General features: G+C 44.8%; 1 protein-coding gene across 1 annotated transcript; it reads right to left on the bottom strand.

Annotated features, from left to right (window-relative positions):
- Positions 1-21,328: 21,328 nt before the first annotated feature.
- CAPN14 (calpain 14) lies at positions 21,329-62,296 on the bottom strand. The gene is made up of 21 exons (XM_081068757.1): positions 62,260-62,296; positions 46,250-46,527; positions 44,936-45,005; positions 43,990-44,108; positions 43,717-43,853; positions 43,057-43,231; positions 42,400-42,462; positions 40,515-40,600; positions 37,790-37,864; positions 36,496-36,659; positions 35,290-35,453; positions 32,635-32,840; positions 31,627-31,663; positions 31,082-31,138; positions 29,686-29,743; positions 27,013-27,077; positions 25,597-25,665; positions 24,853-24,931; positions 24,127-24,243; positions 23,728-23,783; positions 21,329-21,423 (listed from the first exon to the last, which is right to left on the bottom strand). The coding sequence occupies exons 2-21, from the start codon at positions 46,472-46,474 to the stop codon at positions 21,397-21,399; spliced, it is 2,049 nt and encodes a 682-aa protein (XP_080924883.1). The 5' UTR covers positions 46,475-46,527; positions 62,260-62,296; the 3' UTR covers positions 21,329-21,396.
- Between the last annotated feature and the right edge of the window lie 1,947 nt (positions 62,297-64,243).

The following is a 64,243-nucleotide window of genomic DNA, read 5'->3' as shown; positions in this document are numbered from 1 at the left end:
TTTATACAGGAGTTTATTGAGTCATATACCCACTAATAGAATGTTGTTGAGAAAGAAATGAATTTGACAAACATCTACACACTTGCTATGGCCAAATGTGCCCCGGTCCCTTAAGCTCAAGGAGTGTGTGAGCCAACACGGAGAAGCTTCTTCAGTAAGTCAGATGGGACAGGGGCCACATGAGGAAGTTCAGCCTCAGACCCCCATACTATTTTACAAGTGACCCCAGCTCCCCAATTCTTCCCTATGTAACAAGGGCTCCATGCTTCCTTAAACCTCTGCCAGGTTCACCCACTTTCCCTGAGCTAGTCCACGGTAGAAATACAGTTTGACAGGTGAAAACCTGAGCTACTTAAAATTCTTCACTTGGGGGAGACTTTAATCTTATATGTATTGTGTGAATTTTTTATTATACAACCTGAACATATCCGTGCATTGCTTGTGTAATTAAAAATAAATAATTAAAATCTTTGACAGCTTGATGGGTTTTCCTTTTCGGACTCTCAAAGACAAAGCAATCTCCAGGGTATAGCAAATGGCTCTGAGGTTTTCACTGGTGTGTGTGTGTGTGTGTGTGTGTGTGTGTGTGTGAGAGAGAGAGAGAGAGAGAGAGAGAGAGAGAGAGAGAGAGAGAGAGACAGAGAGAGACAGAGAGAGACAGAGAGAGACAGACACAGAGAGAGAGACAAAGAAAGACAGAGACAGACAGAGAGAGAGAGAAAGAGAGAGAGAGAGTTGGGAGTGGGGAGGTGGTATGGGCTCCCACTTACAGGAAGTGATAGGAAATGGCCCAATAATGCTAATACAACAACAAAACAATAATGTTTAAGCACTTATATACAGACCACACTCACATTAAGGGGCAATATGAAAACTAAGGCTAGGTAATCGTGGTGGAACCTGGACCAGTGGTGAAAGGTGGGAGACAAAGATGTGGAGTAAAACACCAATTCCTCTAATTCTCTCTGTCTCTGTTGGCCTCTCATGACCTCTTTCAGAATATCCTCTCTTCTTTACTCCCAGCGCTGCCGTGTACTTGGCGGCATGCACTCATATTGTCACTCACAACGTCCCCCACCAGAGGCTCTGAGCATGTTTCTTCTTCAAAAGTCCTTTTTCCTTGTTAGGAAGTTAATCATCACCAGCAGCTGTCCTTGTCCTTTAGAGAAGGGACTTCTCTAAAGAAGTCCCTTCTAAAGGACTTCTCTAAAGAAGGGACTTCTCTAAAGTAGTCTCACATGGAGGAGTTAAATTTTAGAGCTTTCTGTCCTGCAGGAGTCACACATTCTAGAACCAAACCCTCCTCATAGAGTCAGACCAGGAGGTGACCTTCAAGATCAGGTGGCCGATACCCTGATTCTCTCTAGCCTGTCCTTAGAGGGTCTCTGGGTGGTCTGGTTTTACGTGATATACACCTCCCCCCTAGAATCAGCTGAGGTGGTCATCACCCGTCAAAAAGGTGGAACTGGAAAGGACAAGTTTTAAAACCTCAGGACTGACTAAAAGGCATTCAGAACAATGAAGGCAAAAAGGCGCAGGTCAGCCTATACACAGTGTGAAGTAAGCATAGCTGGGGTCGAGTCAGCTTAGCTTAGTAATTCATCTCCTGGGTGCTGGAGTACAGGCCTGTGTTCTAATCCCAGTTCTGCCATCATGAGTCCTTGTGTCCCCAGGTTGGTGTTGGCCAGACAGATGTTAGGTTCTATCTAGGATTTGATGCTTGTTACTTGTATAACTTGGGCATGTTTTGTGGCCTTTCTAATCCTCAGTGTCATCATCTGGGGGGGTATGGCATTTAGAATATGATCTTGCAGAGTACTTGTGTTCAGGTTTTAGAGACAATGAATACAAAGCACCTGCTACAGAAGCGAATCAATATACTAGTTATTCATCATTTCTGCTCATAACCATGTAATAATGGTTGAGATATGGTCCTTGAGAACAAGGACCATGTCTTTGGCACCTTTATACCTCCACCACTTAGTGATATAATGGGTGTATTGAAAATACTCAACACTATGTTCAACAAATTGTTTTAAAGTGATCACTCCCTTCCGCTTGATCGGCAGCCCTACAAGAGGAAATGTGAGGTGATGGTCTCTGAAAATAAAGCACCAACTCCACCCCTCACTGCATATGTTGTGTTGGCAATTCTGGTGGGCAGGTGACTTTTGTTTGACTGCTTACAGCTGAACCACTTCTGTCTTTGGGGAATTTCCCCCTTGATGAGGAAACTAAAACAAAGGAGTTAAAAACACTTGTTACTTCCTTTACTAGCCTCTCTTGCAGCTAGAGCCCAGATTTATGCTCTTTCAATCAAATCCCTGTGCCAGATTTTACATGGGAACTGATGAGACAAGAGAGAAGGGACAGAGAGCAGTGAGAGTAGTGACAGCTGAAAGGTTGGATTCCTGGTACAAAAGAGACATGGCACTGGCAGCAACATCAGAAGCAGCCTAGCCAAGTACCTGCACAGTAATGGCAGTGGTGCACATACTGGCATCTAGTACTCTATAAGAGTGGCAGTGGTTAGCTCACCAGACCAGTTCTGCAGTGCAAAGTTAAGCATACTGCTGGGAGTTTAGCCCTGGTTCACTGTGAGCTCCCCAAATCCCTTTAATATTCTGTTCTGGCTTTATCAGCCAAAGTCATCTTCCATAGTTTGCAACTCAGAATTTGACTGACCCAGCAAGGTACTTAATGTCTCTACAATTCACTTTCCTCATCTTTCAAATGGGGTTAATCCCTCAGGGATAAAAGGAGAAAATATATGTCAGGTGTCCGGCACCAGAGTACTCAATAAATATTGAGTGCTAGACCTGGAACACAGGTCTAGCAGCAACTGTAGCCTCGAGCTGCAGTGTTACTTACATTTCTGTTTGATGTTTGAGTATTTGTGTGCCTCAGGGATCCACACAATTCTAGAGAGAGCCTATCTTACTGGTTGGTTCTTTAGTGTGGGATCAGAAGGCCAGGAGTAAATCATACCCCAGGTTTATATGTAGAATCACTCAGAGCCATCAAGAGTGATGTGTATGACTGCACTGTACACCTGAAGCTGAACAATAATGAATCCCAACTATAATTTTATATATGTGTATATATATGTATGTATATAGTTACAAGAAGCGGAGTACAGCATTAGGAATAGAGACAGTGGAAATGTAATGGTTCAGTGCGATGTCAGAGGGATAGTGGATGGGGGGTGGGGGGTCCACACAGTGTGAGGGATATAAATGATAGACGTCTAAGTATTACTTTGTCTTGTGCACCTGAAACTAATTTAAAAAAAAAAGAAAAGAGTGATCTGTATGAACTGAATCCAGTATGGGGGCCAGCTCTGGCCCTCAGTACTAAGAAATCACAACTCATACATCCAAGCTTCCCTAAATATCTCCAGATGAAATAGAATAATCTCCATATGAATAAAAACTCTTTTGCTATTTTGTAGAATTTTTACCATTTTCAAAATTTGCTAAAATTGGAATAAGAAACAGTTTCTCAGTTATTATCTTTTGACATCTATTTTGCTCACAGACTGGTCAGTTTTTGTCCTTTTGTTAAGGTCCCTGTACTTCAAGGATATTGCCATTAGGTGGTAATAAAGAGTCACTCGCTCTGACTAGGGAGAATTGATGGAAATTCTAGATAGCTTTTAACTGCTTTAGACTCACCTTGTGGATTTGTAGATGACTTCAATATCTATTAACTGCAAGTAAAGGAAAACTACTCAAATAGTCTTAAACAAAAAGGGGTAATTCATTAGATGTATAGCAGGTGTCTCACAGAACCCAGGGACAGTAAGGACAGCCAAATCTCAAAAAAAACCCAAAAAAAAACAAAAAAACAAAAACCAAAAAAAAACACACAAACAAAACAAACAAACAAACAAAAATACTCTCTCTCCATTGTTCTCGGATCACATAAAGCCTTGACCCTAATCCTCTCAGTGACCCGACTCATTCTTTCCCCCTAAATAGACACATGGATTGCACCCTGTTTCACCTTTCCTGCTCTCCTTATCTAAACTAGCAGACTCTCAATCTCGCTGGCCTGAGTGGTTTTCTTTTCCTTCAGAGCACTTACTACTGCGTGAACATATAGTATATATTTATTTATGTTCTGTCTCTTCCTGCCTCACTGGAATGGACACTCTACAAGGAGAGGGATTTTGTTTTAGTCACTGTGGCATCATCTATGCACAGAAGAGGGTGTGATGCAAAGAAGGTGCTCAATGAGTGGTTTCTAATGAGTAAAGAATGAGAGAGTGAGTTCTCTTTCTCTCCCCAGTCCTGTTCTCTGCTTCTAGTTGCTCATGGAAGAGAATGGCTGTCTAGAACCAAGTCTCTATGACCCACCCCACCCCCATTCAAGTTCCTAATTTAGTTTCTTAGTGAAATTCTTGAGAGACAAAGAATCTGATTGGCTCTGTCCAGACCCAAAATGAATTCCTGTGGAGTTCACCATATGGCCAGAGACCTTTGGTTTCAGAATGGGGCCCAAAGCACAAAAAGGCAGCCAGGACTGTAGGAAGAAAGGATTGCATCCCTAAGTCAAAAACCATTATGTGCACAGTCTTTATTTTGTTTAATTTTTTTTTTGTGTGTGTGTGTATGTATGTAATATCCAAAACCAATTCATGATTGTCCAAGTTCCAGAACTTGGAGAATCACTAGCTGTTTTTTGTTACATACACACACACACAACTAAATCAAAAGAAAAAATTATACAAACTACACGTGTATGTTTCTTTCTTCACGAATTCTCAACTGTTTCTATAAAAGCCCTTCTGAGTGGGACTTCTCAGGAGCCTCGATCAGAAGGTGAATGACGCTTCACATAGAATCTGAAACCCTAACTCAGCAATTGAGCTTCTCCTTTTATAGCTCCTTCATGCAGTGGTTTCCTTCTCTCCTAAGAAAACCTTCAGTTATTTTCCTGCTGGTTATTCATTTGGTTACGAGCTGAACAATTTTCATCCATCACCCGCCCCACACACCATTTCTCTCAATTGTTTTTTCCAGTTAGCTTTAAAATGGGACAAAATCTCTACTATTCTGTGAGACTCCATGTTTCTCTTTCAACTATCCCTTCCCAAGAAGAAAATCATCCCAACCAGTTTCCTCTCCTCTTTAGCTAGAGTTGGGTGCAGTCACAGCAGTATTAATTAATTAACAGACTCTTGGTCTGGTTGCCCTGGTAATGCTCCCCAAAGCACCAGAACCCTTCCAACAGAACAGCACATCCAGCAGACAATTCACTGGTTTCTTCACAGATATAAGCCAAGTGCACAGAGCACCTGGTGCAGAGATGGGCACTCAGCAGCTGCTCAGTAAACACTTGCTGACTCGCTGACAACGCCTCAGCAGTGAGGAGGGTGCTTAGTCTGCTGACTTGGACATCTAGAGGCCCTTAGAGCTGGTGGCAGAGACACTGTCCAAGGGGAGTAGCAACAGTGTGATTTTACAAGAGCATCAGCATGGAGCTAACACCTTCAAAATAATCTGGAAGAGCAGGGAAGGGATTGAAAACCCTTCGCTAGACCAGGCTAGTGCTGAAAGGGAAGAGGGGAAAGCTAGAACAATTCTTTCTCTGCCTGTCATTTCCACTCCTCTCTCTCCAGGTAACACAGAAGACTCTCCACCGTGGACCTCAAGTCTCAGGGGTTCCACCATAGCAGATCCTTAGCCCAACTCATGTTAGGTCAGACGTCCAGTCAGGAAAATCTCCCTCACTCAAGTGTAACAAAGAATGCTATCCTTACACATAAACACAAGAACTAGCTCTCAGCTTAGTTATAGACAAGCATATTTCCAGCTTGTTTCTTCCGAGGCTACATTCATGGCTCCAGTCTTTAGGAACGTTGAGTCCTCCCATCAAATTCAAGTTGAAACTATTGATTCTATTACATACTCAATCACTGATGGCTTCTCACATTTCTTTTGAATGTAAAGAATGGAGAGAGATGCACTTAAGCTAGCCCACTTAAAGGAGAGTTTATGGAGAAGATACAAAACTAGCAGTCACTTGACCCAGCTGGGCCTCTTGGAAAGAAGATCTAAGTAATTGGAAGGAACAGGGACCAAGCAACTATTCTGATTCTCACACAAATAGCACCTCTGCCTCTCTCCAACTTGTGCGACCTTCTCCTCTCTGCACACCTGCTTTCTCACTCATGGTTTCTGCTCCTGGAATTTCAATTTGGGCTTGCACTGGAGCTGTCTCTGACCCCATCTCTGTATACACATAGGGCTCAGGTTCTGACAAATAATTCTCTTAGTCCCCCACTATTCCACTTCCCAATTTAAGAGAGGGAGATGACTGGCTCAGCTCTGCTCAGAAAACTGCTCTAGACCAAACAATTCTATGAGAAATTAAGGGGTGAGAGCAGGTTGCATGCTACAGTCATGCCTGCCTTGGCCAATCTGGGCTGGGAGCAACTGCCTGAGAAGGGAGATTTGGGTGATGGCAGGAATTCCAAGCTATGTCGACTGCAGCTTCTGTGATCAAAATCTCCTCAGCCTTTTTATTTCCCATAGTTTCTGTGCACTGCTGTCCTTCATTCAACATATCTTCTTGTTCTTCTACGTTTTATACATTTTGAGCATTCTTTTCCTAGCCATGATCTTTACTTTTCCATCACTTACCCTCAGCCATATCTACTCTTGCATGATATTCCTAGATTCAGTTTGGGATGGAGGACATCTGATGGTATATGATTTCCATCCAGAGATTCTGCTTCTTCTACTCCCTCTCATCCACCCCCGCTCCGTTTTTCTAACCACAGCTGTCACCTTCTACCTCATTGAAAGCATTTGTCTCCAAAACTCACAATGACATAATAGTCTGTAGCTATCTGTCTAACCAATGTCTGTTCATAAGTCATTTAAGTCCGCAAAATCTACTTTCTTAGAGAATTTGATCTAGTCAATTTCACAATCAATCAGCATAGTCCTTGAGTCCAAGTTAAGACATAAACCAGTTTTCACAAATTTTTCAATTCTGACTTATCTTTCAGAGGCGAACTGCTTACTTCTGATTCCTGGGATGTAATAAAATCCGGTGTTTTCTAGGTGAGTTGAAAAAAATAGCCCCCATTCAAAGAAAAATCTGAATATCCCTCCTCCATGCATTTACTCCTTCTTTCATTCACCAAATAGTTGCTGAGCACCTGAGATTGTGTTAAGTCTTACTTTCTAAGGCGAAGGAGACAGAGGTAAACCAAAGCAGACAAGTCCCTTCCTTCGTGGAGACAAACAATCAAGTATCTGTATTACTGATTTATAATTATGAAGATGAGGACAATAAGAAAAAGGAATGCAGTTTGAGGAGATCATGTAATGTAACAAAGGAAGTTTACCTAGACTGAGGGCTCAACTGAAGGCTTTCCTGTAGAAGTGAGATTCAGACTCAGTACTGAAAACAAAGTTACCTAGGCCAAGGAGGAGAAGAAAACTGCAGGCAGACACCTTCATGTGCAAAGGCCCAGTGGCCACATGCAGCATGTTGCATTTCAGGAACTGTAAGAAGACCCGAATGAGGGGATAATAATAACACAAGAGGAGACTGGAGAGGCAGGGGTGGGGGGCAGCCAGCCAGGCCCCATAGAACTTTTGAGGTCGTGTTCAAAACCTTGGGATTTATCGCAAGAGAATAGGGAAGCAGTGCCGTGGATGGATGATAGGTGGCAGGGTAGGTGAATAAGTGTTGCAGAGGTATGCTGTTATTAGACTCCTGTGTTCAAAGCTTCCCTTTGGCTACAAAGGTGAGAGAAATTTCCACAGACAGAGAAATTTTCTGACAGACCAAAGAAGAAGCTAAAATAGTAAATATAAGCAAGATGATGGAGCTGGGACTCGGCCGACATGGGAAGAGGGGATGGATTTGAAAGATAATGGGGGAAAACCATCAAGAACTTGCAATCTGCTGAGAGAGCTAATGAACATACACAAGAAATCATACAGTTCACCTGTTTTACATGAGAGAGAAACTGGTTGAAGAGGATGGTAGTGTTAGCTCTAATTGGGGAATGTGTCACATAGAATATGACATTGAACTGGGACTTTTGAAAGACGGTTAGACTTGAAAATGTTGGAATGAGAGAAATGGGGACTTCAGACAGTTCCTAGGACTATGTCTTGGGGTTCAGACGATGAGTGTTTGCACTGGTGTACTTTATACACAGTCTTCTAATTGTCCAGTGAGGAGTAAAACTTGAAAAACAAATCAGGTAATATTGAAAATGCACAAAGATATTCATTTAACATTGGCCTCTGTGTATGGGCCTCTGTGACAAACATTGTGAATATACACAAATGAACACCACTCAGGTGCTGCACTTAAGATTTTATTGCCAAGCTTACCGTCTTTATAGCCCATGGAGCAGTCTCTAAAGGAGGAGTCTGAAGGCCACCTGCAGTCACTGTCACCTGGGCAGCTTCCTCAAAGGGCAGGCCCCCAGATTTCTCCCAAGGACAACTGAATCTCTGGACCAAAACCTGAGAATCTTCCTTTAAAACAAACTCACCAGGGCGTGAGCATGCAACTCTATCGTGAAGATAGAGTGTTTTCCAAGTGACTGTGCTCCAAATGCGACAAGCATTTTACACATTAATTCATTTAATCCTCCCAATGACACGGCCGTGTTTATATTATCTCCACTTTCCAGATAACAAAACTGAGATGCAGAGAGGTTAACGGATTTGCTTAATGATATAACTCATGTGTTATAAAATGGAGGTTTCAAAGGTGACATTAACTTTTACAAAAGAAAAAATTTTCAGTTGAGTCTAACAGGCCAACATTGAGGCAGACCACCACCTTGAAGTTCACCAGCAGAATGACATTGGTCCCTTTGATGAAAATGTCCCATGAAGATCTAGTGTGACTTTCTCAACAGAAACAAACAGGTGTAGTCCCTATGGGCATCTCTAGGACAAGGGGAACAGTCGGGAGAGAGGAATAGAAGGAAGAGGGGGGATCTGGGAAGAAGAAAATTGACTTGCAGCTTGGTCAACTGAGCCAGGTGGGACTGACAACCCCCCACGGGTCACCTAGGGAATTCACATGCTATCACTTGGCCAAGTCTTGATTTGCGAATAAAACTGCCTCTCTAGCACTAAGACTCAGTGGCAATTCAGTGGGCCAGAACTACAGCCTCTGCATGGTCACTTCTAACAGGCAGAAACAGCAAGCCAAAATATCAACACCCTGTCTTTCTCATCCACCGCCATTTAAATGTCATCTCCTGGGTCAGGCACTCACTGGTCCTTCCTAGATTGCAGACCATACCCAGCAAAGCAGACCCAAACTCAGAGAATCAAATCTGCCGTTAAGCCACTGGGAGTTAATAAGGAGAAAATTGCCAGGTAGAATAAGCAGCAGATGAGAGTGGAGGTTTAATTCCGCCGTACAGGGGAAGACTGGCAAGCATGTCCAAGCAGATTATTGCAGTGGAGGTGAAATATTTCATAGGATATTTTCAGAGGGAGATGCATGCAGAGGAAATGGTTCCAAATACATATTTAAAAAATATCTTTGCCATAACAATATAGGTAGGAACATGTGGGTAATTACTGCATATGCATGAGGGCATAATTAATAACTATAAGAACTGGAAGATTTTCAAGCTCTACGGCAATTATAAACCATGAAATAAAATGCCCTTCCTTGGGGCGCAGGGCTATTATTCAAGCATCTCTTCTCATTATGGTAGCTGGAATTTATATAGCGCCGCACAGAAATAGAATAAACAAGGGGTGAGTTGTCATCAACTAATACCAATTCCTGGCTTTGTGTTTTTCCAAGAGTCTCTCCCACACATTAGCTTATTTGATCCCCATACGTATTAGTTTCCTATTGCTGCTGTAACAAATGACTACAAATTTAGAGGCTTAAGATAGCACAATCTTTCCTCTTAGAGGTCTGGAAGTCAGAAGTCCCAAATGAGTATTACAGGGCTAAATCAAGGTGTCAGCAGGGGTAGTTCCTTCTAAAGGCTCCGGGGAAGAATCTGTTTCTTGACTCTTCCCACTTGCAGTCCTGGGCCTGTGGTTCCTTCCCCTAAATTCAAGGCTAGCCACATACCATCATGAAGTCTCTCTCCACTTCTGTTACCACACTGCTTTCTGTCCCTCTCCTCTTATCAGGACCCCTATCAGACCCACCTGGATAATTCAGGACAGTCTCCCCATTTCAAGATCCTTAATTTAATCATATCTGCAAAGTCAGCTTTGCCATTTACAATAACATAGTCATAGGTTCTGGATATTAGAACATGAAAGTCTTTGAGGGGACATTGTTCAGTCAACCACACTATTGAAACCCTACAAAGTATGCATGTGAATCCCATTTTGCTGATGAAGAAATTGAGGTTCAAAGGAATCTGGAATTGACTTTCTTGACTTTGTTGGGTAATTTCATTCATGTGTCTCACCAATATTTATTGTGTGTCCTGTGTGTGGCAAACACTATTGTATACACAGTAAAGTCTACCTTGAGAAGTTTACATGATAGTGGGGAAAACAAACAATTGTTTAAAGATTTGCATAGATACAAATATATTTGTGTTGGAAAGGAAAGGAATAAAGTAGTAGGAAATAAAAATAACAGGAATCATCATTTAGATTTGGGGGCAGTGAGGTCACGGGAAACCTCTCTGAGAAAGTGGTGTTTATGCCAGGACCTAAAGATGTATGGGAGTAGACAGTGAAAAGGAGAAGGAAAAGCATCTGAGGATGAGGGAAGAGAGAGTAAAAAGACCCTAGAGTGGGAGTAATATGCAACTTCAAGGAGACCAGTGTGGCTGGAGGATGGTGAGTAGATGTCACCTCTGCCTGGAGACCTTTCCTGACCTTGGACTATGACCATCCTTGGACAGGCACAACCCCTTACACTTACTCTTGAACTTAGGTTGTCTTCCAATCCCACCTCTCTTTGTACCTGGTCTTTTCTGGTTTAGTAACCAACGGCAATCAATCGACTTGAATTTCTTCCTGCCTCGGCTTTCCTATTTGAAAATACTCCCACCTACCTGACCATTGTTGGCAGATAACTAAGTGAATCTGATACGACATAGGCCAGAGAGTAGGGGCTTGGTATACATCAGAGTGACTTCCAGGCTGTGTGCCCAGACAGGCCATGTTACATTAATTAGACCCTTCCTCCAGCCTTTGCTCTGGACATGGAATGCCTTCCCATCTGAGGCCTCTTCAGGAATCCTTTCCATCTTCCCAAGCCCAGAGCAAGTACCTCTCTAGGAAGCCATCTCAGAATTCTTCAAGCGACAATGATCTCTTCCTTGCTGAGCACTCACTGTTTGACCCTAAGCAGAACCATACAATTTAGGGCTTAATTCCCTTCCATCGTTTCCATGTCACTTATTTCTTCAACTAGCTGAAAACCCTTGAGGAATGTCCTAGACATCTGAGTGTGGAGAAGCCAAGACGGCGTCTAATCCCCAAGCCTTGGCTGACGGTATTTGGATCCTCCTCTGTCTTGGGACCTGCAAACTCAGACCTCAGCTCTTCCAGACACATGGACTCCTGCAGCAGTTCGAGGCCTGTCTCAAACGGAGAAGGTGGTAAGAAAGCTGATTTGCCCATAAGTAAATAAGTGTCGTAATTATGGAAAGTTATTCGCAACAGACCAGCAGATGGAAACTAATTTACGCAACAGTCACGGTTATTCATGGAAATGTTTGTGATTTATCTACCAAAGCAGATGAAGACCCTAAAATTAACATGTGTATGCCAGCACCTGTAAGCTGAACCTCACCCTCTTCTCAACAAGGTACCCACATTGCCATCAGATCAAATTCAGCATCTTCAGATCCACTTTAGGTTCGGGAGCTCTGGAGAAAGTGTGGGTCTGAGAGAATAACAATGGGGAAGGATGCGGAAATGTACAAACCCTCCTGGCATTTTCCATTATGCCAAGAGGTCAGGGTTGCCAATGCTCATCTGATATCATGTATCAGTCCAGTATGTCCTGAAAGCCTGTGACAGGAGCCCATCTTGGAGAGGGATGGAACAAATGAAATGTAACAGACAAAAGTCGGTAAGTTCTGAAACACTGGTCTTTGCATACATCAGAATCATTTTAGTGATTTGTGTGTGTGTGTGTGTGTGTGTGTGTGTGTGTGTGTATGAAAAAGTGAGCTTTTGTGAAAACCTGGACTTTCATGCCTTGGCCCCAGAATTTCAGATTTAAGTAGTGAACTGAGGTTCCTGCCTGTATACCCAGGGAAGCAGCCATTCTCAAATACAATCAACAAAAAAAAAATCATCTGTAAACTTGAGGAACGTGCCATGTGTTAAAATGAAGATGGTGATCTATGGGCCCCTGGAAGTGGTGGGTTTAAAACCTCTCCTGGTGATTCTGATTTAAGGTCCCATTGGTTGGACACACTGAGGAGGTATCCGGGTACCCTACAACATGTACATTATCCAAACCCCTAGAGTCAACTCCTTTAAACCAATGAAACAAGAACCTCAGTTCTGAAGCAAACTGGGTGCTTTAAAACCACTTTCCTTAAGAATGGGCTTTAACGGTGAGAGCTCTTGCAAATAGTGAAGAGACCAAAGCTACAGGGAACAAATAGATAATCCCCTAATGAAACCTCATAAATGGAAGATTCCAAAGCGAAGGATGGGGGGGGATTCACACTTGAAGATAAAGATCTGGGGTTTATCTTCTAAAAATTCACTTTGAAATGCCTATTCACAACACTTAAGTATTTGCTTGCTTAAAAAAAAAAAAAGTTCTTTGTAAGGGGAGGAAAAGATGTCATTTTCGAAATCCCAAACTCTTCAACTCGAAGATTGGCTCTGCTTAAGGTCCCAGCACATTTTCTATTGTTTTTTTTTGCCTTAAAAGATATTTATATAAGCTCCCATGAGCTCCCAGCAACACTAAAGTCTGCAGCTCTTAGTTAAATAAACCAACACATGTGGCGCTTTAAATCACAGAGTCTCTTTGATCAGGCCTAATGGGAACACATACTCCCAATGGGAATTAACTGTCTTCAAGGGAAATCTTTCCAGGAGTAAACGGGGCTGTGGGAGTGACTGAGAGGGCACCCACTGCTGAGTTAAGAGCCCTCCCTGCACACTCAAGAAAGGAACCTCTCAAAAATGCAATCAACATAAAATAATCTGTAAATGTGGACAGCGCGGCCTGCCCTGCAAGCTCCATGTGTTCAAATGCAGAAGGTGACGTGGTACGAGAGCAAGCAGATGGATACAAGCCACTGGCAGCTGATCATGGCACAGTGGGAAAGCAGAGCTCACCACTGGCAGGAGGGCCATCCAGGGGGACAAAGGGAGTGCGCATCTGGCAGCACAAATATTTAATCACTGGGAAGGCGTGTGCTGCAGCGGCTCAGGCTCATCTCACTCCCTGGGCTTAAGTCTGCTTAGCCATCTAATGATTTGTTTGCTTTCTCAGGCGCCCAGAGGTGGCCCTTCTTGGAGGGCAGACGTGAGCATCTGGTCACTCTAAAGAGCCATCCTTCGTTGACCACTGAGGGATTGAATTCCCAGGACACATTATAAGTACGTGAGCACGACTGGTGGGGACCTCGCTTTCCAGAGACTGGTCACTTCTGGATGCCCTGGCCTGGGGATTTCTGACCCGCTGAGCCTTCTCCGTGAAAGTCCCATCAGAGTGTAGCCCTTCAGCGGTCTGGCCAGAAAACAGCCTGTTCCTCGAGCCTCCCACTGCCTCTTAATAAGGGGACTTCCAACATGCTTCATTTGTCTAAGAAAGCATCTGATTACTTCTAACTATGATGTACAAAGTTGCAAAGGCAAGAGGAGGGGTGCTGAGCATATCCAAGAAATGGCTAGAAGTCCTGGGAAGTGGCTCCACAGAGACTGTCCTTGGCTGGGTAGGCTAAGGGTACAGATGGGTAGGTGGAGAGACAACATCTCGCCTATGGAATGTGAGGGCTGTAAGCATCTGAGAAACCTGTTTTCAGACTAGGTTTCTTCTCTGTCTTATTTAAGAATGACTGACCATGCTCAGCTCTGCTCCGCCCTCTACCTCCCGGGGATGAGTAACACAGACAGCCCAGGGCCTGGTCTTCTACCTGGGAGCTGCTCTACCTGCTGAGAAATGGTGGGGAGAGGTCTTAGGGGCTCCACCAGACGAGCCACAGGGCCCCTTCCACCCACCACGCATGTGGACACAGCACATCTCAGTATCTGAGCTCAACGGTTTGAAGCACACAACTCCTGCCCCAGACCCCACGCCCCTGCTCTGGCCCCAGGTGACCTTGGGGGAAATTACCTTGCTGTAGTGGTAACTTCCACGTCTACCAGCAGCGAGTTATTCCAGTTGCCAAACAGAAGAGCTTGCAGACCAAAGCAAGAGGCTCACATCACACGGTCGATTCAATTGATTTAAAACACAGGGAAGCAGGGAGACAGGGTAGCTAACACACCAAGCATATTGTGGGAGGGAGTGGAAGCACCACGTGACTGAATGCTGGGTATGCAGTGCCCCTAGGTCCTGCCCCTCTGTCACACCAGCCCTTCCTGCTGCTGGTGTGGTCGCAAGCTAAACTGAGGCTTGAACAAGGAACCCGAGAGACTGAAGGTGCTGGGGCCCAAAAACGCTGTGCTCTATCAGAGAGACACGAGGCCACAGCTGGAACTTACCAATTAGTCAGCTGAAGGCCACGGCTGTTTATCTGCATTTCTAGGCTAGAACGGGACCATCTGGGCATCACCAATGGGCAGCTGATGGAAGATTGAGCGCCTCGTGGGTCTCGTGTGTGTTTGATGTTTCCACTATTTGGTGTTTCATGTATCTCATGTTTATTTAGTGTGAATCATGAATATTCAGTGCCTACTCAGCTCTTTCATTTCTCCCTATCTGTTAACACGCGTGGTTCCCTTTCTCTATCTACCTCTCGCATGTCTTTCAAGCCATTTGCTTCTACACTTAGTTTTCTCTACCCTCGTTATTTGTTCGTTTCTGAGCAGAATCACGTATCCTCAAATTACCCAGCAAATGCACATGACCTCAGGTCTGTTGTGAGAACAACGAGCCCCCCTCAACTGAGAACCCCACTTTACAATTTGCAAAGCTCTTCCATATTCACAATCTTATTTAATCGTTGCTACCATCCTGTGAGGCAGGCGTTACCATCCCATTTCAGAAGATGAGTACACTGACACTGGAGAGATTAAATGACTTTCCTAAGGCCACAGAGTCATACACCCAGTTGGCAGAGGGGACGTAAGCTCAAGACATCTGGCTTCTGGTCAAGTGTGTCTCCCATTTCAGCAGCCCACCCATGGATCATTTTCACTTCCTTTAAGACCCTCAACTCTCATTGCAGAACTCGCAGAATTCAGACCTCTTCTCCCAGCTGCCAAGCCTCAGAGACTGGCACAGCCTGATCTAAAGAAACCATCACATCTGGAAGGCTGGGTGTCAGACACACACACACACACACACACACACACACACACGTACACACACACGTGTGGGGGGAGGGGAGGGGAGGGAGGGAGAGAGAGACAGACAGAGAGACAGAGAGAGAGAGAGAGAGAGAGAGAATATGGAGAGCAATGAGCAGGCCTGAACAATAACCTCATAGGACCATTTCCTGGCAATGCCTGCAAACCTGACTGCATGTGCCCTGCCCAAGGGAGGAGCCTCCCTGCAGCTCACTCCCTATAGAAGCTTGTCCACTCAGGCAGAGGCAGCAGCAGTTTGAGGAGTGCAGTATCTGCACCCCGAGAACACCATGGTCCTTTCAGCATTAACCCCCAGCCAAACGCACTCTAACAATCTCTGATCTCCTCCTCAAGGAAGCCAAAGACTAGGAAACGAATGTTCTGCATGAGTCAGCCATCTGAGCTGCACCCAGGGTTCCCCCGACGACCCAAAATGAGAGTGAGGTTTAGTACACAGACCAGCCTTGCTGTGGCGGCTGACCCGTGCCCACTTCTCCGAGTGTGAGCAATACCCACTGAGGATATAAGAATGGAAGGGGTGACCCAGGGGCCCACAGCCTGGTCCTCTGGCTCTGCCTGAGCTCGTGCTTCTGCATGAGGCTGTGCGGCCTCAGCAGGGCTGCCTCTCTCAGCCATTGTCGATGAACAAATTGGTCTGCTAGTTGGGTGAGTGGCATGTCAAGTGTGGTGAAGCTCCCTCTTGGGGGAGACTCGATGTGAGACTGATGGGAAGTCAAAACAAAGACAACGATCATTTTGCTCATTTTATTCCGCCAAAATGGAAATGAATCGGGAAATGAATCCTTTGTACCAAAGCCCTCAGATAGATGTTTTTCAGGCAGAACTGAAGCGTGGGTTTCAGGTTTCAGCGCCCTGTGGCCTTTGGTTTGCCCTGGTTTAGAAAGCACCTGGCTTCTCCCCTGATGGAGTCCCAGGCCATTGCAGAGACGGGCCCTGCTGTGGGTCAGCATGACTCTGAGCTAAGCATCTTGATATGTGATCACACATGTCCCATATCGTGTCCTCTGGACCAGAGACACAGACATTAGCAACTCGCCGATGGTGACTTACCCTTGTCACTAGGGGAGCTGGACTCAAGCAGACAGCTTCTCGTAAGCCAAACTGAGCTCTTGGCAAATTTGTTACCTCCAACCAGACGCAGACTTGGAAGTTCTATAATCCAATTTCCTTCAACTGCACACATAACCTTCTTAAATAATTGAACTGAGAAGTTAGGGAACTCATCTGAGGCTCCACGGACAGCTTTCCAGGAGAACTAGAAATGCCCAGACTCCCTGACACGGTGAAGCCTGTTCCTTCCACTACCCCACCTGGCCTATGTTGGGCTGCGGGACTGCCAGCCTCATTTTCTTCTACAAGCAGGCAAAGCTGAGGCTTAGAATGGAGATGAGGACTTAACAAGGCCTCACCTTGATCTGGGTTCAGGACTAGGATAAGCTACCTCCCACTGTTCACAGAGCCTTTGCTGTTACAGCCTGAAAGAGAAAGGCTCTGGAACTGGAGCCACTGGATTAATCCTTCTGGGAGGAGGAATTCTGAATGTGTAAGAGAAAATGATTGTCACGTGGGGTGGCCTGCGGGGTCTCTGCTCCCGCTCCCCACATAAGAACGCAGGACATGGTGAGGCCAAACAGGAACACCCATGGAGCCATAGATAGGGGAGTTATACCACTATTTTCTCCCTGGCGGCTGGGTTGGAGACACAGGAGGCAGGAGCCACACTATCCACAACTACTTCGCTCTGCCAACCAACCTCACTTGCTAGCTGCAATCCGCCGTGCTAACTGCAGTCTGCACTTGCTAGCTCAGCCACCATCTTCTTGCTAGCCCCCATTTCCTGCTAGCGTAGCCACGGCAGTTATATTAGTGGCCAATGGCTCACTGGTTACAGCTGACGGCCAACTAGCCACCGCTGATGGCCATCCAATCACAGTTGATGGCCATTTACTACCCGAGCCAGCACCTTTCCACCTGAGGGCGAGAGCCTGGAAACTGCACTCTGGCTCTGTCCCCACAATGATGTCCCAGTCTCTGGAATGTCAAGATGATACATGTAGATCTTCAGATAAGAGTCTGATGAGCTTTTTAATGGGAGTTTGAACTGCCCCTTTGGTCAGGTCATGTCACCGAGTGAAACTGTGCCTTATTCAACATCAGAAGGATCCTTTTAAAGGAAAATCGTATGTCTCCGTAAGCAAATCTTATATATTAATATTTTCAGTTAGCAATTCAAGTATCTGGAGATACTGACTTTTCAAATGACAAGATTCATGTGAATTACTTCAAAAATCATTAATTCAGTCGTTAAATGCCATATGTGAGCTAGAGACTAAGCTAGGTGCTGGGTGCAAGAAAGCCTGGGCCGGGAGCAGTTGTATCCTTCAAGGAGACGCATTTGAAACAAGGACTTAAACACAGTTTGCTTTTTTCAGAGACAAATACATTGCATAAAATAAAGAGCAGAGCATCAATTTAAAAAAAACTAAGCAGAAAAAAGAGGCGACAAAAGGAAAGTGAATGAAGCTGGTCGCTTGAGCTGAGTCAGGGTGGCAGGACTGGAATCAGCCTAGGATTCCCAGACTGGGGGCTGAAGCTACCCTCCAGTCCCACAGCCCTGAGGAGCCTTTTTGTGGGAACAGCGCGCCATCTAGTGGTCAAACAGCCTCAGCACATGCCACAAGCGAGGGAAGGAAGGTTTCCTCCCTCCTCCAGAGAAATCAGGTTGAGCTCACATCTTTCAAATACATTGCCAAATGCCAGAATCAATCCTGTGTTATCTTATGATATCCTGTGAGGTGAGTGTTGTTCTCACCTTTATCTACCCTCACCCCCCCGTTGACCCCTTGGGGCTCTGATGAGTAAATCTCCCGCTTCTGAGGTTTGAGGTAAGCAGGGAGCGGGGTCCTTGTCTGTTTGACTTAAAAGGAGGTTTAATAACAAGATGGCCACTTTCTCAGGGATCCCTGGTGCTGGGTCCCTGACACTGGGGACTGGGACAACCCTCTTGAGGCCACAGTTCAAGGAAGTGGCTTGATACATTCAGAGAGGAGACATGGAAGAAGAAGAGGAAAGTAAAAATGGAGTATGAGACCTTGTGTGTTTCAGAAGAGCGGTCACTCGGAGTGACCATGTTCTTTAAAACAAAATTTAAAATAAATAATAATAGTTGTTAAAAAAAATACTTTGCTGCCCAAGGGAAGAAAGAAGAGCTTCATTTATTGAGTGCCTGCAGAATGCTGGTATTATTGGATCTTTTTAGTGACCCAGTGACGTAGACATTCTGGACTCCATTTTACAAATGAGTAAACTGAGGTCCAATGTCACATGGCTACAATGTTCCTTCCCTTTCATTCCCGTTGGATTTTATACCCCCTCTGTCCTCAGGACACAGAAAAAGTAGTGGTAGCTCAGGACTGTGGCCAGTGGTCCCAGAGGGCCATCCTCCCAGAGCTCCCCAGGAGCTGGACACACAGCTTGCTCCTCCTTAAAGCCAGGCAGAGTTGGCCCACTTTCACCTACCCATAACCCATGAAACTCATTTCCTCCTTTTTTCCATTATAAATATAAATACATATATTTCATTGGGGAAACATCAAATTAAAAATCCTGGAGGCTAAAATCATTTCTCTAACCCAGCATGACAACAGGAAAGCAGTGCGATTTACAGTCAACTGCTGACTGCTCTGCCCAGGGCCCCAACTAGAATCTAGCAGGTTCTCTTTGGTGACTGACTTCTTATACAAAACATGAGAGAAGGAAAATAGAAAAAAAACAGGGCTAAGGAAAGTCCAGGTATTTTGGCCCCTCTTGTCCTTTTTTTTTCAGCCATTAGTCTTTTTTTCTTTTTCCCTGAGATTTTGAAAGCCAAGGACAGGACTCACCCTGGAATGCTTTGCCTGCTTGGGCTTGACTTGTGGACAAATCAACCTTCTGGAACTCCCTGACCTCAACTACCTTAGCAGCTGAGGACTGATTCCTCACTTCTCTTTCACCAGACTCCTGGGATGCATATTTTCTGCTTGTCTTGGTCATGATAAAATTTCGGTTTCTGGCAATTCCTGATGTCCACCATTCAGACGTTCAGCATGACTTCATCCTGACCCTTGCCCAGTCTATCTTGTCCCTGATCTTTACTTGTCCCCCATGCCCTGAAACGAAAAAAGATGGGGAAGGTATATTTGGGTAGGGAGATGGCTTTGCCCCTGATCTCTAGTACTCAGCCCAGTGGGGGTGGTTGGAGGGGGTATTGGAGGGAATCGGTGGGGGTGGAGGTCTGCAGGGCACCAAGCATCTGTGAGCTGCCACAGTGATACATAGGGGAATGAGAGTAGCACATGTATGACATAGGAGGACAGTTGAGACCACCAAGAAGCCAGAAACAGGGCTTTATCAGACTTAATTAATTTGGATATAAATCCCATTTACATCAAGCAAAACCATCACACTGTACTCCAGGTGCCATGAATAAGCTAATGGCACCACCCTCCCACCACCCAACAAAATCTCCAAAATCGTCTTTGTGGACCAAAGTAGTAACTATTTAATTAAAATAACTGTTTATAATGGCAGAATGTAAAGATAGAGATACTGAAAAATAGACATAAAAGTCTTTTAAAGACTATACATACATGATTATCATTTATAAAATCAGTAATACCTCATGTATCTGGCACTTAACAGCACACCATTTTATATTTTATCACTTGGAATAAAGATTTCTCTAAATAAAGTACGTTCCTACCTCCTTAAGCCATGCTTTGAAAGCGCTTCCTCCATCTCCTACCCTGCCCATCTATCAGGCTGTGAAATTTCCTTTTCTTCTACCAATGGACACACTTACCCATAGTCCAGCCCTCTCCTTTAGTCTGCTAAGGACTGGGAAATCAGACAGCCATGTTTGTTAGAATAGTTTGTAAATAAAGAAACATAGAATTTTAATGAGTGACTCTGAAGTGCAAAGTAGGTAAGTAAAATGCATGGGCTTTGGAAAATGGCCTTTGTTCTGGTTTTCCACCTGGGTTCTGGGTTGGTAGGAAGGCTATGAAAGTAAGGTGTCATGCTAGTTCAAAACAATCAGATATACTGACCACCCACTGATTAACTCTATGACGTAGCAGGGATTTGTCATTCTTCTTTGAAGTAGGTGCACACACTTTCCGGACTGATTTGAAATGGATATGATAGTTCACAGATCATGTAAACAAACTGACACCTGTCATATATAGGAAGCACTTTGAGAACTTAGGTGTTTTAAATCCACAGGGCCCCCCGCCCCCAAATCCAATCATCTGGAGATAATGTCAGCAGAAGACCACCCAGCGACCTCAGATGCCACAGCCATCCCGTCCCACCTGGATTCTGCCAGTTCTGTCCGTGCTCTTGAAAGCTCAGCCTATTCCCAGCCCGCACCCAAATAGTTGAAACTTAGCCCGTGCCTCCACCAATTTACAGATGCTGGTACAGTTGTCTAAGGGCAGAGCCTGTCCTCTTCAGATCTTGAAACCTAGACTATTATTCCAAACGTGATGACACGTGGCATGTCTAAGGTCATTTCAATTGAACAGCCACTAAGGCAGTATTGTATAGAGGTTAAGACACTGCCTCTGGAGTCATATTGCTTAGACTACGTCAGGTAACATCTGTGCTCTGACAAGGTTGTAGCCATAGGGAAGAAGACTTGGTCTTTACAAGTCCAAGGCAGAATTTGCTACTTCCTTTCCCTTTCTGCATGCTGGCCATCCAAAGTGGAGATCTACAAACAAGACATCTTCCCAGCTGAGGAGGTGATGACTGGAGACATGGTCCTGAAGAACAGCAAGGGGGTTGAGCATCGGTTGGTCTCAGCCAGTGGCTGACACTTGGGCCATATGCAGAATCCTCAGTGAGGGCAGATCAAGCTCTAGTTGTCTTAGGAGTACAGCGTCATCATCAGCCACTGGACATAATAGGGAAGCAAATTATGGTCAGTTCAGCTCCACTTCTGACATTCAGTTAAAGGGGCTTCATTTCTCGGTCACCAGGTCCCAGAGCCTGACATGGCACTTGGGGCCTCCTCCCCCTCACTTCTGGGAAGCCATGGAGACAGACATTAATGGATGTTTTAGCCAGAAGGACCACAATATCTGATAGTAAGTATAAATCAACCTGAAATATAATCAACCTTGACTTCTCCTGGTGCCTGTGAATGATAACAGCCAAGGTACAGGCTGATTCTGTATTCAATTCTCAATGCCTTTTTTCCCCATGAATTCAATTTGGCACACTCATGACAGCTGTGTGCAGGTGTGCAGACTGACTGGGTAGCAGAAATCGATTAGAGCATATTCTACACATTTACATTTATGGGCCCATTTGTCTGACAGTTTTAGGTGGGTGTGATGAACTGTCCCTCTAACTCACATAGAGGGGACTTCTGGAGAAACCACTCCCCAGGCCAATTATATCCAAATGATAATGCTGATGATGGTGATGATGATGATAATGGTGAAGTAAGTTACCAATGGTGTCAGAGAAAATCCCAGAATGAAATTCCAACAAGTTGGCGGCCACTCCCTGCAGACCTCCTTGGATGACCCTGAGGATCTTCTCCTCATGGAACCAGAAAAGGGCAGAGCTGAAGAGGATCTTAGGGAACGCCTAGCCCAGCCCCTTCATTTCACACACAGGGAAGCCGAGACCCAGAGATTTAATGTGATTTGCCAGTTACAAGGCCTGCCATAGGTTCAACCCTGGTCTGGATTCAGTTTTCTTCCCATGAGAGCAACTCGTGTTGCTGGAGCCTGCTCGGGCTGTGGCCTGTCCTCTCTCAATTACACATCCACGCTACCTTGCTCTCCCAGCTCTGAGACTGCGCTGTGGAAGGATCGCTTGGAATCAAGAGGTGAGCCTGGGGATCTGAAATGGCGCTGGGCTCACAAGAGTCTAAGAGTTGCCCTTCCACCTGAATCTTACCTTCACATTCGAATATGGGAGTGACTGAGGAAGGATATTTTGGAACGATATCCCGTAAAATGGACATTTGAAGTCAAAAAAGAAACTCTAGCTTTTACTGGCCTTTCTAAGCAGCCCAAGCAGAGGATGTGTTTTAGAAACAAAGAGCAGATGATTTAACGCCAGACCCCAATGTCTTTGCAGCAAACGCCACCTAGCGCCTCATCTGGCACGCAGCAGGTGCTCAATAAATCCATGCAGTTTGAATGATCAGGGAAGCGGATCCACGTTAAGCACAGATTTGTCTTCTCAGAATATCACCTCACTGACTCCACACACACTTGTTAAGCACCTCCAATGTGCGAAGCACTGCATGAGATTCAAGAAGGGGGTACGATGCTAGATTAGAACCCCTTCCCACAAGGGGAAGGCTAAGCCAGCTCATGACATGAGGTTTATTTCTGGCCTATACACCTCACTTAGTCTGACACTGATCTCTTCAGAATCACTCTGAACAGATTTCCTCATTCTCTATACTCTAGCTAGGACTGTACATGCTATTCCCTCTGGCCTGGACCTTTCCTACTCTCTACTCTGTCTACCTGGCTCCCTCTTATCTTTGAGATTTCAATTTCAGTGTCACCTCTTGCAGAAAGGTTTTTGTGGAACACAACTACCTATGATTGTGCTCAAGCTCATTGTTGGCCCAGGTCTTCAGGCCCCGGACATCCATGCCCTCTGCAAGTAACTTTGAAAGTTCCTCTCATGACAGAGGAAGAGGCTCGTCCCCAAACATTGGAAGAAGGCTTGGCCACGTGACTTGCTTTGGACAACAGAACACGTTGCAAGGCACGTTGTCCCCAGACTCAGAGACCATGCAAGTTTAAGCTTGTTTTCCTATGCTTCTGCCATTGTCCTGAGAAGGGCAAACCTGGCGGAACTTCCTCAGTGAAGGTACCAGCAAAGCTCCACCTCACCCACAGATCACAAGCCAGCCAGCCAGCCAAGACCTACTGCCATCCAGCCGTGTGACTGGGGAATAAGATATATGGGTTTGTCACGGGGCACTACTGCGGTCCCCGTCATTGGGTCTGCTGACTCAGTCTCCTGTCCCCTTCATATGAGCCTAGCATAGAGTGGGTGCTAAGGTAATATCTGATGAATGAATGACTGAGTATAATGAATGCAATGCTACATCCCGAACTCAGTAGAATACAGGGCCCCCCAAACCCTTCTCCTCAGGAGACTGAACTGATAGTGCCCCCCTCTACCTTAACATGGTGTGTCCACCCTATGGAGAAAGACTTACCTCTGGCTTCTGGAGGTATATCCCTTTGCCATCTTGGGTTAAATTTTGGAAAACATCTGTGAAAATGTAGCAGAAAGGAAGATAGCTAATGTGAGCATGTGTGTTGGAAACATTATAAACTAGTTCCTCCCATGTGCCCCCTCACCTGGGAACCCATTTCAGCCATGTGGCCACACGTATTATATATGACCCCTCAAACCTTTGCCTCTGGAACAGGCAGGGTATACATTAGTTTGGGTAGGTACAACTGGGATTCATAGGCTTGTAGCCAACGTTCCCCAAAGCTCCCTGACTTGTCCTTTCTGCACTGTCCTCCCTCCTGCTTGCACTGGGGACAGGTAGGCAATCCATGAGGAGTGCAGAGGAAGCCCAGGCCCTCCCTCCTTCCCACAAGCTCACCCTCCATCTTCTCCACACGCAGCATCAAGAGGACAAAGCTGACAAAGTCCATCTGGAAGTTGGGGCCACCATAGCGGACAAGCATCAGCTGGCAGATGTTATCACCGAGCACAATTCCTGCATTGAACACAGGCTCCTACGTGGGTGCTAGGGACCTTGTACCCAGCTCCCCGCCCACCTGAGGGCCCTTAAACTGTCCTTCTTCTCTGGGACCTGAATCCTGATAGCATGGTAATCTCCTTTTACAGGGTTCACTGTAAATTGTTTCATTATTCAGTTCATTAATTTTATTTTATCTCTAGTCCCCATTCGTGGCCCCTTACGCAACCAGCCTAAGGGGATCTTTTTATCGGGTGGGTTACTAGCGTTCAGGACAGTCTGTTAGGGGTCAAGAGCATCTGCTTTGGAGCCTGATGGTCCTGGATTTAAACCTCAGGCAAGTTACCTAACTTCTCTGAGCTTCAATCTCTCCCTCTGTAAAGTGGGGATTATAACAGGATACTGTTGAAGATTAAATGACAGTGTGGCTACACCAGCCCTCAATAACTGTTAACAGCGATCATAGTGATTATAATAATACATGTTTCTGTTCTTTGCGGATCTATGTACTTGGATCTCTGAACTCAAGGAGTAACTCTGCTCATCAGAATTCCTCCAGAATGTCACAGGCACCCCGCCCCACCTCCACCTGTTCGCCCCCACAACGCCAGCTCCTCCTGGGCCTACCTGCACCCCTCATGGCAGCCCGCAGCTGTGCCCAGTTCAGGCATCCTGACCGGTTACTGTCTTGCTTGTGGAAAACATCCTGTGAAGAACCCACACCAAACGCTAAGGAAGCCAGGCATTTCCAAGCACCACCTGAGAGCCCCTCCATGCCCCAGTGTCGATGCTGCAGAAAATGGCTGGCGAGTGTACACGCCACCAGCAGGGCTGCTGCCAGAATAAGAACACGACAGAAGGTTCATGCCAGGAGCCAACCACCTCTCCCATTTCTTCTTAAGGCTTCTGAGAAAGAGAGCCGTCTTTTGGTCATGGGGAGTAGACTACCGAGGTAAATGTGCTTCATCTAATCACATTACCCAACCTTTGAAGGGCTTCCGACTTCATGACTCAGGAGACGAGGGGGAGAGTTGTGAGTAATGATTGGAAAAGTAGGAAGGAGCCAATTTAGGAAGGCCTGTAAATGCCACCTAAGGAGTGTGGACTCCCTCTGAAAGCCATGAGGAGTCTCACAAGCTTTCAGTAAGGAAGTGACATGATCAGATGTGAGCTTCAGAGAGTCCGGACACTACTGCAACAGGCTGTCTGAGTTTGTGAGGGAGAGAAGGAGGTCTCCCTGGAGGGAAATTAGAGAAGGTTGGGTGAGTGACTTGGTATAAAGGGCTGAAAGGAAGAGAAGCAGGTCACAATTTGCAGAATTGCCATTTCTGTGCCAACACGCAAGGAGGCATAATCAGGACTTGAATTTACCTGGTAGAGCATCAGCTGCTTCCACAGATCCCTGAATTCCTGGATGCACACGGTACCTGACTCGTTAAGCTGAGGACACGGTTAAGGGCAAAGCTGGAAGGGTAGTTTCAGCTACCCCTCTGCAGGCAGCAATTGGCCCTTCCCACAGCAGTGTGCAATTGGTGGACAGTCCCATTCAACGTCGGACACCCCTAGTTGGCCTGCCCTGGCTGGTGAGTCCAGCCCAGGGCTACCGTGCCCTTGCTAGGAAGGGAAAGAATAAGCCAGAACACAGCAGCATGGTGGTGAGGGTGATGACCACAGCTACCATTCAGTGAGGCAGGATATTTTAACATGGCCAAGTTGATGTGATTTAAATTAAAAACCAATTCTTTTCATTATTGTTAAAACCACCTTAGGGAAGGAGTCAGGCACAGGTGGCTAAGGATGCTCCTTAGATTCATTTCATGAAGTTAAAAGCTTAAGGGTTGGCCTTGTAGATCATGTCCCAATACCCTTGTGTCAGAGAGATGGGGTCAAAATACCACCACATGCCACCTCTGTTTGGGCCTTACAGTGGGTCTAGCACTAAGTGACTCCCGTCACCTACTCCCGTCACCTTTGTTTTCATCTAGATGAGGTCAGTGTTAACTCCTCATGGATGCGAACTTATGGATGATGAACTGAGGCCTCAGAGAGTATGAAGTGTCCAAGTTCATACAGCTGGTGACGAGGCTGGGGCCTGCTCCACAACCTGTACACACGACCACCATCTCCACTGCCCAGGCCCTCTGCAAAGCTTCTGTAAAGACTGGTTTTTGTGTTTGCAACCCTCCCCCCCCCCCACACACACACACTACCCACTACATGTGCCCATCTGTAGTATGGATAACCCAACTTTAAATGGTCCACTTAGAAAGGCAGAGGGTTTGCTAGAAAAATCACACGGCTGAGAACCAGGAAAGCTGAGTTCATGGCACGTTGTTGAACTTCCTTTGCTCCAGTTTCCTGACCTGCACATGGGGATAGACACTGCCTGGTCACCAAATGCAAAACTTAGGACCCTGAAGCTCTTGTTAAAGCTTCTTATAAACCTGGAGAATTGTTGCTAACTACCACCCTGCAGCTGCCTCATTCTCACTGTCAGGCAATAAGACTATTGTTGTTGACAGCTAATATTGTTCCTTCTAGGACAGTTCTGTCCTAAGCACTTCACATGGCTCATCCCATGTGCGTTCGCACACTGATCCTATGGACGGCTTGGATACCATCTCCATGCTGCAGATGAGGACCTAGAGACACTTATGAGGCTAAATGACTTGCCCAAGATGTCTCACCTAGGAAGCGCTGGGGTTAGGATTCAAACCCAGGCAGCCTGACCTCAAGGCAAAGCTGGCGGTCAGCAGCCTGCATCTTCCCACATACCAGAAAAGATACGTCCAGGAGGGCCAGGATCCCCTGGCAGACATCACGGCTGAAAACGGGCTGTGCCTTCCCCAGATCTGTAAAGGAACAGAAAGAGTCTGTCTGTATGGGGGCTGGCCCAGGATGGCCTGGCATGGCCCTTTTCTGAACACGACCAGACCGGGCTGTCTAAGCCAGCCATGGGTTCCAATAACCATCATTTATGTGAGGAGTAGAGAGTGAGAGCCGTAGAGAGAAAGAAAAGGCTTGGTGGTGATGTCCGTACCGAAGGAGCACCATGAAACCCTGTGGAGAACCCCGACTGCAGTCTGGCTTTGCTCACACAGTGGGTCAGATGAACGTGGCCCTATGTCCCTAGTGATGGCCAGGATCAGGAGTTACAGGTTCCCAACTTATTCAAGCTCTCCCCTCACTTAGGGGATGCTTTCCTCAGATGTCTTGACAAATGGTCTGTCAATTATGGGTGCTCACATTTTCACATGGATGGATAACTCCATTCAGGAGAAACTCTTACATTAATTCCAAAGAAATCTCCTGTAAAATTCACTCACTAGTCCTACTTCTGCCTCCAGAAGAAGCAGAAATGAGTATTTGACCCCGTCAACATTTCTCCAACTGTTCCCCAGATGATATGGTTTCTAAATCCTCATCACACCTCTAGACCCTACACTTTGCCAGTATCTCTCTAAACTGTGCTACCAAGCCTGGTACACGCTGCTTCAGATGCAATTTGATTAAACAGAGTACAGTGGGTCTATCACTTGCAAAATATTCAGTCTGCATTTTCCAAATTAGTTTCCAAGGAAGCCATTCTGCAGAGAAAGGGCTTTTAAGTTCAAACAAACTTGACAAACTTTATATCTTTAGATGCTTTTCCCCACTAATCATGCACCTTAGTATATAATAGGAACTAAAGAGCTAACAGAAATTTTGTTTAACACAGAATTTCCCAAGCACAATTGACCACAGAACCTAACCCCTTCTATTTCATGGAACACTTACTAAAACCTCTTGGTGTCTAATGTTTCTTGGAACACAATTTCAAAAACACAAACCTAAATGCTTCCATTAAATACAGACTGAATCTGGATTAGCTTGTTTAACAGCAATTTAAAACTATTAGCTCATGTTAAGCTCAAGGTCAACTAAATTAACCAGGTATCTTTCACAGTAACTGCCACAAAAATGAGGTCTCTTTTATTAAGAATGTGTGCAACCAATTTTTTTAAAAAATAGCAAAATGGCTGTTTTAAATTATCATCCTGATTCCATTTCATCATTTTGGTTTGGGCACAGCTTGTAGTGAACATTCTGAATTTCAAGTCTGCTGTCTATGATATCAATGATTCCTCCCAGCGCTGTGCCATCTGCACATCTGATAAGCCTACCTTCCATGTCGTCTTCTGAACCATTGATAAAAGTTGAGGAAGTGAAGGAGAACCAAGGGCAGAATCCAAAGATTTTCATCTAAATATTTAGACTCTTATCTGTAACATAGAATTATCCCTCTAGTTTTATGTTTATATAACTCTTGGGAATGGTGATAAGACTTGTTAATACATCTTATATTGCTACTTTCCAACCTACATTTCATCACTTATCATGGGACACTTTACCAAATATTTCACCAAAATCCGCAGTAATTCCCTGATCTATCAATCCAGAATCCCTCTCTAGAGGACTGAATGAAAGCAATTTGTCCAGACCTTCTTTGGAAAACCATTTGCGTAATTGCAATCAAAGCATTTAAAAAATTTTAAGTGTGCACAAGTCATCTTTTCTAGATAATTTCCTTAGCATTTTGGGGAGAGGTGGGGCAGAGGGAGGATACTTATATCCTATAATTTCTAGGGTCTCCTCTTCTGGCTCTTTTGCAATATTCAAATTTGGCTTTGAGAAACCATCTGGAAATTATTTCAAGCCCTTATTTATATCATAGTCTGGCCTGTAACTTACTTGGGTTTGAAGTCTTGGCTTCATATAAAGGAGAAGCAATCACATATCTTAGGGAGCAAACACCCTTTAATTGATCGGCTTACATTTTTCATTGTGAAATTCATTTTCCTCCCTGGAGAAACCATGTTCTTCTCACTCAAGATATACATATAAAATATTTCTATGTGGACTTTAAGCTTTCCTGATAATTTGTCCCAAGTTTCACCTGAATGCTTCCACACCACTCATTTGCAGTGCCCCTAGGTAATGTGCTTCCTCTTTCCAGGTTTTTGCAGGTTGATCCATTTAAATATGAGTTCGTCAGAGAGCTCCCTGGTGGTCTACTCAATATTTAATATTTATTTGCCAACTTGAGGAAATAGGTACAGTTCTTCCACATGGAATTTATACGCCATGAAAGAAATACTCAGCTCTTCTCAAACTAGCAAAATTGCAGAAATCTTCATTTTCATCGCCATATGTCTCTACATGCTCAAACTAACAAAGAATGAAAGACAGAGAAGAAAAGAAAAAAAAAGAAAAGGAAGAAAGAAAGAAAACAATTTTCCAAGCTGTATAAATTTCTTTACTGCTTTGTCAGACCACATGACCCACCCTGGTATAAGACACTGCTGCTCAGGGGACCAGCACACAGTAATTCACATGTCCCACCAGAAGAAAGAGAAACAAACCTAGAGTTCAGAACAGTTGTGTCCCCTGAGTCCTATAGGAGAACTCTAAAATACTCACTTGACCAGGTCATGTGGTTCAGGATCTTCTGCAGTTGAACTGCATTTATTTCCGGGTACTGGAGTGGAAGCAGAATGATAGGAGAAAATTGTCATTACCACAGGCTCATTAGATACAAAGAAGCCAGAGCTAAAGGGGGTTCGCCAGCATCTTCTCATTGTGCCATTTCTGGGCAGAATATGCGACACCATTATGTTGCACAGAAGGAATGTGACTAGTCATGCAATTAAATCTGGAATTTCATGAGAACTGTTACAGTAGTTTTTACCGGGTGCCAAGTGCAGTCACCCCAGCAAGGCAGGAGTCTTAAGAAGGAGACGAAAAGAGAGCAGTCACTCTCAAACTGGGTTCTAGAGGGATGCTTCAGAAATTGAGCGATTTGGTTTCAATTTTATTCTTAATACAATATCCTCAGCCAAGACTCCAGATTTCAATTTTAGATTTGTCAGAAGCAACCCTTTACATTAAATTTAACTTGAAAATATATTAATAAAATACAAGTATCACAAATTTGAACTTATAAAATGGATACATATTCATAATATGCCATTTTTATCTCTTTAATATATATTGTGATTCTCTGTGAAATTTCATTTGATAAAAGGACTGCAGCAGAAAATGTTTTGGAAACCCCTGGTATGGAGAAAAACTTTTATAAACAACACATGTAAGATTCTGACATACCCTCTCTGGCTACATCGAGCAAACTACCAGGGGTGAATACAGGAGGCCAGGCAAGTTGTGAATTAAATCCAGGGTGTTACTAACACGAGGAGCTCATGCTCTTCCAGTTTCAATGACATCGCTCAGATGTCAGATAATCAGATTTCCACCATATTTCTTCCCTTATTTCCAAATGGATTTAGTGTCCTGCAGGTTAGGGACAGGGTGACCCCACTGGTCTCCTGATCTGAATCAGCGCAAGGAAAGAGCTCAAGGGGACCAAGTGTACAGCCCAGGGCCCTGCTTCTTCCCAAAACTCTCTTACCAGTCCCCTCCTCTCTAGGAAACCACTCAAGGGGTCTTTCTCCCTGGGTTTCCTTTAATGAGCTTATCGTTGCATTGCCCCCTACACTCCCAACACTGATTCCGGACTGTGCTATATTCCATTTTCTAAGGGATTAAAGACCAAAATGGTTTCTCCTACAACTAATCCATGTAGCTTCCAAGAACAAATATGCACTTTACAGGAGCCTTCTAAAGACAGTAGCGACACTCATTTATCTACAAACTTGAAGACTTGACTAGAAAGTGGCAGTTTGGGGAACAGGTTGCCTTAAATCACAGTTTATACACAGGGTCATCAGGCCAGTGCAAACACATCATCCCTGGAACTATATGCCCCACTTTGTCCCCTGCTCCGCCCACCTCTGTCTACCACACCTGGTCAACTGACCTTTTCGAAGAGTTTGGTGAAGAATTCATCCTGCCTTTCAGTCTGGTCTACAATTTCCTATAGAAACATAGAAAGACTCAGTCATTCATCTGAATGCATGGATTCTCATACACACTCATGTCTCATGGATCCCAGGCCCCTGAAATCCAGAAGTTTGATTCTGAGCTCCATCTTAAGTTTTCTACCCCAGCATTCACACATCCCTTGTTTCTCCAGTTCTCGCTGCCTTCGGGGCAGCAGCAAACAGTGATTGGGCAGAAGAAACATCAGGTAAAGAGAAGCAGAAGAAAGGAAAGGTGTAACTCCTGCACCTGGGCTCTGGGCCGTCAATGACAAGGACCAGACCAGAAGTGAAGTTCTGTTGGTGCAAAAACAAAAGAACCCAGGTCCTCTTAGGGCACAACAGATAACAGAGGAGGTGGACGACGGAGTAGGGCCTGCAGGATCTGTGGCTCTCCTCCCACGACCCCTAACTACAAGGGGTGAAACCCACCATCCTGGCTTTGAACAGTCCCAGCCATGTGGAATTCCACCTGACTACTTACCTTAGGGAAGACAACACCGGAATTGCTGCCAATTTCACTGAGGGAAGACAAAAGACAGAATTCCTTTCTGGGGATCATCTTGGGAACCTTTTGGCCAATCTTCTCCCTCCCTTAGGAACTCTTCCAATTCCTTAGCTGATGCACCCTGTGGGCCTTTCCGGCTGTCACAGCTCACCTCCCACGTCTCCTTGAAGTATACAGTCCAGCTACATGGCATGGCACACTGCTTGTAACTCCTCGCACAGCCTGACTCTGTTTCTCGCATCTGGGCCTTCGCTCATGCTGAGCCTTCTGCCCGGCATGCACTTTACTTTCTCCCACCCTTATCTAACTATTCCTGCTCATATTTTAAGACACGGAAGTCTGACAGGGCAATGAAGTCTCAGATCAGGTCCAACTTACCATGGCTTAAAACATGAAAAAAAAAAAAGACAACTGGATTCTAAACATTGAAGGGCTGTCATGTCAAAAGCACCACTAAGCTTGGCGGGGTGTGTGCATGTTGATTCACCTGCACACACTAGTGGTGTCTGAGCCTGCTAGTTGATGAGAGCCTCCCCTCATCTGAAGCACCTCTGTGTATCCCGGAGAAATCACCACCTCCCAGAAGCCACCTCTGCTTCCCCCAGAACCACGGGAGGTTGGCTCACATGCTCCTCTGTGGTGCTCTTCTAACACCCTGTGCAGATAAATGCTTCCCCTGAACACAGCATCACAAAAATAACTGCTCATGTGTCCATGTCCTTTTCCAGACCTTGAGCTTCTGGAGGGCCAGGGCCATGCCTGTTTCATCTTTCTTTCTGTAGTGTCTAGCAGACTGTTCATTCGTTGTTAGGAGAGTGGGAGGAACAAGGAGAGCATGTTCTCCACACAGAGAGTGCCCTGCTTCCTGCTCTCCCTCCTCTCTTCTGTGTTGGCCTCAGAGTCCCTGTCCTTTGCCATTTCTGCCTCACCCCCTCACTCTGGTGCCAGTGGACCCCAACCTCCGGGACAGGCCTGTGCTCTTACTAAAAGATGTGCTTCCTGGAGAAGACTCTGAGGACAAATTCTGACTCCTGGTGGGTCTCTGACGTGCAGGGCACGATGAGGTACGTCCCTGGCTCCAGCCACAGCTCCCGACTCACTTCTTTCTCTGTGAGAAACACCTCAGGCAAACTCAACGGCTCATTTTCCAAGAAGAACTCACGGGACAGTCTCCTCTGGTCATCATGTAACTATGGGTAGAAGACAGAAGGGCACCAGTTGAGGTGAATACCCAGGGTTTATGGCCACACTTGGGGCTCTTGGCCAGGAGCCCGGACTAAGGTGGCCTCTTAATTTGCCAAATCCAACCCAGGGGAGGATGGGATAAAGGGCTGAGGAGTGGAGAGAGAAATATAGAACATGTTGGGAGTGGGCACCTTTGCTGGAACCTATGTGAGGCTGAGTAAGCACATATCAATGGATTTGCCATTATGTTGAAAACAACAATGTACACAGAACGAAGTGAGAAATGTCAGTGTGCCTGGACTTTCCAAGTTAGGTCATCTGTCCACAGTCACCCTGCTGGTAAGTGTCCCATCCAGGATTGGAATTCAGGGCCACTGAGCTTTAGTGCCCATGTTCTTTACACTTCCTGAGGCCGCTTCCACATAGGTGATATAGTTTCAAGGTTGACTGTGACATGATTATGATCACAGACACAGATGGACCAACCATCTCCTCACCTACATCATAAGAGCTACATACAGAGAAACGGGACATTCCAAGTCATGTCAGTGAACACAGCCTCCTAAAGGGGAGAGAAGACTGGACGAGAGCTCAGACCTGGGTCAAGGCTCCGGTTCCAACATGGCCTGGGTGTGTGTTTTGTTTTATCTCATATTCATTCTCTCTCTCTCTCTCTCTCTCTCTCTCTCTCTCTCTCTCTCTCTCTCTCTCTCTATTTCTCCCTTTCTCTTTATTTTTCTTTCTTGTTCCCTCACTCCTTTGCCCTCACTCAGGGCTGTGGAGGAAGAGGAGGTCCATCTGGAAGATCTTCTCTTCAGTGTATAAACAACTGCTACAAGACACTACACATCCTGACAAAAACGTATTTCACAGATTTCACTCAGGGCTGAGGAAACAAAATGTATTTCCCAATGACATATGCTCTCTTATAGCAGACAATGAGAACTAGGGAATCATCCTGTTGCCATCTTTGCCTTGGCTACTAGGAATCTCAGAACTAAACTTTATAATCAGCCATGCCAGCTGGCCTAGGTTTAGTTTTCCTGGACGAATCAACTGCGTGTCTATCCCTCATTTATTTATTACTTTTTCTCACCCTTTAAATTTTAACTGGCTTATAGTTTTGTTCTGTTCACAATTTTATTGAAGGTTGACCCAAATTCTGTTTAGAAACAGGCGTGATATAAATAACATTTTCTTTTTAAATTAATAGGCAACTTTGGGATCACTCAGTGTTCCCACAGGAGGATAAATATCGAAACCAACTCAAGACACCCAACGCAAAATGGTTTCTTTATAGGAATCCTTTTACATTGTTTAGTCCAACCTGAGAAAATTAAGTTTTTCATTTCTGCTTTCTTTGGGAAACAAAATAATCGCTACCACCCTTCAGAGGCTGGGATGCCTCAGGCCTTCTTAACTGATCCCTCCAGGCTGTCACTGCAGCTAAATACAGAATTGTTGTCCTCTGCCTGCGTTTCTGTCCCATTTTTCAATCCTTTGTCTCTTGTCCCTAAGGAGGTGAGCTGCACAGTCTCCCGATGTCCCATATGTTATAGATCTACATTATTATGGGCTTCATAACTCAGGCAAGGTTGTGATTTATCAGCCTTCCTATGCTGTGACAGTCTTAATATTAGCCCTAGGTATTTATGTAGGGATTTAATAAATTCTAAGATTGATCGGTTGTACACCAGGACCAGAGACCTCCCTGCAGATGCATAAGGATTTCTTGGGGTCCTTGGATAAAAATGAACAGCAGGAACTCTTTACTTCCAGACACGTAGGCAGTTGGCATTATTGTCACACGTTCTCACAGCTCCTTGCAAAAGGCTGCCAGCATCAAACCAAACCTCACAGCGGCTTAGCCACTTGTGACATCACTCCAAACCAGGGCTAGCTGGTCAAGAGTGGAACTCACCTTGCTCATCTGAAAAACAAAAAACCAGAGAGACCTTATTAGGCAGTGAATCCAGCTCTTTCACAAGCACAAATTCTAATGGAGGCTGATTAAAAAAAAAAAAAGACTCTACCCAGAGACCTCTTCTTTTTCCACAAGACTTTCTGTTCTAGTCAGTGACAGTTTAATCCATAATCATTGGGAATTCTGGCTTTTGGGAAAGGCAACCTTGGCTTTTTGGGAGAGAAAAAGGAAACCAGTATTAATTGTACCAACTATGTGCCGAGCAAAATGAGCAGCACTGCCACATGATCTACTTTTAACTCTACTCTTTGCATAAATATCACTGTCCCCATTTTACAGATGAAGAAACTGATGCTCAAGTGCAAGGAGATGACTTGTTCTAGGTCACACATTCCTAAGAGGCAGAGCCAGGATTTACACCCAGGCCTGTGGATAGACAGAGACAGATGGTGAAGAGGACAGGAAACAGAAAAAAGAGAACAACGATTGGAAACCCCATGCGAGACTGCATGCCCCAGAGGTCTACCTACCCTGAAGAGGTAGAAGCCAATGGCGAGGTGAGGCTTCCGGTTGCGGTGCCTGTGCCTGGGCTTCTGGAGCAGGGACACCAGCACACTGCACGGCATCAGGAACATCCTACCCTCCTGGGGCTTCCAGACAGACAGCAGGAACTGCGGATTCTTCCAAAAGGTGTCTGGAGCAGAACAAAACAAGGTGAGACAGCTCCTCGGCTCCCCTCGCATGTTGCTCCCCAAGCCACCGAGAGGTACACAGAGCCAGGGCACCTGCCCCAAATCCCTACCCAGAGGTCCATCCGGACAGAGTCGAGGCTCTTCAGCTTCCACTCTATCCCAACTCCCATCTCATCTCTACCACCCCAGGTTCTCCTACAGACACACGGACTGAGGGTTATTCTTATCATTGAAGCCCCTTTGCCCGGCACAGCACCAGGCACAGACTTTATGCCCCATAAACATTTCCTGCCCAAGTAAGTGACTGTATTACTTTCACTTGCCCATGATCCCAAGGGAATCTGCATTTTAAGGGAACCAAGCCTTCGCTCAAAAGCAGCTTCATGCTTTGGGGTGAACACTGTGGGGGAAGGGGGACACCAGAGCTAAGGCCACCCCATCCCGCTGAGATGATACCCCACAGGTCTTTCCTTCCAAAGGGATTGCTCAGTACCTCCATTGTAGAGAAAAGGTCACTGAACCTTCCATTTGGAGAATTTAGACATGTTTGTCTCCTGTAACTGATGACCTGAGAATCTTTGATCCCTACCAAACTCTAGGTAAGAAGGGTCTGGTACATACGATATCATTACTATTTCAATCCTGCCTGCTAAGGGGTGTTTATTTCAGCAGATCGATCACCTTATCCCAAAACCAAACAAGTTTAACCCACCTTTGTACCATGCACGCGTGCCTGTGGCCTCCAGGTGCTAATGAGGAAAAAGTACCCTCTGGAAAGACATAGCCTTGAAAAGCTGGCAGCTTGACTGAGATTACCATGCCTTTGTGCAAATTAGGACCAAAGGTGCCCCATCTTCTCAGCAGACAGAGCCCAGGGCCAGAGCGGATAGCTCAGCCAGCAGAGCCCCTAACCCCTCAGCCAGATGCCCTTTTCAGGGCACAAGCTACACATCCATCCACAGTGGCTCTGCCTGCATCCCCACCCTCGTGTGGAAAAGCTGCCACTTTAGACCCATGAACCCTGGCTTCTGTGCACATGCTCACCGTGGGGTGACTTCCTCGGACCACCAGCTGTGGTCCCCTTCTCCCATCTCCCCTCCTGCGTGGTGTACGACCACTTCTGGCCCACCTCCTGACTCAGCAGGCCTGGGGTCAGTCTACAGATGACCAGAAGCTTGAAATGTACTTTGAAGTCCTGAAACGTCATCCTGTGCAGAGGAAGCGGGAACAGCATAAAGAGACAAATGAGATGATGTCTGGTGATCAGGACCAAAGTGGAGGCTGGAACTAAGCAGTGGGCATCCCAGCCCTTCCCCAGACCAAGGCCCCCATCCTTCATGCCCGTGTGCAGAGTGGAACGCCACAGGAGTGGGGCTGGCTAGACCAATGCGAGGCTCCATCACAGATTGGTGGAGCCGCCGATACACCCCTCCCTGTGGCTGGAGGCAGCCTTGCACCATGGCTGCCTGAGGGGAATGTTTCTGTGTTGCTGGTTGCAGTGATAAAGCTGAATTGAGGCACTCATAATTAGTCGGTTGATTATAGACCTGCAACAAGAATTGCACAGATCCGTTCTCAGTCATTAACTGATAAAAATCTTTGCCCCTGCTTGCTAACTTTGCAATCAAGTCATGTTGTTTGGACAGTGATGCCCAGTTTACTTATCTGTAAAGTGAAAAGAATAGTATTTGCAGGGATCTTGAGTTCAGTGATCACTGCAAAAGAGAAAAGACCACAGCAGTCTGGAAAGGATGGTAATAAAAAGGAGAAATCCCTGGGAACAAGGGTGAAAGTTAATAGTAAGTGTGAAAAGCAAAGGGAAAGGGGAACAGATGGGTCTCACGTCAGACCCCCAGAAGCAGCATCAGCTCAGGGCATTTGGGTGACCTTTCATAGTAAGAGGTGAGTGGCTTTTGAGTGGGTGGGAGTGGTGCTATTTTGCTCTGGAGGGCACAGGTGAGGTGGCTTGCAGTTTGGCAGGACTTTGTAGTCCCTTCTTTCCTCACTTCCTTTTTCAGCCAGGAAAGGTACAGCCTTGGGATTGAGTATACTGAGGAAGGCAACAGCAGAGTGGAAGTCAGAGAGGATGTGGCCACCCCCGTGTGCTCTGCTCTGATCACCCACTGAGCTCCACACCAGTGCTCACCACCCTCGTCACAGAGACTGTGACTCTTTGTTTGCAGGGGCTATTTGCCCTGCTAGACTGTCAGCCCCTAAAGGATCGTCTCGATTCCTGCATAACAGATGCTTGGCATACATGAGGCACCTAATAAATATTTGCTGGTTGGATGACCAAATGTAAGCCAGGGCATTTGCCCAAAGTCCCTGAGTCAAATACCAAAATTCTCCATCATCATCTTTTCTCAGCAGCACAATCTTCTCCTTGGGGCTCAGTAGCTCCCATGTACTTGAGCTGAAAAAAGAAAAGAAATGTTTCCATGGGGAATGAAGAGACTGTGGAGGACGGGCGAGAAATTCTTTAGTAAATGCTCTATAGGGTTGTTATTTATTCTCGTCTTCATGCTGCTTTGCAGACAGCTAAATCTCACATCCTGTAATATAAAAAGCAACACATAACATTAATTCATCACTCACTACGAGCCAAGTTCTGGGCTGGGCTCTTGACATATTTTATTTCACTTAAAACTAACAACTTTGCAAGGTAGGGATTTTTGTTGCCATTTTAGAGATTAGGAAACTGAGGTTAAAAGAAATGAATTCACTTGCTTGAAGTCATAAAGCTATGCAGTGTCAGAGCTAGCGTTCAAACCTATATTGGAATGACTTATTTTCAAAGCCCATCATTTTGGATTTCTATTTCTGGCCATGAAGGAGTAAGGCTTTCCTGTATCACTTTCATTCCATAAACAACTGAAAATGGGACAAAATATAAGAAACAACTGTTTTCAGACATTAGACAGCAAGCAGCACAGGACTGTCACCCTGAGAGGAGGGAAACAAGTAAGGTGAGACCTCACATCGCCTGAAGGTAATTCCCTGGGCAGTGATGCAGGGAAGTGAAACCCAAAAAAACCCTAGTCTTACTGAGTGCAGGATACAGAGTCTGGAGTTCAGAGTGGTCAAGACAGCTAGAATATGCTGGGGAAAGTGCCCGAGAGGAGAGGGCTACACAAAGAAGGACCTCTAGAGAACCTCATAGGGGTTCCCTTTAGTCGTTGGCTGAAATCAAATGTGTGCATACATAAAGTAAAACCTCATAAGACTGTGGACTATATGCAGAATAATTCTCAGAGCTGGCACGGGGCTGGGAATCCTTCGAATTCCCAGGCAGCCAGAGTTGAAAGACCTTTTCAACTTTAGACATTGGGATCTTTAGTAGAGATCCCAGAGGGTCAACACCTTAATAGCGGGATCTAATTATCTCTGAAATAAATACTTCTCTTTATCTGTCCCCAAAGTGCTTTAAAATAAAACTTCAAAGTATCAAAAATAATCCCTAGGCAACTTAATTTACCTGTCAGAAAAAGTGCAACGTTCTTTAAACGAACGCAGCAAAATTCAGCACTTAGAAACAGAAATTTACAATGTCCAGCATCCAGTAAAAAATGACTAGGCATATGAAAAAGTAGAAAATGTGATCCATGAACAGCAATAAAAACAGTAGAAACAGACAGAAATGAGAGAGATGATGGAATTAGCAAATAAAGACATTAAAACAGGTATTGTATATTCCATATTTTCAAGGTTATAGAGGGAACTATGGACATAATGAGGAGAGAAGTAGAAGATATTATCAAATGGAATCTTTAGAATTAGAAAACATAATATCTAAAATGAAAAATACACTAGATGGGATTAACAGATGATTAGACAGTGTGAAATAAAAGCCTATCATTTTATTTAATCCTCACCCCACTTCTGGCTCAGATAAATGAAAAACCTTGCCCAAGGTCACACAACTAACAAAACTAATTAAATACATCATCTCTCTTTAATATAAGTACTTGTTCTTCCCTGAAACAAACCAAAACCAACAATGGCATAATGCTATATTTTGGTAACACTTTAATATATACATACATATATATATATATATATATATATATATATATATATATATATATATATATATATATTTTAATACACTTTAATATTATATATATTATATCTATATCTATATCTATATATATATCTATATATATATATATATCTTTGGATGCCATTTTTCCACATAGGCCCAGTTCTTCTGACAATTCCCTTTATTAATATATAACAAATCTAGTGCAGGACATTATAAGTATACTCCTTATACTCCACAGTATAAGGAGTAGAATTCAACTTATTTTTCTGAGCCTTCATTTCTTCATCTATAAAAATGATTAAGTGATAATGGATATGTGGACATGCTTCCGTACTTTAAAGTGTTATACAGAATCAAGTATTATAATCTCCATAGCAAGAAGAAGGACTTTATCAGTTGGTCTCGCTTTCTGACTGTGCCCTACAGCAAGTTTCTAATCTGTAAAGCTCACACCCCTTTAGGGTGGTCTTTAGGCAGAAACAACCTCAATGTAGGCATCCAATCAGAATGCCACAGGTCCCTCAATGTAACCAGGATATAGGGGCCCACCTGGACCTGTCTACCTCTTACTCAAAAAGCCCAAGAGTGCCCTGAACCATGCCTGGGAAAGAACACTGGACTAGACAGCCAAGCCCTATGCTGAGTCATGTTGTGCGGCCTTAAGTAATTCACTGAACCTAAGCATCAGTACCCTCGCCAGTAAAATGGGGGTAAAACTACCTACCTTATAGTAGCATAGCTTGGGGGATTAAATGAGATAATAAAAATTCAAAGGACTTAGCACAGTGCTGGCAAGCTCTCAATAAGCATTAACCTTAGTTATGATAATAAATGAGAAAATAATCTATATATCATTAAACATTTTATAAATGTGAGAGACTGACTTTCACAATCTGACAGCTTTCCTGACCCAGCCTGAAACCAAAGAAAGAACACCTTGGAATTGGTGTGCAGGCGGCAACCTCCTTTGCAGGTTTCCCCTACCCCTTCTTCACCCTTCCCGGCCAGGCCTGGACTTCACCTGTCACTCCAGTCTCCTTTCCATTCCACCTTCCCCCAGGGGTTCCGCAGCTTGACTAGATATTCAGGACCATGTTTGCAGGTCACCTGCACAAAATGAGAAGCAGTTTAGGGGGGCTGGGCTGAGTGCCAACTTCAAATGTCACAGATATCTGGGTGACATTCATGCTTGCAGATGAGACCTTGAAAGGGAAGATCAAAGGCCCTGAGATTGGTAGAGGAGAAAATAATTGCTACTTAGTAGTGAGACCTAAGGCAAGTTGCTTAACCTCTCTGCGACTACTTCCTGATCTGTAAAATGAAGCTAATAGGCACATCTGCTATAAAGGATTGAATGGTGCCCCCCCACGTCCCCCAACCCTTCCGAAAGATATGTCTACCCAGAACCTGTCAAATGTGATCCCATTTGTAAAAAAAGGTCTTTGCAGATGCAATTAAGTTAAGAATCTTGAGAGGAAACAGTCTTGAATGAGGGTGGGTTTTAAATGCAACGACAAGAAAAGGAAGGAAAAAGACACAGAGGAGAAAGCCAAGACGGAGGCAAAGACCGGAGCTCTGCTTCCCACGCTAAGGAATGCTGGGAGCCAGTAGTTGTCAGAGACAGGAAGGATTTTCCCCTACAGCTTTTGGGGGAGGGAGGCCCTAATGACATCTTGATTTCAGACTCTGGCCTTCAGAATTGTGAAAGAATAAATGTCTGTTGTTTTAAGTGACCCAATTTGTGGTAGTTTGCTACGTCCATCCCAGACACGAATACACCGACTCATAGGGTTGTTGTGAGGATTGAGTGAGTTAACGTTTGTAAAGCAATTGGGACAGTATTTAGCACATAGTCAGTGCTAAATTTTGTTAAATATTGTTAAATAAATATAAAACAAAATATAAATATAAACATACACCTATTAATACATTATACATTTTGTTAAATAAATATAAAAATAAATAAAACGTTCTTGGCACACACACAAACACGATTGATGGTGGTCTAGAAGGAAGAAGTCAGGTATGAGGTGAGTTCAAGGAATTTGAAACAGAACTGAAGGGAATTGGAGGACGTTGGGAAAGTCAAGCTTTCTAGAGAATATCGGGGCTTCTGTAAGACTGAATCTAATGATTTCTTATCCACACTTTGCACATGCTGCTGCCTCCGCCAGGAAAGCCCTCTCTCCTCAGACAAATCTAACCATCTTTCAAGGACCAATTCAATGTCACCTCCTCTACAAAGTCTTTTCTGACTCCACTTCCACCCAACCAGAGGAGAATGTCTTCTCTCCTACATCTAACCCCCTAAAACCTTTCATCTACGCTTTGTCTTCTCGGTTTCTACTTTCTTCCTTATCATTTTCAAACATCGTTTGTCTTCATTCTTGACTGCAAGCTCTTTGCAGGTAGGGTCCCTGTCTGATTCATCTTTCTGTCAATGCTTAGTAGAGCTCAAAAAATAAAAAGCAACAGAAGGAAACTGGAAGATTGTTGAAAAGGAGCAAGTGAGAAAGAAACAGGAATTTACGAGGAAGATCCAGCAATAATGGCTATCATGGGCAGCCCACAGTGAAGTGAAGGTCAAGGAAGAGTTGTGAGGCACAGCAGGGATAGATGGCCAATTGGCTGGGACTTCCCTGTGGAAAGATGGGGGGGGGATGGTGCATTGATGGTGACAAAGGCTGGACTTACCACTTCACCCCTGAAAATAGGTACAGAGGTAGGGGAAGCCCACCACCTGCTTTCGCCAGCCCTGGAGGAGCCATCAGAGAATTCACCCCACCCCCACCCACCTGGACTGGGCACAGATAATAACATTCACCAAGATGACCCCAGACCTTGGCAAGAAGCCCTGGGAGAAAGGGGGAGACTGAAAGGAAATGGAGGGGCATGGTTCCACCCACCTTCCGGATTCCTATGAGAGTATAGGCATGGCCGTCCACCAGCCCGTTCTCCAGCACCCTCTCGTTCTGTAGAGACAAGGTACCCGTCAGTCTTTGGCAGTGTAGAGCTTATCCAGGAGTCATGGGGACCTGTTTGGCTAGAGCCAGGGGTTATGGCGAGGGGGTGGGAGAGACCCATGCTGCACTGTGTGACCGTACAGTTTTCTTAGTTCTTCGTCACCCACAGTCTCATGTGAGCCTTTAAGTCGGGGTGCTGCTCTATAGTGATCATAACCCCATTTTACACAGGACAAACTCAGATTCAGAGCCACTAAGTCACCATGTGAGATGACACGATGTCCCTGGTAGAGGCACCGCTGAACCCAGGGTTCCCCACTCCAGTCCAAGTTCTTGGTTGTCATTAAATTAGACAGTCAAGACTAGCTATGCTAGTAAATACCATGCATGTGGTTGACACGTGATAGTCGGCTCCCTTCTCTGCATACTACCTGTCCTACAATTCCCTGCCCTGCGGCTGCTCTGGTTTGAACATCAGGACTACAGGCGCAGGAGTTGTGGAAGTCTCGGGGCCCACACCGACGTGAAAGCAGCAACTGATGGATGAAGAGGAGGACCGCGGGGACGAGGAAATCCTGCCAGCGTACAGCCCAGTCTCACCCCTAAGTGGGTCTGGCAGCCAATGAGAGTTCTGCTGAAGGTGGCCCGGGTTAGGATTTCCCAGAGGTTTCCAGGGGCTTCTGCCAGTTTGATGGTCACGGTCACCCCTCCGGTGAAATCCAAAAGGGCATCAGACACCTGTCCACGCTGCAAGTCTTCATAGGAGCCAGAAAGCCTGCCCAAGGGAGGAGTAAACATGGGAGGAGAGGAGAGGGGCATTTCTACTGCAACCTGAGATGGTCCCAATGGGCCTCATAAACACCTTGCTTGGTTATTCCCTGAGCATGTGTCTGCTACCCCTACCTTCCATCCCAGGGACAAAGGAAAAAGTATATGCTCAGAATTCCTATTCCTGTTAACAACTCCATCCATTAGGGAAGGCAAAATTCCTAAAGGTTTGTTCAGATGAGATGACCCCTTCATAAAAGATTCTGGCTATATCACTTTCATATTTGTTGAGTCATGCCTTAGTATCTCACTTCATAAACTTTACCTGCCTCCTCTTGCCCTCCCTCAACATTGCTGAGAGAGACAGAGAGATGCGGAGTGGAGATGGAAGGGAAGGGAATGGAGGGGAAAGGAAGGGAAAGGGCGGGGAGGGGCAGGGAGGGAGGGGAGGGGAGAGAAAGGGAGGGAAAATATTTTTCGTGGTTGTCTTACTTAGCATAGGCCTTTTCCAGAAGAGCTCCCCAGAACAAGTTCTTATAGGTGGAAGAGACAAAGACCAGCTGGCCAACCTCATTCACAGGTAGTCGGTCATCTATCACCACAGGAATCCACTTCCCAAAGCGCCAGAACTAGGAGAAGGGAGTGCTCACTGGTGAGTGAAGACTCCCATGGAAGATTGTCAGCCCAGCAGACAGAGACATGACTCTTCCAAGAACCTTCTTTCTTATGCCCACCTCTAGGCTGGGGTACCAGGAGGACTCTCACCCAGAACTGGAAGATGCCAGCATACTTCTCGGTGAAACTCTGATTCAGGGGAACAACCCGGCTCAGGATGTCCTGGTGCAAAGTCAGAGCTTGCAAAGCAGCCAAGAGCCAGCAGTCGCCTAAGCCAGACAGCACATAGCATCTGCATGGGTGTGCTTCACATGCATGCACATTCTACAAACGTCTGCACTAATCTACTGAGGATTTACTGCATTCGAGCAATGCCTGCTGCCATTGGTATCATCTCTGGCCTTATAACCTAGTTTAGGAAAAGGGAGTTATATACTGGGGAGGAAGAGGGTGAGGGAGAAGGGTATGGTGAAGGGGAAGGACATTGGCTAGCATCCAGACTTGACACCAAGAATTGAGCCATATTCCTGGATCAGCTTTTAGCTTCCTGAATGCTCCATCCTCAAGAATTTGAACCCAATCACAACCAAACTTCTAAGTCCTGCCGTAACTGATTTATGTCTTTCTGGGAAAGCCTCAACCCTCTGGACTCCATTTCCCTGTCTGTGAAATGGGTATCATGACACTTATGCCTTTCCTCATGGCCAAGAGTTATTTCTATTACTCTGAAAAGAAAGCTGGGTTGAGAATAGGCTTTCCTGGACTCTATTTTGGGGTGTCTAATGACTGGTGTGCTAAGAAGGATTCATTATGAGAACGAAAGTAGAGGGAGCACATTTTCCCAAGATTGAGCACATTTAGACCTGTAAACTGGTAACGAGGTTATCATTAGGCAAGTTTTGACATTCCCATGCATCCTCACAGGACCCACTGTGTCATTTTCCCAGCAAAGGATACAGCATGCAAGGTGGAATTCAGGGTGGCCATTTCCACCCCCACCGGGATCTCTCCATTCCCCTCTTTCCCACCCCACTCTGCCTTGGCCAGGCCAGGCTCACAGGTGCCAGGTGTGTCCCCAGGGGCTGTACAGACTTACCTACCAATCCCTGGCACAGATCCAGCCTTTTGGCCTTGGCAGGATAGAACTGGGGGTTGTTGTGCAGTTCCTGCAGAAACAGATGGAATTGTCTTTCTGACCAAGAAGCTGTCCTGGAGTTACAGTGAGTGACCATAGGGTCCCACACCCTCAAACTGCACTTATGAGGACATAGGTATAAAATACATGGAAAATCAGGGCTGTACCAAAAATTCTGGCAGATTTTTTGCAGATTCTGCCCATCGTATTTTGCGTTCCTTCGTGAAGCTCAAGTAAGTCAGAGCCCTAGAGAACTCTGTGTAGATATTGATAAATAGCACTAGCACAAAAATGCCTTTTCTTGGAGTTTCTGTTAAAAATGGAAGCAATTCATTTAGAGGGCCTTCTCAGTTTTTCTGGAGATTTTTCTCATTCTTATTCTCCCCCTACTCCTCCTTTCCACCCCAATCTCCATTATAATGAATTCTTTGGCTTTCCATGCTGAGATATGCTCTGGGACGGAGGGTTACTGGGGGGGGGGGGGTCTCTGCTGCATGGCAAGCAATAAATTCCTGAATCTTTGTACAGGTGCCATTCCCCCAAGGTCAGGTGTGTGACAAACTCTATGTCAGCAGTTCCCAAGATTTCTGGGAGAAATAGAATTGTGGTCTCCCTTTAGTTTAGGAGTTACTCTGGGGACTCTTACACATAGTAGGGATTTAATAAGTTTGGAGCTGCTAGGCTTTGATGGTGATGGCTAATTAGGGAGCAGAAAAGGGGAGAATTTGCAGCAGAGGTTGACTTCACTCTATTCATTAACTGTGTTCCACAATCTTGCATGTAAATCAAGGTTAAGGGAGATGAATTGCTTTGAACACATGGAAAAGTTGCCTTTTAAAGGAATTGTTGATGTATTTATAAAGTGAAGAATACTTTTATAAAGTGATTAATAACTTCTTAATTTACATGTTTCATGGGCCTGATTTGGGGGGCAGGGAGTGATGATATATGCTCCAATGTGTCCCCCTGACAGATGGTATCGGTGGTGACTCAGGATGCTTTGCCATCACAGATGTAGTTAAACAGTACCTTGATGTATTTTTGGCTGTACCTGCTCTGTGTATTTCTGGCATGAGGGAGAGCTACATTTTAGATTCCTCTCAGGATCTCCCCTGGTTTTCTCCGAAAAATGGGGAGGTGAAAACTTATCCAGTTCCCTTCACATAGGGATCAATGACAGAGAGTAAATCCCGATGTCTGAAAGCCCTTAGGAGGAAGGTCTGTGTTGATAGATTTTGTGTTTGTTGTGTGGAAGCCCCCTTCCTGGCCTCTTACCCAAGGCCTCTTCCACTGCAGGCCTGTAGGCAGCTTCTGCAGTAGGGGCCCCCTGCCAATGGAGCTCAAGGTGGCTGGGAAGCTGGTGTCTTCAAAGAGGCAGCCGACTCTCAGGCACTTTTTCTGCAGGGTCTCGTAGTCCTGTTTGGGGAGCTGTGAAGAGCTCCCCATTGTTTCCTTCTGTCCTAGCTTCCATTTGCCTAGAAAAGGTGGCCACAGAGACATGGCAGAGTACAGACACGGATCCCAGCAGGATTCCTGGGTGGTCTCTGTTGTTCCTGAAACAGAGAGCAGATGCTCAGTTTCCTCGCTGCCTGTTAATACTTTGCCATTCCCACAGAAAGGAGGAGGAAGATGGAGAGAATGTAAGAGAAATGAGCCTGTGAGAAAGAAATGAAATGTGTACACTCTAGAAAGAGCCTGCAAACACGTCTATACCAATACCTACTCCTATACAGTTGTAGGAGTGATCTGAGGGTCCTCTCCATTTGTCAAGATCTTGCCTATCCTCCAAAGTCCAACTTGAGGTCCTCCTCCAGGAAGCCTTCCTTGGGTGCCTGGCCTTCACTGAGATGCCCTCTCATCCAGACTGTCTATTGACTCACCATCTACCCCATGGGACACCCTACTGCTCCCTTTAATTGGTGCTTTTCAAATTATCACCAGTGAAAGACCTGTGTTCTTTTATCTCCAATTTGTCACAGAAATTTAATGAAAATGAATGAATAGAAAAATGAAATTTTAAAAAAGATATGTAAAATACAAGTCCTCCTCTAAAAACATTTTTTTTTTCAGATTCAACAGAAATAAAATTATTTGGCCAATTGCTATAAAACATTCTAAACACTTACCCTTAGTTTTTTCCTTAGCTCATCGGACACAGCTAGTGACTTAGTCCTGGAATGGGCCTGTCCTCCGACCTTACTGTGGGCTCTGCTCTGAGTAATTCATGTACGGAAAGCTCCTCTGCCTCATACTGGGTGTTTATCCCGCAGGGGACTAATACTGGTGGAATGCTGTGTGTCTCACACCCTTACCTCTCTCTGACGTTAAGATTTTAAGACAGTCTGATTTCAGCTGTTCTTAGTTGTCACACACACTTCCTGGGGGAGGACCCAGCACTCTTCTAACCCGAGTTATAGGAATCCAAAAGCTGGTACTCAGGTCTGTGTTTTCCTTGAGTTTTTCTTCCTAATATAGATTATCAGGCAAAAACTTCCTCCAGCCTAACCCTATTACCTTCCCAACAAGTTTCTTCTACCCCATTTACATTTATAAACAAACACGGGGCCCTATAAAGGCTAGGTCTTGCTTTTTTGTCCCTTCAAGTCTGAGCAGCAATCCTTCACTGCTTGTGACATGACAAGTGGTAGCAGGTCCTTTAGCTTCAGAACCTGACCCAGGCTCGTGACCTCCTTACCAAGAGCTGGGTCACACTTGGGTTCCTCTCTGAGCCTGAAAACATTGCATCTCATGAGAAGCCTTGCTGCCTCTTTCCTGGGGCTCTGAAGACAAAATGCCCATCACAAGATTCTTTCACCCTCCAAATTTCAGAATGAGTCCACACACACACACAACTCTCTTCTTTTTGTAAATATCCCTAAGTCACCTTATGGAGAGTCTAGACCCAGATGTGGGCAGTTGGCAGTTCTTACATGTCTTCTGTATGCAACAAGCTGGGGGTAAAATTGGCTCATTCCCAGATTGCTGCATCTCTCTGCAAAAGGCCAGATGGCTCTTGGTCATATTTGGAAATTCATTTTAACTACTGTAAGTGAAGTGTGTTGGAGCAGGTTCATAACATAATACTATGTAAGTGATGAGGGGAAAGCTAACTGAGGCACAAGATAGCAGAGTATGCAGCCTAGAGGCTGCCTGTGGCTGAGATTCTTCCCTCGGCCCCCAGACGGCGTGAAACTCCTCGGTCCTGTTCTTCATGTCAGGATTCATTTGTACTCAGCGGAGCAGGGCAGAGCCTCAATCTTCCCTTTTTCCATATTGGCTATCCTTGGCTTGTCTATATAAGTCAGGGGCTAGGGAAAGCTTTGCGATGGTGAATATGAGTGGTTTCCCTGCTGCTCCTGACCCAGAGGAAGCCTTGGAGCACTAACTGGCTGGGGAGCACTAAGGAGGATCACCAGGCGAGACACCTTCGTCTATTCCAGGCCTTGAGTCCCTGCTCCGAGGTTCTGTTCATTTAGATGTTCACTGTGCCAGATCCTGTGCCCATGCTAGACACATACATCTGGACCTTGGTCATCTAATAAGGATAGAGTGGGGGCTCTGGAAAGGAAACAAAAGACGTAAGAACTACACCCTTGCTCACAGGTGCTATGAACCTGCAGCATCCTCCCACGGGATGACTGATTTCCAGAGAAGTCTGGCATCTTGCCACAACCCACTAAGTTGTCCAAGGTGAAATTGGAAGAGAAACTTAGGCTCCTTGCGCAATGGCTCTGTCTGCATGATAAAAAGCATCGGATTGAAAAACCAATCAATTCCCTGCTCGTGACAGTCAGAACAAAAGAACAAGACTAACTGTGGGCCCTGCCTGATTTATCTTGGGCAGGGACTGTACTTTTTTGGGGTAATGGGTGGTGTTCAGTGGTCATGGACTGCTGGATGTAGAACTAGGAAAGCCGGGAGATGGCCGGGTTTGCCAGCTCTTACCTGTGTGGGCGTGAGCAGACCCCTTACCACCTCTGAACTGGTTTCCTTACCTGTAAAATGGACAGGACACCTACTGTGTCTGCTCTCAGGCCTCAAAAGAGAAAACAATGTGAAGTGGCTTTAAAAAGCTCTAAAGCAGGGGTTGGCAAACTATGGCCCCTGGGCCAAATCTGGCCCACCACTGGTTTTTATGAATAAATTTTATTGAAACACAGCCATACTTTCCTGTTCATGTACTGTCTATGGCTGCTTTTCCAACATACATTACAACAACAGAGTTGAATAGTTACAACAGAGATCATGTGGCCCACAAACCTAAATATTTACTGGCGGCTCCTTTACAGACAAGTTTGCTTAAAGCTCTAACTCGGGTAGATTGTTGTTGCACGGTGTTAGGCACAGGATTAAGCTTCAAGTAGGGAATTTATAGAATAAAATGTGGTTAATTGAGTCTATCATTAAGAATTTATCTGAGTACAGCAGAATCTTATCTCTAATTTCTTTCTTTCTTCCTTTTTTTTTTTTTACAGATTCTGAACATTCATGGTTACATTTGTGTCTCAAAAAGACTTGAGGATAAAGAATGACATTTTCTCTGCGAAAGTCTCTAATTCATTTTTTAGATATGATGATACCAGACATTCCTGGGCAGCTGTCAGGTGGTTGTGTGGGTACCCATTACAAATAGGAAAACCCACATCTCTATGACACATCATGACCTGTTCATGAAAGAGGAAATGATTTTGCAAAATTAATGGTTTAAAAGAATCTTGAAAGTTTTTGCTATTTAGATATTTGTTTACACTTAGATTTAGTTTCAACAGAATACTCCAAGCACTCAGGTTCATTTATTAGGGAAGACATCTGTCTTTCAGGAAACAATAACGGGTCTACTATGAGCTATTCAAAGCAAGAGTGGTATATATCTTTTGCTGGATTCACAGAGCCCCGCGTTGTACCATGAGTAAACACATGCTTGATAAATGTTTGCTGACTGAACGAATAAATGGATAGATGTTTCTTCATTTGTGAAATGGAAAGAATGATAACACCTGCCCTCGCTGCCCCTCCTGATGGGAAGCTAAAATGAGATAAAGGAGGTGAAAACTTTTTGTGAACTGTCAATCACTTGGCTGCTCTTCTGTTGTTCTGATCACATCTCTGAGAACTGATGTAGGTTGAGGCGTGCTTTCAGGGGCCTCCTTAATAGCCCCCGTTCTGATCCAGACTTGTTTGGGGGCTCTTTTCTGGAGTGGGGGCGGGTATGTGGGGCGCAGGGCAAAGAGCTCCTGCGGAACAAAGTAAAATCAAGGTCAGCCTTCAAGGAGGACGGAATCTCCAAAGGGAACGTGCACCTTGGGAGTAGTCAGAGGTGGTGGGGAGGCAGAAAGCCCCCTGCCTTAGCTGGTGATGATTGCGTGCCTATTTGGAGATGTAAAACCTCGGCTGGCCGAGCTCCCTAACTGCTCCTAACTGCCCTATTTTCCATCTGACTCCATGAGACACTGCATAGCCACAAATCTTTGAGAAGTACAAACACCCTGACCCTCCCAGAATGTGAGTGTGCACCTTGAATTGCTGTGTAGTGGAGACAGTGTTCCTTGGGCTTAGGAAACTTCACTTGGCCTGTGTGGCAGCCAGACCCTGATGTCACTCCTTACAGATGAATCAAATATCAGGCTAGTGGTAACTTAGCCGTCATCCTGTTCAGTGCCCTGTGTACAGATAAGGGCTCTGAGCAATGCTCATGGGCTCTTGGCCTGCTCAGCGTGACCAGAGTGAGCCCTGGGCATCTCCTTGGTACACCCTCTTCTTTTCTTTCTTACCAACTCCTTGAGCACAACCTCAGTGGGATGACTCTATCCCCCCAGCCTGCTTTTGGTCTTAATAGTCCCCATCCAGGAGTCAGCAGCACACTAATCTTAGGTCATTTCCTATTCTTATTTCTCCACCATCTTCCACATTTTTAAAGGACCAACTCTTTTGATTTTTCTGTTTTCTGAACATTTCAAAACACATTTGAATAGGAAAGAGTCTTAAAACAGATGTAAATTTGTTCCTCTTATTTTTCAGGACTATTTGCATCTTAAAGAGTCAGACTTTGAGCTGTGTTACTAATCAGACAGAGGCAGCCTTTCTTCCTCCTGTTCCTGCATTTACCTTCTGACTGACTTTGCCACATCACTCTTCTCACATCCCACAATTCATGACCTCCACCCAGATGGTCAGTCTCTCCATATTTCAGGCCCTTTCCATATAAACAAGCTGCAGTGCATACTCTCTGCTCTATCCCAACACACCTGGCACCCAAGTACAAACACAAGATGTTTCTTGCTCTCCCTGGTTTGAATTGCATCCATTCTTCAAAGCTCAGCTCAAGGTTTCCCTTCTCTGGTCCTCCAGCATACACACACACACACACACACACACACACACACACACACGCACATATATGACACAATAATTCCATTCCTGGGTATTACCCAAAAGAAAAGATTAAATTTATGCACCAGAAGACATGTACAAGAATATGTATAACAACACTATTCAAAATAGCCCCTAACCGAGAACTACCCACATGCTAGTGAACATGGATGCAGTAATATTGGGTATAAAATACTATACAGCACTGAGAATGAACAAACAAGAACTACACATTACAGTATGCATGGAATTCACAAATATAGTACTGAGTGAAAACTCCAGACACAGAAACTCTTATGATTCACTACATAACTTTCAAAAAAAAGGCAAAACCAATCTGTGTTAGAAGTCAGCTTAGAGGTTACCCTTGAGGTAGAAAGATTAATCATAATACCAATTATACCACTACTAGTTAAATCAATTCTCTTCTTTTCTATTGATTGTTTTGGTGGTCTGGAGAGAGATTTAGAAGGGAATTTGAAAAATGATAAATGCAATTCATTTAAATAAGGGTTTATTAAGTGCTTCTCCATGGGCCAGGTGTTGCTCTAGATGATAGGGGTAGCAATCAATTAGAATTTCTGCCCTCAAGGAAGTCACAGTGCAATGGCTGGGCTCTCACTCTAGAGAAGGCCTTCTTTTCTTCACTGTGAGGTGCTTATTCCATTTAATGGTTGGTACCCAACTCACTTAAGAAGTCTTTCTTGATTTTTCTATAGTGGACTACAAAATGAAAGATACTCTCTTACCCTGTCAGATCCAAAAACCTAGGTCCATTCCACTGGCTCCAGCTAGGATCACATTTCCAGCCCTGAGCTTCTGTAGACTATATCTAGCATTTCTAAACCAAAAGTGTTTAACCCATATCCAGGCTGTATCACACCCAAACAAACAATATCTCTCTCTGTCTCCACAGAAGAGGGTTAAAAGCTGAGCTGACCGCCTTCCTTCAGAAGTCATCCAGAGCCTCAATTAGTGATTTTGGATGCCCAGAGACCAGCAAATTGCTCCAACCATGGTGATTTCTAGATTTCTCATCTAAGCAAGCCCCTGCCCCGCCCCCTCAACATGCACATACTTCAACCCCACCATGACAGCTGTCATGCGAAGGACTATTTTGCTGTCACAGAATGAGCGTTGTCATCTGTTTCTTCTTCACATCTGATTTCACAAAGGAAGTCAAACCAATGTCACTGCCTATTAGCACCTAGAGAACAGCCTTTCTCCTGGAATATCAAGGCTACAGGCCACCTCCAGAACCCTTCCAAAACTGAGGAGTCTCAGAAGATCCCTGGAAGGGTCTGAACCCTGGGAAATGACAATACCCAGCAGTATCAGAAATTCCATCAAATGACCATTAAAATAAATCAGAGCTGACAGGACCCCAGGGATCACTCAGGCCAAAAGACCCCCTTATTTAATGAGAGAACTGAAGCCTAAGGGCTGAAGTTTATTCCTTAAGATCACACTGATAAGCGATAGCAAAGCTGAGAATAAATTGAAATCTCCAGACTCCAGGGCTCTTTCCAGAAACACTCTGACTTACATAGTTCAAACCAGGAGCAGCAACTACCTTTCTCTCATCTTCTGAACCCAGACCCTGCAGAGGCCCCTACAGGCTCTGGTATAAATTTGACCCACCTTTAGATTAAAGAAATTTACCTGCACAGGAGATCTTGCTTCTTTAACTGGACAGTCTCTGGTCCCAATGCAATCAGAAGATCGCTGCCCCAGACCACCCTTACATATATATATGGTCCTTATATATATGATAAATGCAATTCATTTAAATAAGGGTTTAATATATATATATATGTGTGGTCCTTTCTATGCACAGGGGCTTGGCAGAGTCTGAGTTCCCGCCTCCAGAGCATTGGTTCCTCCCCATTGTGTGTTCTCTGGAAGGGAGGGGAGCACTAAGAGCTTTGTAATGATATACAAATCCAATCATTTTCTTAGGACAATAGGCAAATAGAGCTTGTTCCAGTAATGCCTTGACAAGAAAGAGAATTAGTCATCTTTAGCTTTCTGTTATGACCTTCTGTGACCCTGTTTGGGACATGCCTTGAGAATGCATTTAAAGGTCAAGTTTGTCTCCTGCACCTTCTTGCCCCACTTCTGGGATGAGTGCCCTACTTCCTGGTACTTTCCAAGAGTCCAAGTGCCCTACACAAGCCTGTCCTTTCCACAAACCTAAGTGCACTCTCTAAAGTATCTCCTTCTTTTCCCTCCAATCACAATTCTTATTCCTTCAGGGCACTGGAAAGCAATCTTATTGAACTAGTTCTCGTGAATGTGTGACTCACTCATAAATCCTTAACCTTACCGTAGGTAGTTGCATTTTTTAATGTAGTCAACTCCTCAAGACAGTGGAATAGATAAACACTGTGCATGCTTCCTTCTGTGAACACATTAAAATCACAACTAAATTATAGAACAGTCTACCCGGAGAACCATCTGAAGTCTGGCTAAACTGAAGTTTTATAACTAAGGATATAAAGAAGAAGCCATGTTGAGACTGGGAGGAGGAGTGGAGATGTGAAATGGGCTGGTCCCAAACCTCCATGTGGCATTTGAGAATCAGGGGAATATTTTGGCTGCAGAGGACCCCCTGAGGAGCGAGGGGCAACCCCCCCACATCAAGCTCCCAAGACCAAAGTGCCAGGAAAAAGAGCCCCCACAACAACTGGCTGTAAAAAACAGTGGGGATTCCAACCATCCAGGTGGAATGGAAGGCTGAGGGAAACTAAACAGTCTGGGCACAGACTCTCTCACTCGCAGGCACTACCCTGAGCTCCGTCAAAGGGATGGTGACTCAGAGGTTGTTGGAGTCATACAGGGGGCAGACAGGTGTGTGGCTTCAGGGCTAGGGTTGGAGGGCAGTCGCCATTTTACCTCTGTGAGTTTGTCCTCCACTGTGGCTGGCAGGTGGGTGCCATCTTTCCCATGTTGAGCCCTCCCCCCATTCCCATGGACAAATCTGAATCTGAATTGATCTGGGAGTTCTGCTGGGACCCAGCCCCATCCAACTCCCCCAGTGCTGGAAGCACTACCCACCCCTCCCCATCCCCAGCAGCTAGCCTTGCCCACATTGCACTCTTTCTTGGAAAACTATCAGAGTCTACAAGCCCCAGGTAAGTGGTAACTGGCCTTAGTGTGCTCTGAAACCTTTGCTAAGGTGATCCAGGCTCAGCACTGGTACCAAGCCAGAGTCTATGTTAACCTGGTGACCACAACTCTTCCCACACATGACTCCATGAGACCCTGCTTCACCCAACGAACATACCACATGAGGCTTTATCAGTGGCTGAACCCTAAGGGAGCCAGCAGGTGGTAGCAGGCTTTAGGGTGTCCTGGTGTTTTGCTGATCTACCCCAGGCCCAGTACTGGTGCTCCCACATGCCTCCAACTTTAGCACAGGCAGCAAAACCCAATGGATTGCTTTGTAGCTTCTATCAGGTAGTCTCTGGCCAGTCACAGGCAGTGCATGACCTGGGCTTGCACCAGACCCCTTCCACCGCCCATTAGCCCCACAAGTGGCACACACTCAACAGGCACATGAGACTGCTGGGGCAAATCCCACTCAGGGGGGTAAGCCCCCCACATAGCAGCCCATAAATTGTGGACATGACCAGACCTCACAGCCTATTAGAATGTGGGCCAATGCCACCCACTGATATGCCAATAGCAATCAAGGCTCAACTATAACAGGATGGCACATATAACCCACACAAGGGACACTTCTGAAGCACTCAGAGCAGGTGACCAGGGAGACAGTGCCAGGGCCCCACATGGCACCTACTATTAATACATAAGGCCACCCAGCCAAGATTGGGTGACAAAGCAGATCTACCTAACACATAGAAACAAACACAGAGAGGCAGCCAAAATGAAGAAACAAAGAAATATGTTCCAATGAAAGAATAGGAGAAAACTGCAGAAAAGAACTAAATAAAATGGAGGCAAGCAATCTATTAGACACAGAGTTCAAAACAATGGTTATAAGGATGCTCAAGGAACTTAGTGAAAACTTCAACAGAGAGATAGTAAGCTTTGAGAAGGACATAGAAACCATAAAAAGTGAACCAGTCAGGAGTGAAGAATACAATAACTGAAATAAAGAATGCACTAGAAAGAATCACTGGCAGGCTAGAAGAAGCAGAGGCTCAAATCAGCGATCTGGAAGACAAGGTAGCAGAAAATACCCCCCCCCAAAAAAAATCCAAAAAAAATGAGGGTAGTTTAAGAGACCTCTGGGACAACATCAAGTGTACCAACATTCACATCATAGGGGTACCAGAAGAGAGAAAGCAAGGGATTGAGAACCTATTTGAAGAAATGACTGAAAACTTTCCTAACGTGGCAAAGGAACTAGACATACAAGTCCAGGAAGTACAGAGAGTCCCAAACAAGATGAACTCATACATGCCCACACCAAGACACATTATAATTAGAATGGCAAAGGTTAAAGACAAAGAGAGAATTCTAGAAGAAGCAAGAAAAAGGCAACTAGTAACTTATAAGCGAGGCCCTAGGAGATTGTCAGCTGATTTCTCAACAGAAATATTGCAGGCCAGAAGGGATTGGTACAAAATATTTAACGTGATAAAAAGCAAAGATCTACAACCAAGAGTACTTTACCCAGCAAGGCTATCATTTAAAATCAAAGGACAGATAAAGAGCTTCCCAGACAAAAAAAAAAAAAAAAAGGAAAAATTAAAGTTTATCACCACCGAACCAGTATTACAAGGAATGCCAGAGGGACTTCCTTAAGACAGAAAAAAAAAAAAAAAGTCAAAATTATGAAAAATAAAATGGCAATAGTTACATACTTATCAACAATTACTTTAAATGTAAATGGATTAAATGCTCCAATCAAAAGATAGGAGGGCTGAATGGATAAGAAAATAAAACCCTTACACATGCTTTCTACAAGAGAATCACTTTGAAAGACACACACAGATGGAAAATATAGCGATGGGAAAAGATATTTCATGAAAATAAAAAAAAAATGGGAGAAAAAAGCTGGGTAGCAATATTTATACCAGACAAAATAGACATTAAAACAAAAACTATAAGAAGAGACAATGAAAGACCCAGTAATCTCACTTCAGGGTATTAATCTGAAGAAACCCAAATGCTATTCAAGGGGACATGAGCATCCATATGTCCATTGCAGCGTTGTTTACAAAGGCCAAGATGTGGAGGCAGCCTGGGTGTCTGTCGATGGAAGAAAGGATAAAGAGCAGGTGGTACACATATACAATGGAATATTGCTCGGCCAGGGAAGGGAGTGGGTTCTTGTCAACTGCAGCAGCATGGATGGACCTGGATGGTACTTTGCTGAGTGGAGTGTCAGAAAAAGACAGATGCAGTGAGATTTTGTTTATGTGTGGAATCCAAAGAACAAAATAAACCAACAAAACAGAAACACACTCATACGTGTAGATACAGAGAACATATTGATGGTTGCCAGATGGCAGGGGGTTGGGGGTGAGTAACAAAGAGGAAGGGATTAAGAGGTAAAAATTGGTAGTTACGCGGTAGTCCTGGGGATGTAGGGTATAGCATAAGGAACATAGTCAATAATATTGTAATAACTATGTATGGTGCCATATTGGTACTAAATATGTTGGGATGATAGATGGGAAGGGTTTGGGGGCAGGGTGAAAAAGGTGAAGGGATTAAGAAGTACAAAGAGGTAGTTACAAAATAGATATGGTGATGTAAAATAAAGCACAGGGGATATAGTCAATAATACAGTAATACTATATATAGTGGCAGATGAGTACGGGACTAGTCAGGGGGATCACTTCTTAAATTATACAATGTCTAATCACTATTCTGTACACCTGAAATTATTATAAAATAATATTGAATATCAACTGTAATTAAAAAATTAAAAAGTGGGGGTAAGGTAAAGGGGAATAAGAGGTCTAAATTTCCAGGTATAAAACAAGTCATGGGGATGTAATGTACAGCACAGGGAATATAGTTAATAATGTTGTGATAACGTGGTACGGTGTCAGATGGTTGCTGGACTTATTATAGGTATATTATAGGTATATAAATTATAGGTATATAAATGTGGAATGACTATGGTATATACCTGAAACTAATATAATGTTGTACTTTAACTATATTTTAATAAAAATCTTTTTTAAAAAGAGAGAATGGAAGATGATGCAGTAGAGAACTGATAAAGAATCTGGAAATAATTTTGAATATATCAAAATTTTGAATACACCCAACAACGTACAACCAAAAAAAAAAAAAACAGATGATGATGAATTGAAAAGTCACCTATAAAAGTTCAAAACTACATAACAATTTTGAGAAAATAAATTGTCAAATTTCTGAGCAGAGGAACTCCCTAAGTTTAAACTCCCTAAGTTTACTATAGTAATAGAAGTAATAGAAGAAATCATAAGGAATAAAATCCTTATGATATAATACATTGTGATATGTGCTTGTGATAGAATACAAGTTTCAACTTCAGAAAGTAAAAAGAAGCTATAATCAAAGTTAAAAAGCAAAATACAAACAATAAAATAAATACAATTTTAAAATAGAGAAAAAGCAAAATGTGACAGCTGAGTGCAAATGTTTAATTTCTACCATTGTCTGCTTTAGTATTTTTTTGGGGGGGGGGGTGGGAATATTGGGAACAGTGTGTTTCTCCAGGGCCCATCAGCTCCAAGTCGTTGTCCTTCAATCTAGTGGAGCTGGACTGGACAGCTCCAAGTCCAGTCGCGGTTTTCAATCTTTAGGGAATTGAACCGGCAACCGTGTTGAGAGCTTGCGCTCTAACCAACTGAGACATCCAGCCGCCCTCTGCTTTAGTATTTGTAAATAATACCACTCACATCTTCTCCCTTTATCAAATTCCCTCTGCTCAGACTCTGTGATGGTCTCTGCCTTGTTCCTTTATAATCATTGACCAATCGCAGACAGTTCACGTTTCCAGTCTCTGCTTATCAAGAGACACTTCAGCAATGAATCAAGTGCAGGAGGCTGCACCAGCTCTGGGCTAGGCTTTAAAAGAGAGATGGAGCCTCAGGCTTCCTCCTCAATAAACTTCCTCTAGCTCCCCTAGTGGGGAGACCGACAAGATTAACCATCCAGGAAAGATGTTCAGGATGCTCTCTGGTTCCAAGGTTCTCAGCTCTGGATTTCTGTGCTGTTGGATTTTTCACTGTTTTTTCACTTCTCTTATCCAAGGGAACGTTGTTGAGTGGGATGGTGCAATTAAGATACTGTTTGCAGAAACAGATTGATATATCTTGGCTCAAAACCAAACTCTCAGTTCTGTTTTTGCTCTGCTCAAGAAGCTCAGAGCCACACATGCTGTTCATCTCTGAGCAGGACTTGCTTATCTCCCCGACATCATCACTGCACCACTGACCTGCCCACTCCTCGCCTATCTACTACCTCAAGTGTTAAATATATTTTTAGAATTCAGGGGATTTGGGTAAGCTGCCTTACATCTTTTGTAGATGAAGATGATGATGGGGAGGTTTTCTAATTATAGCTCACATCTTGTAAGTTACAAATGTCTTGCCTTTGGAAAATGAGATTCTCAGAGAGAAAAACTGAGCCTTGGAGGCTTATCAAGCAGGCATTCCAATAAAATCAGACATACACCATTACCTCCCAAGGTGTGGGCTTTCATCTTTGTGATGTTGGACTTCTCAGGTGAGCTCTGCTCCTGGTGCACCGCACGATAAAACTACCTTCCTGCCCACAAGAGCTGCTATGCATGATGGACACATGTCCCAGTGATTAAGTAGATGTGGCAGTAATGGTGTGAATGGGGAAAGCTGTTTGTGGACAACTGGACTCGGCCTAACCCTGTTTCTTCATCTTCTTTTCTGTTTACAAACTTTCTGAGTACAATTTCCTGACCTCCTTATTTTTATTCCAGACTTCCCTTTCCTCATTCATTCAAGGGGGGAGTGAACTACTACTTACTGAGTGCTACATCTATATCTATGTCTATAATTATACCTATAGCTAGAGATCGATAAAGAGAGAGATGCAGATAGAGATAGAGATACCAAACTGTATCAAGGCCTTGACCTACACTGTTTCATTTCATCCCCACGACAGCATTGTGAATTGTCATTCTTAGGCCTGGGTTCACAGATGAGGATGTTGTCATAAAAAGAGGTTAAGTGGCTTAGCCTAATTCTCAACACTAGGAATTGGCTGAGCTGATGCTCTTGACCCTTCAACGGAGGGCAACAAAATGAGTAAATTACCCTTTACTCATATGGTCGGGACTAGGCTGAGAGGGGCCTGGGTCCTAGGGTTGCGGACAATGGGCCCCACTTGAACTGTCCTCCTGACTCCTCTAAAGTCCCCTCGTTGGCCTCAATCTTTTAGTCCAGGTTGCCACTGCCATTTCCATCTCGTTCTCTCTCCTTCTAGCCAGATCTTGATGGTCTTAGTGAGAAAGGAAAGAGAAAGAGGAAGAGAAAGGAAAGGCCCAATTTCATGGTGTCACCCCCAAGGGCCTATAGTGAACGCCACAAATCCTGCTCTTAGCAATTACAATCAATCCTTTGAGTCAATGAGCCATCCTCGGTTAAGATACAAATGAACCGAAAGGTACTCACTGACTCTTAGCTCATCAAACAGGTGGTCCAGAACACAGGGCCGTGCTCATGTAGTGAATAAAATTAATAGTGATTATAACCTTAGGAGCTATCAAGGTATACGGAGCACTCTCAGTGGACCAGGCACTGCAATAAGCACTCCACATACATTGCTCCTTTAATCCTGAAAAAAATACTTACTCTCTCCATTTTAGAGACCAGGGAGCTGAGGCTTGGAGATTGAAGCCACTTTCCTGAGATCATGCAGCTACGATTAGAGTGGTGGGGGGCGACCAGGACTCTATCGCCTGCAGGTTGTCTGACTGGGAACCCCCATGAGTTGTCAGGGTGACAGAATTTAGGGCCATGTGCTGGCTTTGAGACAGCCACCTGGCAGAAGAGAGGCAGCAAGGAGCCAGAAGGGGCTGAAAACAAATGCTGCTGACAAAATGTTGAGTAGGAAAACAATTGACTTTCAGGGGATTACATGCAGTGGGTATGCTTTCTGTAAAGTTCCAAAGCACTAAACCTCAACGTTATGTTGTTTATGCTTACATATTTATGTGATAACATTAATCTTAAAAGCAAGGGAATAAAACACACTAAATTCCAGGTGGTGGTTCCCCTGGGCGTGGGAGGAGGTAGGAGACAGGACATGGAAGGAACACATAGGTAGGGGTACATTATTGCCAATTTTTCTAATTCTTGGATTAGATGACGGGTTTACCAGCGGTTCATTCTATTATTTAAAAATGTGAGTAATTTCCATTACTCCACATCTTCGCCATCACTTAATATCATCCACCTGTTTTCATTTTTGGTCATTTTGGTGGGTGTGAAATGTTACCTAATTGGGATTTGGCGTTTCTCTATTTATTAATGAGGTTCAACGTTTTCTTATGTTATAGGACATTCATGTAGCCTCTTTTGTAAAAGAGACTTCTGGGCCTTTGATAATTTTTTTTTAATTGGAATGTTTGTCTTTTTCTTATAGATGTATAGGCATTAATTACAGTAGTAATCAAATGTTCATTTGTTGTATGTATTGTAGAGTTTTTTTATTCTCTTTTGTATCTTTAATGGAACAACAGAGCTGTCATGCAGGGTCTCCGCTCCCGCTCCCCACACAAAGATGCAGGGTATGGTGAGGCCAAAAAGGAACACCCACGGAGCCATGGACAAGGGAGTCATACCACTATAGTCTCTCTGGTGGCTGAGTTGGAGACACAGGAAGCAGAAGCCACAAGATCTGCAATCTGCTGTCTGCTTCTCTGCCAACCAACCAACCCCCTTGCCAGCGTAACCACAGCAGTTATATTAGTGGCTAATGGCTAACTGGTAACAGCTGATGGCCACTCAGCCAAGTGGATGGCCATCTGATTACAGCTGACGGCCATCTAATAATCGAGCCATCACCTTTCCACATGATGCCAAGAGCCTGGAAACTGCTCTCTGGGACTCTGTCCCCACATTCCACCCTTCCAGGGTCTCACCTCACAATCTATGTGACAAGCATCTTTGGGAAGGGCCCTGTGTCAGGAACCCAGCTAACGAGACAAAGTTTCAGTCCAGTTCTAGTAATGTCCCAGGGGGTGTCCCGCGATGTCCACCTACTTTCTGAGCACAGCCAGGGTTTCTTAGGCTACCATGCTGGAGTAATAGTGGCTCACAGCCAAGGTGCTTACATATTCTGGACCCCGGCCGGTTGAAACACAGGAAGTAAACATCGCCTGCACCCCAACAAGGGGTCTTCCTGCACCACAGTCTCAGTGGCAACCAGGCAAGACACAGGAAGCAAACATCTGCCTGTATCCCAACAAGGGGTCTTCCTGCACCAGTCTCGCTGGTGGCGAGACATAGGAAGTAAACATTCGCCAGTTCCACTACATGGTGGTACGTTACCAAGCAAACAGTCAAGCAGTGCATCAAATCAGGGCTGGAAGGCAATTCCCCATAGTCCATAGTCATTCACGAGGGCTATGCATTGGCCTTACAATGTGTGCCCTCTCCCCTGGGCGAGGGCTCCAAGTCCTCTCCAACCTGGGGGGGAGGGACAACCTCACCCACATCCTCCACCAAGGACTCAGCAAGCATTTCCTCCTGGGACTACAAGTTCCGCATCTGGTCTGCCTCAGCAAGCACTTCTCAGCCCACATGGCTGCAACACCTTCACTTTTTCTGGCCTATGCTGGTGGGAGAACCGTCCAAGTCTTCCCACCCCTCCTTGGGGATCCAACTGCTGAGAACAGTAACTACTGGGCACCCCGCACCGTGTGGGGGCCACATGTTCTCCTGCCCAGAGTCAGACATCATTCCTACCTGGCCGGAATCCTGCTCGCCGCACCAGGTATCCGAGTGGGTGGTGGCCCCGGCACAAGATGTCCATAACTAGGAGCCCACGGCAACAGCAGACCACAAAAAGGAAGATGGTGCTTCTTTGGCCAATAGGGTGGCGTGCCATCCAGAGGCTTGAGAGGACCACCAATTCACTGAGGGGTCACATTTCTCCCAAGCAGATTGCGTTTCCTGCTCCCGGAACCACTCCTCATGGGCCTCCCGAAACAGAGCTTTCATGCGTATAAACTGCCCCATTACCCCTTTGAAAATTCTAGCCGGCACCATACCCTGCTCACTGCGCCTTGTGTCATGCAGGGTATCTGCTCCCACTCCCTGCACAAGAAGGCAGGACATGGTGAGGACAAAAAGGAACACCAACGGAGCCATAGATAGGGGAGTCACACCACTCTATTCTCGCTGGCAGCTGGGTTGGAGACATAGGAAGCAGGAACCACACGATCCGCAATCTGCCATCCGCTTCTCTGCCAACCAACCAACCCCCTTACCAGCATAGCCACAGCAGTTATATTAGTGGCTAAGGCTAACTGGTAACAGCTGATGGCCACCCAGCCACAGCGAACGGCCATCTCATTACAGCTGATGGCCATCTAATAACCGAGCCAGCACCCTTCCATGTGAGGCCGAGAGCCTGGAAACTGCTCTCTGGGACTCTGTCCCTACAAGTGTTTAAGTTGACTATTGCCGAATTTATTAATCTTTTCATTTACAGTTTGTACTTTTGGTGTCTTGTTGAAGAAATTCAGGTTTCCATATTTGTTGGCTGTTTTACTGTGTCATTGTTCTATCGGTCTATCTCTGCCAAAACCACACTGTCGTAACCACTGCAACTCAATAATGATCTCCGCCTGGGCAGGTTCCATTCACCTAGCTGTTGCTATTGCTGTTTGTCATTGTCTTCTTTTTCTCCTCCTACCCCTCCCTCCTCCTGTTCCTCCTTCTCCTCTTCTTTTTTCTTCTGGAATATCTTAGTTATTCTTGGACTATGGTTCTATATACATTTTAAAATCACCTTGTTAATTTCCATGGAAAACCTTGTTCAGATTTTAATTTAAATTCTATCAATTATTGAATCTAGCAATTGTGTTGTAAAGAATGTACATCTTTGTGACATGGAATCTTTCCATAATTAAACATGGTGTGTCTCTCTCGCTTATTTAGAATTCTATAATGTCTTTCCATTATGTTTTATCATTTTCCATGTAAAGGTCTTGCATGGTCCTGTGTTTCTTGATTTTTGCAAATGGGTATCTTTTTTAAAAATTGCCTTTATTGCTAGTATATAGAAATGCTGCATTATTACTCAATTCCTTTTTAAAGAGGATAGATTTCCAACTCTTCAGGATTGACAGCTAGAGTTAGATGTGTCAACAGACACTCAATAAATTAGATATTTGGGGCTGACATTCAGTGGTACAAAATACCATAGCTGTACTGGTTAATAAAATATTGAAGTATTTCCACAGTGGAGCCCCCACTTTCTCCCTTGGCACTCTGGCCATCCTGGACTCTCCCCCTGCACAGACCTAGACCTCTCCAAGTTCCAGACACTACTAATGAGATTTAACATTTTTTTCTTGAGTTTACAGCACATTCATGTAGCATCTTTTATAAAAGGAATTTTTGTGTCTTTTGCAAATTTTTTTCTAGTGGAATTTTTTTTTATTAAAGTACAGGCATTAATTATATATTTCGGGTGCTCTGCTGTTGGGTTTATGTATTGTAATATCTTTTCATTCTCTCTTATACCTCTACAACCAGCACAGCTGGGGCCCAGGCCCTGTTCCTCTGGGAAGGTAAAAGTCTGTTGTGACTGCTCCATTCCCATGCTACGTGAGTTGCTAAATATTTTGAATGTTGCCTCTTATGCTCGTATGCCAATGCTAATGTAAATATTGAGGGTAAATTATTAATGAGTGATTTCTACCAGAGATTCAGAGAGCTCAGA

The sequence above is a fragment of the Rhinolophus hipposideros genome (genome assembly GCF_964194185.1).
Source record: "Rhinolophus hipposideros genome assembly, chromosome: 12".
Lineage (NCBI taxonomy): Eukaryota > Metazoa > Chordata > Mammalia > Chiroptera > Rhinolophidae > Rhinolophus > Rhinolophus hipposideros.
The sequence above is the reverse complement of the archived record's forward strand: the minus strand, read 5'-3'. Positions and strand labels throughout refer to the sequence as shown.

Bases quoted from the DNA above. Each gene is read 5' to 3' on its own strand.
- CAPN14 (XM_081068757.1), bottom strand. From the start codon at position 46,474: ATGTCTCTGTGGCCACCTTTTCTAGGCAAATGGAAGCTAGGACAGAAG. The intron at 43,232-43,716 runs GTAAGACAACCA...TCCCTTGGGCAG, and splicing joins CTGGAAAAGGCCTATGCTAA to GCTTTCTGGCTCCTATGAAG. The intron at 31,139-31,626 runs GTAAGTAGTCAG...ATGTTTCTATAG, and splicing joins CCGGTGTTGTCTTCCCTAAG to GAAATTGTAGACCAGACTGA.